Source organism: Salvelinus namaycush, chromosome 2 (assembly GCF_016432855.1).
Source record: "Salvelinus namaycush isolate Seneca chromosome 2, SaNama_1.0, whole genome shotgun sequence".
NCBI lineage: Eukaryota > Metazoa > Chordata > Actinopteri > Salmoniformes > Salmonidae > Salvelinus > Salvelinus namaycush.
Genome location: NC_052308.1, coordinates 1,137,333 through 1,204,330, shown reverse-complemented (window position 1 = coordinate 1,204,330; position 66,998 = coordinate 1,137,333). Strand labels below are relative to the sequence as shown.

Below are 66,998 nucleotides of genomic sequence, written 5' to 3'. Positions count from 1 at the left end.
CCAAACCAAATAGAGACATAAAAAAGTTCTCTAAGGTCAGGGCGTGACAGCCACAGGGTTTAATTCTCGGGCCGACTCTTTTCTCTGTATACATCAATGATGTCGCTCTTGCTGCTGGTTATTCCCTGATCCACCTCTACGCAGACGACACCATTCTGTATACTACTGACCCTTCTTTGGACACTGTGTTAACTAACAACCAGATGAGCTTCAATGCCATACAACTCTCCTTCCGCTGCCTCCAACTGGTCTTAAATGCAAGTTAAACTAAATGCATGCTCTTCAACCGATTGCTGCCCGCCCGCCCAGCATCACTACTCTGGACGGTTCTGACTTAGAATATGTGGACAACTACAAATACCTAGGTGTCTGGTTAGACCAGGGGTGTCAAACTCATTCCACGGAGGGCCGAGTGTCTGCAGGTTTTTGGTTTTTCCTTTCAATAAAGCCCTAGACAACCAGGTGTGGGGAGTTCCTAACTAATTAGTGATGTTAATTCATCAATCAAGTACAAGGGAGGAGCGAAAACCCGCAGACACTCGGCCCTCCGTGGAATGAGTTTGACACCTGTGGGTTAGACTGTAAACTCTCCTTCCAGACTCACATTAAGCATCTCCAATCCAAAATTAAACCTAGAATCGGCTTCCTATTTCGCAACAAAGCATCCTTCATTCATGCTGCCAAACATACCCTCGTAAAACTGACTATCCTACCGATCCTTAACTTCAGCGATGTAATTTACAAAATAGCCTCCAACACTCTACTCAGCAAATTAGATGCAGTCTATCACAGTGCCATCCGCTTTGTCAACAAAGCCCCATATACTACCCACCACTGCGATCTGTATGCTCTCGTTGGCTGGCCCTCGCTTCATATTCATCGCCAAACCAACTGGCTCCAGGTCATCTATAAGTCTTTGCTAGGTAAAGCCCCGCCTTATCTCAGCTCACTGGTCACCATAGCAGAACCCACCCATAGCAAGCGCTCCAGCAGGTACAGTGGGGAGAACAAGTATTTGATACACTGCCGATTTGGCAGGTTTTCCTACTTACAAAGCATGTAAGTCTGTAATTTTTTATCATAGGTACACTTCAACTGTGAGAGACGGAATCTAAAACAAAAATCCAGAAAATCACATTGTATGATTTTTAAGTAATTAATCTTGCTGTACAAGATGATGGCTCCATCAGGCGTCCATAACCCACCCTCAGAGTTCTCTGTACGAGATGATGGCTCCATAACCCACCCTCAGAGTTCTCTGTACGAGATGATGGCTCCATAACCCACCCTCAGAGTTCTCTGTACGAGATGATGGCTCCATAACCCACCCTCAGAGTTCTCTGTACGAGATGATGGCTCCATAACCCACCCTCAGAGTTCTCTGTACGAGATGATGGCTCCATAACCCACCCTCAGAGTTCTCTGTACGAGATGATGGCTCCATAACCCACCCTCAGAGTTCTCTGTACGAGATGATGGCTCCATAACCCACCCTCAGAGTTCTCTGTACGAGATGATGGCTCCATAACCCACCCTCAGAGTTCTCTGTACGAGATGATGGCTCCACCAGGCGTCCATAACCCACCCTCAGAGTTCTCTGTACGAGATGATGGCTCCACCAGGCGTCCATAACCCACCCTCAGAGTTCTCTGTACGAGATGATGGCTCCATAACCCACCCTCAGAGTTCTCTGTACGAGATGATGGCTCCATAACCCACCCTCAGAGTTCTCTGTACGAGATGATGGCTCCATAACCCACCCTCAGAGTTCTCTGTACGAGATGATGGCTCCATAACCCACCCTCAGAGTTCTCTGTACGAGATGATGGCTCCACCAGGCGTCCATAACCCACCCTCAGAGTTCTCTGTACGAGATGATGGCTCCATAACCCACCCTCAGAGTTCTCTGTACGAGATGATGACTCCACCAGGCGTCCATAACCCACCCTCAGAGTTCTCTGTACGAGATGATGACTCCACCAGGCGTCCATAACCCATAACCCACCAGGCGTCCATCGCAACGGAGACATTCTGAAATGTCATCTAAATACAGTATGATAATAATAGCACAATAACTGTGTAATAAAATAGGTCTTATGTCTAATAACACCCACTCCCATTGGGTAAGGCATGTTGAAAACAACCAGTAAAATAATGTATAGATAGAGATTTGGAATGGTCCCTCAGATTCTCAAGAACTTCTACAGATGCACCATTGAGAGTATCTTGACTTGCTGCATCACCGCTTGGTATGGCAACTGCACCGCCCTCGTCCACAAGGCCCTACAGAGCTCCCAGGCATTCTAGACATACACACCAAGCGGTGTCTGAGGAACGCCCGAAAAAATGTCAGAGACTTCAGCCAACCCTGCCATAGACTGTTCTCTCTGCTTCTAGCCGGCAGATGGCGCCAGAGTATGAAGTCTCGGATTTACAGGCTCCGAGACACCTTCTGCCCCCAAGCAATGACACTTTTAAACAGATAGACAATAGCTGCCCACCCCCCTCCACGGACTATATGCACACTCACAGGTCTCTACCCACACAAACAGACACACCTACACTGACACTCTTGCTAACGCACGCACACACACACACACACACACACACACACACACACACACACACACACACACACACACACACACACACACACACACACCCTATGCTGCTGCCATACTGTTGACTATTATTATTATTTATCCTGCTACCAGTCACTTTCTAATCCCAGCCTATACATCTACCTCAAATTACTCCGGTATCTCTGCACATTGTAAATGTGCTAACGGCACTGTCCCATATAGCTCACATTCTCATATTGTTTCCTTTTATTTTTGTTATACTATTTTGATAGTGAATACTGCACAGTTGGGAAGGGCTTGCTAGTTAAGATTGTCACTGTACTTGTGTATGTAACAATAAAACGTGAAACTAGTAAAGATAGATTAGACACTTCTCCAAATAGACCGGCGGGAGAAAACATAAACAGCATCCTGTATGAGGATACACATTTAGCTGTGTGTACACTATATATATATACACAAAAGTATGTGGAGAACCCTTCAAATGAGTGTATTCGGCTATTTCAGCCACACCCGTTGATGACAGGTTTATAAAATCGAGCACACAGCCATGCATTCTCCATAGACAAACATTGGCAGTAGAATGGCCCATACTGAAGAGCTTAGAGACTTTCAACGTGGCACCGTCATAGGATGCCACCTTCCCAACAATTCAGTTCATAACATTTCGGCGCTGTTAGAGCTGACCCGGTTAACTGCAAGTGCTGTAATTGTGAAGTGGAAACGTCTAGGAGCAACAACGGCTCAGCTGTGAAAGTGGTAGGCCACACAAGCTCACAGCATAAAAATCATCTGTCTTCGGTTGCAACACTCACTACTGAGTTCCAAACTGCCCCTGGAAGCAACGTCAGCACAAGAACTGTTCGTCTGGAGCTTCATGAAATGGGTTTCTTGGCCAAGGAGCAGCACACAAGCCTAAGATCACCCTGGACAATGACAAGCACAAGCTGGAGTGGTGTAAAGCTCACCGCCATTGGACTCTGGAGCAGTGGAAACACGTTCTCTGGAGTGATGAATCACGCTTCACCATCTGGCAGTCCGACAGACAAATCTGGGTTTGGCGGATGCCAGGAGAACACTACCTGCCCCAATGCATAGTGCCAACTGTAAAGTTTGGTGGAGAAGGAATATTGGTCTGGGGCTGTTTTTCATGTTTCGGGTTAGGCCCCTTAGTGTCAGTGAAGGGAAATCTTAACGCTACAGAATACAATGACATTCTAGACGATTCTGTCCTTTCAACATTGTGGCAACAGTTTGGGGAAGGCCCTTTCCTGTTTCAGCATGACAATGCCCCCATGCACAAAGCGAGGTCCATACAGAAAAAGTTTATCGAGATCGGTGTGGAAGAATTTGACTGGCCTGCACAGAGCCCTGACCTAAACCTCATTGAACACCTTTGGGATGAATTGGAACGTCGTTTGAATCGCCCAACATCAGTGCCCGACCTCACTAATGCTCTTGTGGCTGAATGGAAGCAAGTCCCCCCAGCAATGTTCCAACATCTAGTGGAAAAACGTTATAACAGCAAATGGGGGACCAACTCCATATTAATGCCCATGATTTTGGAATGAGATGTTCGACGAGCAGGTGTCCACATACTTTTAGTCATGTAGTATATGTTCTCATGGGGGGTATCCCAGTCCTACATGTCTGATAGGGCAGCTAATGTCATGATGGACATTAGAGCAGTCGCTCCCTTGTCCACAGCCATCTACACTGAGCGCTGTACTAAATATAGTTCAACTTCCACCTTTGCCGTGATGGAGACTAGCTATTATTAGTACACTGACTCAATAAATATGCAAACCATGTCAACTAGGGAATCCAATGATAGCCTACTTATTACATAACACTGGCACATTGGCATGTTACCACTTAACCCTTCTGAACTGTCCAACTGTGGATGTTTTCAGCTGTTGTCAGAAAAAAAATCTACTTCTGTTGGTCTATGTACTGAACAAGCTAGTCATTTGCTCACAGACTTCAGCAGATCCTACTTTCGCTTTCACATAATGATTTTGGCACAATGGCATCGTCACAAATTTGAGAATATATGTATAATTTTTTTGCTTTAATTTCTAACCAATAACAGACTATCCTGAATATATTCAAATTGGAATACACTAGGGTATATAATAACGTTCCAGAGGTTTTTCCTGAGTGAACTGCTTCAGCAAATATTGAAGACATTTCGGGCAAGTTTCAAAATCATGTGTGTAATGATTCCCATGCTCCAAAACAAGATATGATCATAATTTAATCTATTGTAATATTGCATAGGCCCAAGTCTTCTCTCCCATCACTTCAGATTACTATGTGAGATCCACTTCTCGGCAGAGAGAACCATTGCAGTAGTCACTCTAGAAAATGGTAAAGGTGAAGAGTTTAGGGTAGCAGGCTAGCAGGCTAGTCAGATTCAGGTCAGGTTTCATTGAGGGGTGTTGAGAGCACAGCATTCACTTGTGGAAAGGTCCTCTGCAATCTACTGACTGAAGGCCTAACACGGCCAAGTTAAAACACTGATGTACTGTACTGTATATAAACTCAGCAAAAAAAGAAACGTCCCTTTTTCAGGACCCTGTCTTTCAAAGATAATTCGTAAAAATCCAAATAACTTCACAGATCTTCATTGTAAAGGGTTTAAACACTGTTTCCCATGCTTGTTCAATGAACCATAAACAATTAATAAACATGCACCTGTGGAACGGTCGTTAAGACACTAACAGCTTACAGACGGTAGGCAATTAAGGTCACAGTTATGAAAACTTAGGACACTAAAGAGGCCTTAGGCGAACGTGCCTTAGGCATGCTGCATGCAAGGAGGCATGAGGACTGCAGATGTGGCCAGGGCAATAAATTGCAATGTCCGTACTGTGAGACGCCTAAGACAGCGCTACAGGGAGACAGGATGGACAGCTGATCGTCCTCGCAGTGGCAGACCACGTGTAACAACACCTGCACAGGATCGGTACATCTGAACATCACACCTGCGGGACAGGTACAGGATGGCAACAACTGCCCGAGTTACACCAGGAACGCACAATCCTTCCAACAGTGCTCAGACTGTCCACAATAGGCTGAGAGAGGCTGGACTGAGGGCTTGTAGGCCTGTTGTAAGGCAGGTCCTCACCAGACATCACCGGCAACAACGTCGCCTATGGGCATAAACCCACCGTTGCTGGACCAGACAGGACTGGCAAAGGTGCTCTTCACTGACAAGTCGTGGTTTTCTCTCACCAGGGATGATGGTTGGATTTGCGTTTATCGTCAAAGGTATGAGCATGTTCTCTGGAGCCGGATCGATTGGAGGTGGAGGGTCCGCCATGGTCTGGAGCAGTGTGTCACAGCATCATCGGACTGAGGTTGTTGTCATTGCAGGCAATCTCAGCGCTGTGCGTTACAGGGAAGACATCCTCCTCCCTCCAGCATGACAATGCCACCAGACATACTGCTCGTTTTGTGCGTGATTTCCTGCAAGACAGGAATGTCAGTGTTCTGCCATGGCCAGCAAAGAGCCCGGATCTCAATCCCATTGAGCACGTCTGGGACCTGTTGGATCGGAGGGTGAGGGCAAGGGCCATTCCCTCCAGAAATGTCCGGGAACTTGCAGGTGCCTTGGTGGAAGAGTGGGGTAACATCTCAAAGCAAGAACTGGAAAATCTGGTGCAGTCCGTGAGGAGGAGATGCACTGCAGTACTTATTGCAGCTGGTGGCCACACCAGATACTGACTGTTACTTTTGATTTGACCCCACCTTTGTTCAGGGACACATTATTCAATTTCTGTTAGTCACATGTCTGTGGAACTTATTCAGTTTATGTCTTAGTTGTTGAATCTTGTTATGTTCATACAAATATTTACACATGCTAAGTTTGCTGAAAATAAACACAGTTGACAGTGAAAAGACATCCGTCCAAAAACATTAGGGGTGAATTATTTGAACAATTTATTCCTAAATTAATGTCATCCTTTCATATAAGCAATAGGCTACTTCAATAAAGAGCACATAATGAAGGCGGTAACCAGGGATAAGCAGTGAACAACGGTTGTTTATTCAAGTCCTTTGTTAAACATAACAAGGTAATAAAATCTGTTTGCAAGACAAATATTTACCAGTGACTGGGTCAAAAGGTATATTAAGGCACTTCTTTCATGTGTTTTTTGTGTGGGATTGCCGACTATGAAAAACGCAACTTACACAAAATAGCTGCTGCCACTCATGTGTAATTAAAAAAAAAAAGACAACTAAAGACACACCCTTCCCCTCCCAGAAAACAATTCACCTGTTTAAGGCCAAGGGACATTCTTCTAAACAAAATGTATTTTGGAAAATCTGACACATTACCTAGTGGCAACATCACCAATAACAACTTAAGAATCAGTCGGAACAAGGGGTATTTTTGATGATATTGTAGTGGCATATTACAGCAGGCCAGAACCAGAGGTAGGTTTGACTGAGAAGTTTTCTTTCTGAGGTTTTTTGTTGTCCGCTCCGCATGTCTTAGTATTTAGACAGTTAGATGAGGTGGAATCATCGTCCAACCCGCTCCTCGTCAGCCTCGCTTCCTCCGGCTGGTTCCAACATTTAAAGCGTCCCAGCATCCTTCAGTCAGTTACATGTGTTCAGGGTGGTTCTGCAAACAGGTGATGAACTCTTTGACGGGGTGTCCGTGGAAACAGATCTGGTTGACAGCATTGAACAAGGGGAACCTGGAAGGTGGAAAGCTGGGACATCAGTTTCAGACTCACACCAAAGTGCCAACCCAAACCGTACTGGCTTACAGTATATATACAGTGGTGTGAAGTACTTAAGTGAAAATACTTTAAAGTAATACTTAAGTCGTTTTTTTTTGGGGTATCTGTACTTTACTATTTAGATTTTTGACAACTTTTACTTCACTACATTCTTAAAGAAAATAATGGTATTTTTACATTTTCCCCTGACACCCAAAACTACTCGTTACATTTTGAATACTTAGCAGGACAGGAAAATGGTCCATTTAACACGCTTTTTAAGAGAACATCCCTGGTCATCCCTACTGCTTCTGATCTGGTGGACTTACTGAACACACATGCATCATTTGTAAATGATGTCTGAGCGTTGGAGTGTGCCCCTGGCTTTCCGTAAATTAAAAGAAAACGGCGCCGTCTGGTTAGCTTAATATAAGGAATTTGAAATGATGATGTACATTTACTTTTGATAGTTAAGTATATTTAAAAACAAATACTTTTAGACTTATACTCAAGTAGTATTTACTAGGTGACTTTCACTTTTACTTGAGTATTTACTATTAATGTATCAGCTCAGTAGTGTGAAAAGGTTATAAGAGTGGTTTATACATGTCATTGGATGTTCAATTAAGAACATAACTTGCTCTCAGAAGATTCTGAAGGCAAACTCATCAAATGTAACTCACTTGTCCACCAGGCCCTTCTTCTTCAGAATGTGGTTGACTTCAGCTGCAGTGGCTGGACCCTGTAGCTTCTGACCATTCAACATCTCCTTCTCCAACTCCTCAATAGTCTACACAGGGAGACACAAATACAAAGACAGAGTGAGAGAGAGATAAAAAAAAGAAAGAAAGAGATATATATCGAGAGAGGGGACACATGAGAGAGAAAAATTTTAACATTTAGAATATCAACGACAACAGGTATGACACACTCTTTCCACACTCCTCACAGCACCTTTCCGGTTTTGGCGAAGGCCTCTGCGATCTTACGGTTGCGTCCGCCGTAGCAAGTTGTGATGAGGTCGGCGACGCCACAGCTCTCCAGGAAAGTGACGGGGGAGACGGGTCCAGCGGTGCAGAATATCCGGGCGAAGGCGATCATCTCCATCAGTCCCAGTCTGATCACCGCTGCCTTGGTGTTATCACCGAAGCCCAGGCCGTCACAGAACCCTGCTCCCACCGCCACTATGTTCTGGGGTGGGAGAAGAAGAGCTCATTTTAAACCATTATGATCTTATCTGAAAATAGAAATCTAAAAAGCAATTTGTCTTAAAAGATTCTCTGAATATGGTCGTGTAACAGTATAACTTTAGACCGTCCCCTCGCCCCGACACGGGCGCGAACCAGGGACCCTCTGCACACATCAACAACAGTCACCCACGAAGCGTCGTTACCCATCGCTCCACAAAAGCCGCGGCCTTTGCAGAGCAAGGGGAAACACTACTTCTAGGTTTCAGAGCAAGTGACGTAACCGATTGAAACGCTATTAGCTAGCCATTTCACATCCTTTACAGTCGCATGACCAAAACACGTCTGTTACATTACACTCCTTTGTTTGAGCACATATTAATACACACACACACAAACACGATCATCAGCATTTTTCCCTTAAATTTCCTGTCTGTTTCCTCCTTCCACTTTTTACATTTTTTTATTTATTTACCTTTATTTAACTAGGCAAGTCAGTTAAGAACAAATTCTTATTTTCAATGACAGCCTAGGAACAGTGAGTTAACTGCCTTGTTCAGGGGCAGAACGACAGATTGTTTTTTACCTTGTCAGCTCTGGGATTCGATCTTGCAACCTTTCGGTTACTGGCCCAGCTCTCTAACCACTAGGCTACCCTGCCACCCCATTCCGTTTAGAACGTTGTAACACTTTCCCCCCCTCTCCTTCCCGCGTAACTAAAGGCCCACCTTGAGAGCGCCACAGATCTCTACCACATCAGCTTCCTCCACCACGGTAACTCTGAAGTTAGTGGTCTGCATCAGTTGTTTCAGGATGGGGCCCCACTCTTTGTTCTTGCACCCTGTGTGACAAATACAAAACATGGAGAATTATTACACGTGAAAAAATATCTTCAATATCATACCTGGGGCGGCAGGTAGCTTAGTGGTTTTAGCGTTGGGTCAGTAGCTGAAAGGTTGCTAGATCGAATCCCTGAGCTGACAAGGTAAAAATCTGTCGTTCTGCCCCTGAACAAGGCAGTTAACCCACTGTTCCTAGGCCGTCATTGTAAATAAGAATTTGTTCTTAACTGACTTGTCTAGTTAAATAAAGGTTAAATTAAATAAAAACAATTATTTAAAAACAATCATGAAATACATTGATATTTAGTTATGTAGCACAAAAGCATTGACGTGCTATTTTAATGGTAAGAGATATACGGTGTTCTATTTTCCTAAACAACCAAACACACACCCCTTACCGATTGTTGTTTCGCAGAATTTCTCCTCCGCCACTTCGTTGGCTATGTTAGCTCCCATCAGTACTGTCATGGTGACGCCCAGCTTCTCTCTGATGACTTCAGAGATCAGCTTCAACCCCTCGGGACCCTCATCCACACCCTGAAACATAGATCACCATGGATACGTCTACTCATATTATCTCCCTCATCCACACCCTGAAACATAGATCACCATGGATACGTCTACTCATATTATCTCCCTCATCCACACCCTGAAATATAGATCACCATGGATACGTCTATTCATATTATCTCCCTCATCCACACCCTGAAACATAGATCACCATGGATACGTCTACTCATATTATCTCCCTCATCCACACCCTGAAACATAGATCACCATGGATACATCTATTCATATTATCTCCCTCATCAACATCCTACAACAACCGATCACCAGGAATGTAGGTCCGCCTCATCCTATTTACAGCAACAAACAACAAATAGAAGCAGCAGTATTAAATTATGTATATTCAAATCAGAAGTTTGCACTTCAAAAAGGTCATTGTTTGCTCTTGCTGCTGCATTGAAGTAGTCATTTGAACATCTGGCCTTTTTTCAAAACAGGCCCTGAAAGCAAAAACCAGTCACCTTGATAAGAGACATGCCCACAGCATCCTTCTTGATGTGTTCTTTGATGGTGTCACAGATTCTGTTGATGAACTGGTGTGGAATAACAAAGATCAAGATGTCTGCTCCCTTCACAGCATCCGTCACCTCTGGAACAGCCACCTACATGGGTGAAGACAGATTCATCGGGTGGATGTGTGGCAGACTTACATCTAAAAGTCGGTAAAAAAATAAATGATTAGGTAATAATTTGTTAATAATCAGGTAATAATCAAATCTGTTTTTTATTGAACCCGAAAAGGTGATACATGCATTGTGTTTTCTATCGTGACAAACTGTAAAAAATGTATGTTAGCTGCACAAGAGATTTGGTTGTGGGTTACTTCTAAAATTATTAATACACACAATTTTTTTCCAGAGTATTTTGAATGCCTGAAATGAATGAGTCTTACGATGTTTGGGGGAAGCTTGTGTCCGGGCAGGTACTTGACATTCTCATGGTCTGTATTGATGATCTCTGTGAGTTTACGTCCGTTCACCGTCTCCTCAAATACCCACATGTTCACTGTCGTGTCGAACACGTCAAGCTTTCCTGCATTGGCGCCTACAATCTTGGCAATGGCAGAGCCCCTGTAGATGTGAAACAAAAAAGTGTCTATTTCAAACAATCCTATTGTTTCATTCCTATTCTCCACATTTTAGGATCTTAAGAAATTACTTAAATTGAAGGAGGCTAATATACTTCACACTTGTATTAGATCAGGGTGCAAGACCCAGTGAGGTAATCCCACTTTGAGAGATAAACAGGCTAGGAGTGAGATTTTAGGATGTTGAATGTCTTGCAATTCTATTTGGTTAGTGAAGCTTGTTTCTCACTGCTGCCAATCAGTTAGGCTTTCTAGCACCACACATTATGTAACAGATGCTGGAGAGAGATCAGGAAAAAACAATTATGCCATAATTCATTCTTAAAAAGTGGACTCAAATTATTATTGAGTCAATAATTAACATTCACTGTTTATAATGAATATAAACCACACCTAATGGCACAGTAGTGATTACTCAAACATTATTTTACGTCAATCAATGAGGCAAGAGTTCTTTTAAAGATCAGACAACGCAATATTGATTCAGCTACTTTCCCCCCATTGTACTAGTAGCCTACATAACAACACAATACAACCTCAGAGAACATAAGAGCATTCCCGAGGAAGTAAATCCAAGGCCCTGGAGTGCAGCAGTTCAAAGCGTTTATGGTCATAGGCGGCGCACAATTGGCCTAGCGTCGTCCGGGTTAGTGGAGGGTTTAGCCGTCATTGTAAAATAAGAATTTGTTCTGAACTGACTTGGCTAGTTAAAAGGTTACATAAAACATAAAAAATAGCAGCACGGCTGCTGGACATACCACCACCACCCTTCAATTTCATCACATAATATGATTAATATGACACGATCAGCCCTTTTGTGTGTGTGTGAGAGAAACCATACGGAGTTGAACTGCATTCAACATGAGCCAAACATCCAGTGCAGTCACTGTGGCTGAAACTTCAATAACCCAGCAATTCTACTAGATTAAATAAACTAGATTGAGATCATAAATTAAATTCTGATATTTGCCCCAGTTATGTTGCATTATCATCATCGCCATAGGTCCAATTGAGACAATACGAGTCGTATTATTATTAGTCTGATAAAGCAACAAGGAAAGCATGGAAAATCTAACACGAACAGGGCAACAGTAGTTTACTGTAGGACTATCTTTCAAACTGTCATCTTTTTTTCTGGTGAGATCACATCGAGCTAAAAAAAAAAACTCGATACACTCACAGCTTAAATTCTACGACCTAAAAACGTGATACACAGCCGATCCAAAGATTCACCGTGTTATTACCGCCTCAAATTACAGTCCCTTAAGTGAGGCATTTGAAAACCGCTGACATGCAAAAACTGCCCTCTCGTGTACATTATTAAGATCATTCTGCATCATCAGCTCAGAAAGAGCTAAATATGTTTAGAATAAATATATATATATAAAAAGGTGCTTACCAGTTGCCAGAGCCAATGATGCATACTTTCTTGAGTGCCATGATGTACAGTGCGACAGTCCACGGTGTCTGTAGCTTCTCCTGAAGTGCTTGGTGCGAGACGCGTCTGAAGCGGAGACGAAATGTATTTATACCTGACACGTGGGCTAGCAGACCGTCTGGGTCACGCCCCCTCGTAGTTATTGGTCAGCGCGGTCAGGGCCAGCTAGAAGAGGACCAGTTCTAATCCCATTAGGAACAATGTGTTGCGTTAGGAAGGAGTCTCACATCGTGTCCTTTAGCACACCTCAATGTTCGCAGAGGTGAGGCTATGACCTAGAATGATTAGGATAATGTCAAAGGCAAAAAAAAAGTTTGGTGAAGTAATATCAATAATGTCTAAACTCCTTATCCTATGAACACGATATGCTGACCTGCAGGTCAATGACCAGATCGTTATACTAAACCCTCTCCTGCATCACCCCACTTCTCACAGCAACGACACAAACACAGGTGTGTGTGTTATTAGAACTAAACGGTGATGCTGAGGTGAGCACTAGGCAGGTAACATCTTTAAAATGGTAAGAATGCCAGTTTGTGCATCAAATGGTTCAACTTTAAATAATTAATTCACAACCCGAGAAGTTATCATTGACGATATCCTTTATTATAGCATAGGGTTCAAACATACAGGAAAAAAATAGGTTTGGTCCGTGAAATAAAAAATACAATTCATGTCTGAAGATTTAAAATCAGTCTTCAGTATCATCCTTTTACAGGTTTGCGGTCAATTCAGCATTAAAATCAGAACGTTGATTGAAATTACACTCAATATTGAAAAACAAATAAAAATACCCATTGAAAATAGATGTATTTAAATGAACACCTGGACTGATACTGAATTGAGCCCAATGAAAAAGCTTCTTACATCCTCTACATGTCATATCTAAACAGAAATACCTAAAGGCCTAAAGCCTTCTACCATACTAGCAAAAAAGCTGAAATTCGTGAATGTCACAGCTAAAAAAGTGAACCCCAGCTCTACGCTTCTCTTCCTCGGGTGTTGATAACTTCTGCACACTAACAAATAAAAAGGAGGAAAAAACCCAGAGGATTTCATCTGAAACGAACAGTAGAAGCCTAAAAACGGTCTCCCCTCTTCCACACAGGACCAACAAGCAACTGCAACTTGCTGCTAGGTTATAGAGAATGTTCTGGATTAAACCATTGGGGTCCCTTGGGGAACGTCTTAGGCAAACGGCGCATTAGACAATGAGTCAAAATGATGGTATGTCCTTTAAAAACAGACATTTTTCTCTTCACATCAGATTATTCTGCTCATTATTTACAAAAACTAGATAGACTTGAGGTAATTACTACTAAAACACTACTTCCTTAATATTTTTTACTTCTAACTAACAAGACTTATTTTTTTATACAAAAAAACAAAACAAAGCTCCACCAAAGTAGGGTTAAAATGAAAAGGCTACTTCAATGATAAATTAACCAATATACTGAAGTTTCACAACATTGTACAGCCTTGCCTGTCATCACCATGCTTTGAAGTGTTCATAGGAGAATTTAGAAGCACACAAGATTCTAAAAGTAGAATTTTTGGAGGTACACAACATTCTAGAAGCATTTAAAATAATCTAGGTAAGAAACGAACAGCCAGCGGGGCAATAGAAGGGCACTGAATACTCACACAACCCTGTCAATACCAAACATACACTGAATATCAATTCCAGACCAAAGGCAGAATGGTAGTGTGCGTAGGCTATCACCTGATCAGTTATGAGTTAGTTTGGACTCAGAGCGGGGTAGATAGATAGATAAAAGTAACCAAATGCTCTTTCACCATGGCCAAATGTTACGACTTTAATTGAAAAGCCCCCTACTTAAAATACCCAATATTAGTTATTGTGAAGTAGCATCAATACTTAGGTTGGGGGTAATTTCAACCTCACTTAGGCCTGAATATAGATTCAAGATCTGTGAGAGTTCAGCACAGAAAATAAATGCTTTGGGAGTTAAACAGAGATAGACCATTGAGAGAAAATAAGTCAAAAATATATTTTAGTGGGACAATGGGACAAATATAAAAAAGTGGCAATCAAACATTTATACATAACCATAACAGCTGCTAGTTGATGTTAAAATATATCCTACAGTTACCATCAGCAATAAAGCAGTCTATATCTAAGATGTTTATCTAAGCTTTTCGCAAAAATCAGCGGTGTATTTATAAATATGAACGTCCAAAACTTCTCTTTTCGTCCTCCCAGAGAGAACAGACACTTCTTTTCCTCTGTTGAACTGCTTTTCTTTGACATAATCTTGTCTAGGTGTTTCTGATTCCCAGGGCTTGTTCCAGCTCCTGGCGCCTCTGTTGGACCTGAAATACATTTTAAAGAAACACAAAAATTAAGAGATTAAAATGTAGAAAAGAACAATATTACATTTCAGAAATGGTAATCCAATTTTCAATTTCATAGAGCACTTTAGAACAGATTAGAGCATGTGTTATAAGTGAAAGGAATACCAGGTAATACTAGTTAAATACCAGGTAATACTAGGTAAATACCAGGTAATACTAGGTAAATACCAGGTAATATTAGGTAAATAGCAGGTAATACTAGGTAAATACTAGGTAAATAGCAGTGGGAACAGTACCGTAAAACAAAGTATAATTAAAAATCATGTTAGATAATGATCGTAAGTATTTAGTAGGGCAGAAAAACTTGGCGGTATGACTCAGCAATGATGACCATTCATGGGGAATGAATGGCAGAAGGGAGGAGGTTACCTTGGGAGTAGAAGTAGCAACATACAGAATGGTGAGAGGTGAGGACGTTACCTTGGAGTAGAAGTAACGACACACGGCCTCCTGGGCCCACGGTTGGAAATAGAACTCGGCTCTCCTCTCTTCTTCTGGGTTCGCAACCACATCAGTCATAGTCTGTAAAAAATAATCACATATACATGAGAAACTTTAAGCTTTTAGTAACAAATCATTAAAAGCCTACAGGTATAATGTGTTGTTGTTTACGCACTATAAGCATCATGCATGTTATCTATATTTATCTTTTCATACAAGTAAAATTCTATTGAGATCAGAAATATCTTTACCAGGGGTGGACCTGTGGCAAGGAGGCAACATCAACCCTATCCCTATATTGTGGTCGAAGAGACAGCTCTGGGACCATCTCTGTGTAAAGCATACTAGGTTTGGTTTGCTCCTAGCAGGACTCCCTTAAAATAACTTTGCTTGAAAAACTAAAAAAAGCAGCAATATTAAATGTTTGTCCCTCGAGACGCCGTAGCAACATAGCCAGTATACACTTCCTCAAAATAGTCTTAATTCATCTAAAATAAATCTGTCTCTCCTTGAATGCCAACAAAAACAATTCATTGCCACTCCTACTAGGAGTTTTACTGTCGGCCAATCACAGACGAATGGGCGTAGACTTCAGCTACCAAAAACTTAAAGACTTGCCTCAAGAATTAACATTGTGTGCTCGAACAGCCAGAAAATATAAACAGCCGAACATCAAAACGAACAAAAACGTCACAATTGTCATCATAGTATATATGACCAAACTGTTTCGACTGGGAAGCATGCAACAGGCAACAGGCTTCATAAAAACACATCTTCATTCACTCATGTTCTTGCATGAGGACAACTAAGGTTACTGGGCGCCAGGCAACCATGCGGAAGGCTGCATTTTCAGGGGGGGGGGGGGGGGGGGGGAGAAGAAATATCCATGAACTTTGGACTGGATTCAGCTAGATTCACCCCTTGGTTTCGTTGTCATTGACAGTCCAGTCAGTGTGGTGTTTGGTCCTCCTCCAAGAATCAGCTGAACAAACACTACATGTGGAACAGCTAGCTAGTGCTAATGGATAACAAACAGCCATGGCAGCTAGCTAGTGCTAATGGATAACAAACAGCCATGGCAGCTAGCTAGTGCTAATGACCAACATACAGCCATGGCAGCTAGCTAGTACTAATGGATAACAAACAGCCATGGCAGCTAGCTAGTGCTAATGACCAACATACAGCCATGGCAGCTAGCTAGTGCTAATGGATAACAAACAGCCATGGCAGCTAGCTAGTGCTAATGGATAACAAACAGCCATGGCAGCTAGCTAGTACTAATGGCTAACATACATCCATGGCAGTTAGCTAGTGCTAATGACCAACATACAGCCATGGCAGCTAGCTAGTACTAATGGATAACAAACAGCCATGGCAGCTAGCTAGTGCTAATGACCAACATACAGCCATGGCAGCTAGCTAGTACTAATGGATAACAAACAGCCATGGCAGCTAGCTAGTGCTAACGGCTAACTAAGTCTATGACTACACAAGGGAAACGGTCATGTTCAGTAAGACACATAGCAAAATGCTTTGCAAAAGAAAACAATCTGTGTTTTTATTGGACAAGTTGGAAGTAGTACCTCTCCATTTTAGTTAATTTCAATGCGTTTTCTTCTCAATGAACATGACCCAGATGATTTGCGAGGTATTAAGTAAAGTGTAATCAGTAACTGGGCAGCACTAGAGAGCTGTTTTGTTTACCTTGCAAGTTAAGAAAAGAGGCCTGTACACATAATATTGCTGCTCCCCACACATGGGGGCCTCATTTCTTCATCTGAAGCACCAGTTCACTAGAGTTCAATTCATAGTTTACCTTGAGGTCCAAGAGAGAGGTGTTTTCCTGTTAGGTTACCTTGAAGCCCCTGCACTGTGACCGCAGCCAGCCATTGATAAAGCCCTGAAGTACCTCCTCGTCTCACTCCCCGTTTTCTCCCTACTCTTTTCCCTTTGTGTGTGTACCTTGAGGTCCCGGCACTGTGACTGCAGCCAGTCGTTGATGAAGCCCTGGGGATCTCTGGCGAAGCTCAACATGAACTCTCTCTGGGTCTTCAGCTGGTTGATCGTCTCTATGGTCTCATGGATCTACAGGGGAAGAAGAGATAGAGGGTCAAGCACATGAACTCTCTCTGGGTCTTCAGCTGGTTGATCGTCTCTATGGTCTCATGGATCTACAGGGGAAGAAGAGATAGAGGGTCAAGCCTAGCTCAACATTCAAATACACTATTGTCTTAAGGCGTCTGCATGCTTCCCAGCCGAAACAAAATCACCTCCATTTTTCTTCTTCTGATGTGATTGGTCAAAAGACCAATTAGTGGGGAAAAGATGAGAATTGGGCTGCCTGTCAAAACGCAGCCATAGTAGCTTATGAGCAAAAATATAAAAAATGTAATAAAATAAAAACTTGGGAAAAACTGAAACCTGGAAAAACAAAAACAGGAAAATAATAATAATCAGGCAACAAAAATAATGAATAGGGCCCTAAACAATACCAATAGATACCTCTTAACATTGTTCCAGATTTAGCCAGCCAGCCAAACTTCACCTGTTGTCCCTGTAGGAGAACATTATGTTATCTAGTGCTCCTCACTCAGTAGAGTAGTACCGTGACCGTTGTCTTGTAAATTTGCTGTGCTTCATTGGCCTTTGCCACAGCAGCTAGCCAGGGTCTCTCTGACCTTAGTCTGCACTAGTTACCTCAGCTCTGCTCGCTCTACAATCACAGCAATGAGACATGCAGCCAGTGCTACTAACAGGGTGTGTGTTTTGTGTGTCAGAGTCCATCCTGTGGGGTCTTGTTCTTTGTCTGTATTATTAACAGTCTGAACTTGAAGTAGGCTGCTGGAAGAGGAGAGGGGGAGGAGGGCTGTCTATTTGTTGTTTGATTTCAGGTTCAGTGAGTTTCTCTGTACAGTCTGTTCCTGTCGGTTCCTAGTTCACCTCTATTTTTCCAACTCTTCCACCGTCTGTACAATAGCAGAGATAAACAGAGTGTGGAAGAATAGCTGTTTATTGCCTCAGTCACACAGCCTCAGAATAGCTTACCGTAAGTTGGCTAGATTCAGTCCCTAGAAAATCAATGAAACACTGGACCCTTCAACTATGAGCTCCATTACATACCTTGTTGTCCAGGCCAGCTATCTCCTGCTGGCTGGCGGTGGATAGGAGGAAAGAGTTCATCTGGGTCTTTAGAGTGTCGTCCACCTCCACATCGATGTCATAGCAGGCCGTCTTCTTCTGGTCGTTGGGATCCACACTGTTGACACACAGAGAGGAGTTAGATCATGCAGTCTTCTATCTGTAGAGACAGAATTTAGTTCATGCAGAGTCCATTTTATTGGGTTCGTTCCAGATGGTCATTTCTTGCAGTCACGCTGCACATCTCAGAAGAGTTCTATATCGTATTGATGTGGTTCCTGAGACATTTGAACAATTCCGGAGACATCTGATCTGAGCTTCGAGTTATAAAAAGGGCCCAGAGTTTTCCCCCTGACCACGCAAACACTCTGGACCCTAGTGACGAGGACAAAGCGAGGCGTCGACCCTAGTGACGAGGACAAAGTGAGGCGTCGACCCTAGTGACGAGGCCTACCCGATGACATGGTTAATAATGGGTTAGAGTCCTACCTGATGACATGGTTAATAATGGTGAGAGGTCTACCTGACGACATGGTTAATAATGGTGAGAGGTCTACCTGACGACATGGTTAATAATGGTTAGAGGCCTACCTGACGACATGGTTAATAATGGTTAGAGTCCTACCAGACGACATGGTTAATAATGGTTAGAGTCCTACCTGACGACATGGTTAATAATGGGTCAGAGGCCTACCTGACGACATGGTTAATAATGGGTCAGAGGCCTACCTGACGACATGGTTAATAATGGGTCAGAGGCCTACCTGACGACATGGTTAATAATGGGTCAGAGGCCTACCTGACGACATGGTTAATAATGGGTCAGAGGCCTACCTGACGACATGGTTAATAATGGGTCAGAGGCCTACCTGACGACATGGTTAATAATGGGTCAGAGGCCTACCTGACGACATGGTTAATAATGGGTCAGAGGCCTACCTGACGACATGGTTAATAATGGGTCAGAGGCCTACCTGACGACATGGTTAATAATGGGTCAGAGGCCTACCTGACGACATGGTTAATAATGGTGAGAGGCCTACCTGACGACATGGTTAATAATGGTGAGAGGCCTACCTGACGACATGGTTAATAATGGTGAGAGGCCTACCTGGCGACATGGTTAATAATGGTGAGAGGCCTACCTGGCGACATGGTTAATAATGGTGAGAGGCCTACCTGACGACATGGTTAATAATGGTGAGAGGCCTACCTGACGACATGGTTAATAATGGTGAGAGGCCTACCTGACGACATGGTTAATAATGGTGAGAGGCCTACCTGGCGACATGGTTAATAATGGTGAGAGGCCTACCTGGCGACATGGTTAGTAATGGTGAGAGGCTTACCTGACGACATGGTTAGTAATGGTGAGAGGCCTACCTGACGACATGGTTAGTAATGGTGAGAGGCCTACCTGACGACATGGTTAGTAATGGTGAGAGGCCTACCTGACGACATGGTTAATAATGGTGAGAGGCCTACCTGACGACATGGTTAATAATGGTGAGAGGCCTACCTGACGACATGGTTAATAATGGTGAGAGGCCTACCTGACGACATGGTTAATAATGGTGAGAGGCCTACCTGACGACATGGTTAATAATGGTGAGAGGCCTACCTGACGACATGGTTAATAATGGTGAGAGGCCTACCTGACGACATGGTTAATAATGGTGAGAGGCCTACCTGACGACATGGTTAATAATGGTGAGAGGCCTACCTGACGACATGGTTAATAATGGTGAGAGGCCTACCTGACGACATGGTTAATAATGGTGAGAGGTCTACCTGACGACATGGTTAATAATGGTGAGAGGTCTACCTGACGACATGGTTAATAATGGTGAAAGGTCTACCTGATGACATGGTTAATAATGGTGAGAGTCCTATCTGATGACATGGTTAATAATGGTGAGAGGTCTACCTGACGACATGGTTAATAATGGTGAGAGGTCTACCTGACGACATGGTTAATAATGGTGAAAGGTCTACCTGACGACATGGTTAATAATGGTGAAAGGTCTACCTGACGACATGGTTAATAATGGTGAGAGTCCTATCTGACGACATGGTTAATAATGGTGAGAGGTCTACCTGACGACATGGTTAATAATGGTGAGAGGTCTACCTGACGACATGGTTAATAATGGTGAGAGGTCTACCTGACGACATGGTTAATAATGGTGAGAGGTCTACCTGACGACATGGTTAATAATGGTGAGAGGTCTACCTGACGACATGGTTAATAATGGTGAGAGGTCTACCTGACGACATGGTTAATAATGGTGAGAGGCCTACCTGACGACATGGTTAATAATGGTGAGAGGCCTACCTGACGACATGGTTAATAATGGTGAGAGGCCTACCTGACGACATGGTTAATAATGGTGAGGCCTACCTGACGACATGGTTAATAATGGTGAGGCCTACCTGACGACATGGTTAATAATGGTGAGAGGCCTACCTGACGACATGGTTAATAATGGTGAGAGGCCTACCTGACGACATGGTTAATAATGGTGAGAGGCCTACCTGACGACATGGTTAATAATGGTGAGAGGCCTACCTGACGACATGGTTAATAATGGTGAGAGGCCTACCCGACGACATGGTTAATAATGGTGAGAGGCCTACCCGACGACATGGTTAATAATGGTGAGAGGCCTACCCGACGACATGGTTAATAATGGTGAGAGGCCTACCTGACGACATGGTTAATAATGGTGAGAGGCCTACCTGACGACATGGTTAATAATGGTGAGAGGTCTACCTGACGACATGGTTAATAATGGTGAGAGGTCTACCTGACGACATGGTTAATAATGGTGAGAGGTCTACCTGACGACATGGTTAATAATGGTGAGAGGTCTACCTGATGACATGGTTAATAATGATGGGTTCTGGAGGCATCAGGAGAGCATGGAGACGCTGGGGGATCTCAGAGAACTTCATACGCTGGGTCTCAAAGATCTGGAACAAAATGGATAAACAGAACCTTATTCATTTACTCAAGAACTGGACATGCAAGGATTCAGTATTGTGCTTTGTGTGTTACAGCTTTGGACAGTTAATAAAGATGGCTATTTGTTGGAGGTCTACAATGTGTTTAGGCTAAGGACAATATTCCTGGCCCATTTACCCTTAACCATAAAGGTTATGAAATGGCAAATTACATTGCATAACATCCACCAGGTTATATAACTATGCCTCAACATTACAGATACAAACGTGGGGAAAAGATACTCTCCCATAGAACGCTGTGTATCTTCCAGCTGTGAACATAGGAGACTGTTTTGTACTGGTCCCGCATGGGAATCGAACCCACAACCCTGCCGTTACAAGCGCCATGCTCTACCAACTGAGCCACAACGGGACCACTTGCTGCTCACTGACCTGCTGCAGGTACTTGTCACAGTTGATGAACTCTCTCTCGTGGGGGTCCTGCAGCTTGTGGGTCTTAACATACTGCCAGAGGGCCTGGATGATGACCGGCCTGGTCTGGGTGTGGATCCCCAACATACGGGCCAGGCGAGGGTCCAACTTGAACTGAGGGGGCTGGGAATGGGGAAGGTATGGAGAGGTGAAATTAGCAGGGTCATTACACCATCAAATTGAAAAGTCTCTTGTCATTTGAGTCTCTTTTCAGAATGTATTTGGGAGAGATATAGAAAGGTCCTGCTGCCAAAACCACCTGGTTCATATTGAATTCAATAAATAAAATAAAAAATAAACAGAACATCAACATGACACCATTTAAAGTGGAACTGACTGTTTTTTTTTTTTTTTTTTTTTTTTAAATCAACATTAAATCGTATAGAAATCTGTTCATATATATACCCCAAAGAAGAATATGATAGCTTTGTTTACATTCTGAAGCAAGCACAGACATGGTCATTTACACGTTTTCAGAAATTCATAGAATGTTTGGGAATGACGTTATAGTCAGGCGTTAGAGAAAATTCTATAGCAATATAGAATGGGAAAGTGACCGTACATTTGGACAAATAATAGACACTGCTGTAAATAAAACCTTATAAAAGCCTGTCTTGTCCGGGACCAGACTCAGAGCGGTGCATCATAGCCAATCAGAGCTACAGTAGGCCTATATGCAAATAAGCCATTTGCCATACGGTCCTGTCATCATTCACTTTGAACTGGACTGTGTGTTTACAGGAAGTAGGGCCTGCCATCACTCACTTTGAACTGGACTGTGTGTTTACAGGCAGTAGGGCCTGTCATCATTCACTATGAACTGGACTGTGTGTTTACAGGCAGTAGGGCCTGTCATCATTCACTATGAACTGGACTGTGTGTTTACAGGCAGTAGGGCCTGTCATCATTCACTATGAACTGGACTGTGTGTTTACAGGCAGTAGGGCCTGTCATCATTCACTTTGAACTGGACTGTGTGTTTACAGGCAGTAGGGCCTGTCATCATTCACTTTGAACTGGACTGTGTGTTTACAGGCAGTAGGGCCTGTCATCATTCACTTTGAACTGGACTGTGTGTTTACAGGCAGTAGGGCCTGTCATCATTCACTATGAACTGGTCTGTGTGTTTACAGGCAGTAGGGCCTGTCATCATTCACTATGAACTGGTCTGTGTGTTTACAGGCAGTAGGGCCTGTCATCATTCACTATGAACTGGACTGTGTGTTTACAGGCAGTAGGGCCTGTCATCATTCACTATGAACTGGTCTGTGTGTTTACAGGCAGTAGGGCCTGTCATCATTCACTATGAACTGGACTGTGTGTTTACAGGCAGTAGGGCCTGTCATCATTCACTATGAACTGGTCTGTGTGTTTACAGGCAGTAGGGCCTGTCATCATTCACTATGAACTGGACTGTGTGTTTACAGGCAGTAGGGCCTGTCATCATTCACTATGAACTGGACTGTGTTTACAGGCAGTAGGGCCTGTCATCATTCACTTTGAACTGGACTGTGTGTTTACAGGCAGTAGGGCCTGTCATCATTCACTATGAACTGGACTGTGTTTACAGGCAGTAGGGCCTGTCATCATTCACTATGAACTGGTCTGTGTGTTTACAGGCAGTAGGGCCTGTCATCATTCACTATGAACTGGACTGTGTGTTTACAGGCAGTAGGGCCTGTCATCATTCACTATGAACTGGACTGTGTGTTTACAGGCAGTAGGGCCTGCCATCATTCACTATGAACTGGACTGTGTGTTTACAGGCAGTAGGGCCTGCCATCATTCACTTTGAACTGGACTGTGTGTTTACAGGCAGTAGGGCCTGTCATCATTCACTATGAACTGGACTGTGTGTTTACAGGCAGTAGGGCCTGTCATCATTCACTATGAACTGGTCTGTGTGTTTACAGGCAGTAGGGCCTGTCATCATTCACTATGAACTGGACTGTGTGTTTACAGGCAGTAGGGCCTGTCATCATTCACTATGAACTGGACTGTGTGTTTACAGGCAGTAGGGCCTGTCATCATTCACTATGAACTGGACTGTGTGTTTACAGGCAGTAGGGCCTGTCATCATTCACTATGAACTGGACTGTGTGTTTACAGGCAGTAGGGCCTGTCATCATTCACTATGAACTGGACTGTGTGTTTACAGGCAGAAGAAACAGCGTGACTTTAGATCATTAAAAAAAGCATTTGGCAAAAACCACCCGAATGGATTTCTGCAAATATGTAAATACCACGGGAGTCTGCTTAGATTTGGGAACTGTACAGTCCTATTGATCAAACAACCATGAAAAAGGCAGGCTCTGTCACTCAGTTGCACATCAACAACAAGATCAACAACTAATGTTAGCCAGATCAAGATGACCTCAAATCTAACGAGGGAACAGTAGATAGCTAGTTGGCCATCATAATTGCACTGATAAACGATGGGGAATATTAGCCTCCTCGTCCTTCTGCAGCTTGCCTGACAAAGCATGCTTGTCCTAACCAACATTTTGACAACTGAATGGGAACTGCCCGCCCGCCCATTTTATTGATGCCAAATACATTTGATTGACAACTAAGAGATATGTTAACTGTGGATAACAGCCGTTCAAGTTCAGCATAGCTAGCAAAGTGATTCACATTTCTTGCTAGCTAACCAAATGAAAGGGAAAGGGGGGATACCTAGTCAGTTGTACAACTGAATGTCTTCAACTGAAATGTGTCTTCCGCATTTAACCCAACCCCTCTGAATCAACTGACAACGGCATCTATAGCCACAGAATGGCGTCTCTAGCCACAGAACGGCGTCTCTAGCCGTAGCCACGGAACGGCGTCTCTAGCCGTAGCCACGGAACGGCGTCTCTAGCCGTAGCCACGGAACGGCGTCTCTAGCCGTAGCCACGGAACGGCGTCTCTAGCCGTAGCCACGGAACGGCGTCTCTAGCCGTAGCCACGGAACGGCGTCTCTAGCCGTAGCCACGGAACGGCGTCTCTAGCCGTAGCCACGGAACGGCGTCTCTAGCCGTAGCCACAGAACGGCGTCTCTAGCCGTAGCCACAGAACGGCGTCTCTAGCCGTAGCCACAGAACTGCATCTCTAGCCGTAGCCACAGAAAAACAATATGGTGGGGAGAACTCTGCCACTTACCCACTCGTCCAAAGACATGACATCCTCCCAGCAGCTATCTAGCTAACGTTAGGCTCAGTGTTCTTAGCTACATTAATAGATATGCTAGTCTATTAGCCACGTTATGACTAACTTGTGATCATTGCCCTTCCTAGTTTGATTGTATTGACATTCCCAGCCTTGGTTACATTTGTTTCTGTCCAGAATATTGCGTCATTGAAGCTGAACCAGTGCATCCTGAATGGAGGCAGCGGACGATGTACCAGGCCAGCTGGGATTTACAACCTGATAGCTATATGTTTTGTACTACCAAGAAATGTATCGGTGAGTTATATGAATCATGCATTGAACTGCATCCATCTATTCTGGCAACAATGCCGTACTCTACGTTATGGGATTTGGAATAAAATATAACCTATTTTTAAAACCTCTTATAAAGTAGTTCTGTAGCATCAAGTGGGAATTTAATATTTTTGACAGATTTTACGATTGTCTGTTTCATATCGGCAAAGTAGTTAACATTCTGTCAGTTTCACTTTAAAAAGGAAAGATTCCCTCATTTTTAATGTTATCGTTTTATATATATGATGCAAAACTCGTCATACCGGCTGTATTTCAGCCTGCTTGAACGGCAGATACACATGAAATGACCCCGGGAATAAATAACATCGCTCGAAGATGCACAAAAACAGTAACATTCAAATTGTCTGAATCTTTCTTTAAGAGCTGAATCCTTTTGTTTTTGCCGGAGTGTCTCTTTAAAACCTTCAGTGACACCTAGAGGATGTATATGAGAGGTCCCAGGTTGCAATTATTATGTTTTTACCTGGTAGTCTAGTTGGAGCAGGACAGTACTAATAGGATGTGTTTTTACCTGGTAGTCTAGTTGGAGCAGGACAGTACTAATAGGATGTGTTTTTACCTGGTAGTCTAGTTGGAGCAGGACAGTACTAATAGGATGTGTTTTTACCTGGTAGTCTAGTATGAGCAGGACAGTACTAATAGGATGTGTTATTACCTGGTAGTCTAGTATGAGCAGGACAGTACTAATAGGATGTGTTTTTACCTGGTAGTCTAGTATGAGCAGGACAGTACTAATAGGATGTGTTTTTACCTGGTAGTCTAGTATGAGCAGGACAGTACTAATAGGATGTGTTTTTACCTGGTAGTCTAGTATGAGCAGGACAGTACTAATAGGATGTGTTTTTACCTGGTAGTCTAGTATGAGCAGGACAGTACTAATAGGATGTGTTTTTACCTGGTAGTCTAGTTGGAGCAGGACAGTACTAATAGGATGTGTTTTTACCTGGTAGTCTAGTATGAGCAGGACAGTACTAATAGGATGTGTTTTTACCTGGTAGTCTAGTATGAGCAGGACAGTACTAATAGGATGTGTTTTTACCTGGTAGTCTAGTATGAGCAGGACAGTACTAATAGGATGTGTTTTTACCTGGTAGTCTAGTATGAGCAGGACAGTACTAATAGGATGTGTTTTTACCTGGTAGTCTAGTATGAGCAGGACAGTACTAATAGGATGTGTTTTTACCTGGTAGTCTAGTATGAGCAGGACAGTACTAATAGGATGTGTTTTTACCTGGTAGTCTAGTATGAGCAGGACAGTACTAATAGGATGTGTTTTTACCTGGTAGTCTAGTATGAACAGGACAGTACTAATAGGATGTGTTTTTACCTGGTAGTCTAGTATGAGCAGGACAGTACTAATAGGATGTGTTTTTACCTGGTAGTCTAGTTGGAGCAGGACAGTACTAATAGGATGTGTTTTTACCTGGTAGTCTAGTTGGAGCAGGACAGTACTAATAGGATGTGTTTTTACCTGGTAGTCTAGTACGAACAGGACAGTACTAATAGGATGTGTTATTACCTGGTAGTCTAGTATGAGCAGGACAGTACTAATAGGATGTGTTATTACCTGGTAGTCTAGTACGAGCAGGACAGTACTAATAGGATGTGTTTTTACCTGGTAGTCTAGTACGAACAGGACAGTACTAATAGGATGTGTTTTTACCTGGTAGTCTAGTACGAACAGGACAGTACTAATAGGATGTGTTATTACCTGGTAGTCTAGTATGAACAGGACAGTACTAATAGGATGTGTTATTACCTGGTAGTCTAGTATGAGCAGGACAGTACTAATAGGATGTGTTTTTACCTGGTAGTCTAGTATGAGCAGGACAGTACTAATAGGATGTGTTTTTACCTGGTAGTCTAGTATGAGCAGGACAGTACTAATAGGATGTGTTATTACCTGGTAGTCTAGTTGGAGCAGGACAGTACTAATAGGATGTGTTTTTACCTGGTAGTCTAGTATGAGCAGGACAGTACTAATAGGATGTGTTTTTACCTGGTAGTCTAGTATGAGCAGGACAGTACTAATAGGATGTGTTTTTACCTGGTAGTCTAGTATGAGCAGGACAGTACTAATAGGATGTGTTTTTACCTGGTAGTCTAGTATGAGCAGGACAGTACTAATAGGATGTGTTTTTACCTGGTAGTCTAGTTGGAGCAGGACAGTACTAATAGGATGTGTTTTTACCTGGTAGTCTAGTACGAGCAGGACAGTACTAATAGGATGTGTTATTACCTGGTAGTCTAGTACGAACAGGACAGTACTAATAGGATGTGTTATTACCTGGTAGTCTAGTTGGAGCAGGACAGTACTAATAGGATGTGTTATTACCTGGTAGTCTAGTACGAACAGGACAGTACTAATAGGATGTGTTTTTACCTGGTAGTCTAGTATGAGCAGGACAGTACTAATAGGATGTGTTTTTACCTGGTAGTCTAGTATGAGCAGGACAGTACTAATAGGATGTGTTTTTACCTGGTAGTCTAGTATGAGCAGGACAGTACTAATAGGATGTGTTTTTACCTGGTAGTCTAGTATGAGCAGGACAGTACTAATAGGATGTGTTTTTACCTGGTAGTCTAGTACGAACAGGACAGTACTAATAGGATGTGTTATTACCTGGTAGTCTAGTATGAACAGGACAGTACTAATAGGATGTGTTATTACCTGGTAGTCTAGTATGAGCAGGACAGTACTAATAGGATGTGTTTTTACCTGGTAGTCTAGTATGAGCAGGACAGTACTAATAGGATGTGTTTTTACCTGGTAGTCTAGTATGAGCAGGACAGTACTAATAGGATGTGTTATTACCTGGTAGTCTAGTTGGAGCAGGACAGTACTAATAGGATGTGTTTTTACCTGGTAGTCTAGTATGAGCAGGACAGTACTAATAGGATGTGTTTTTACCTGGTAGTCTAGTATGAGCAGGACAGTACTAATAGGATGTGTTTTTACCTGGTAGTCTAGTATGAGCAGGACAGTACTAATAGGATGTGTTTTTACCTGGTAGTCTAGTATGAGCAGGACAGTACTAATAGGATGTGTTTTTACCTGGTAGTCTAGTTGGAGCAGGACAGTACTAATAGGATGTGTTTTTACCTGGTAGTCTAGTACGAGCAGGACAGTACTAATAGGATGTGTTATTACCTGGTAGTCTAGTACGAACAGGACAGTACTAATAGGATGTGTTATTACCTGGTAGTCTAGTTGGAGCAGGACAGTACTAATAGGATGTGTTATTACCTGGTAGTCTAGTACGAACAGGACAGTACTAATAGGATGTGTTTTTACCTGGTAGTCTAGTATGAGCAGGACAGTACTAATAGGATGTGTTTTTACCTGGTAGTCTAGTATGAGCAGGACAGTACTAATAGGATGTGTTTTTACCTGGTAGTCTAGTATGAGCAGGACAGTGAGTACGGTTACATGGAATCAATGCGATTATTGTCTACAGTCAGATTAATATAATAGTTTGATAAAACGTTTACGTGCTTTGCATAAAGAACGATTTCCCTAATAATCCTGTTTACATGGACACATCTGATTTCCATGCAACCTGATGACACTGAAGAATGCAGAAAATATCCAATCAAAATAGATGTTCTACCCCAGCGACCATGTTATTTTTGTGAAGAATATTTGATTCGGAGTTCAGACAAAGTTTCTATGTGAAAACTACTTCTAAGATGCATACTTTTATCTGTTCCGAACTCACTTCACCCGGGCTAACGAGGGAGGCTCCCGGTTGGGGGCTAACGAGGGAGGCTCCCGGTTGGGGGCTAACGAGGGAGGCTCCCGGTTGGGGGCTAACGAGGGAGGCTCCCGGTTGGGGGCTAACGAGGGAGGCTCCCGGTTGGGGGCTAACGAGGGAGGCTCCCGGTTGGGGGCTAACGAGGGAGGCTCCCGGTTGGGGGCTAACGAGGGAGGCTCCCGGTTGGGGGCTAACGAGGGAGGCTCCCGGTTGGTACTAGCAGATCAAATACATAGCTGGAACTTCGATTAAAGTATTTACATGTCCTAATAATTTGAAAGAATGCTCAGAAAACCAGGCGTTTAACTTCAATTTTGACCTTACGCTGATTAAGATAAGCCGAGTAAGGTGTGTATAAGACTATTGCATAATCTGCTTACTGCCATAATCAGTTTAATATTGAATTATTACTGTGTATGTAAACATACTCAGTGTAATAATATGTGTTTTTACCTGGTAGTCCAGTATCAGCAGGACAGTAATAATAATAATAATAATAATATGTGTTTTTACCTGGTAGTCTAGCATCAGCAGGACAGTGCAGCGTACCCCTACATCACCTGGTCTCTTCACCTGGAACCCGTCTGTCTCCTGAGTGGTCGCAGTCCTGTGCCACTATGCAATAGAAATAACTTTAGAACAGAATCTCATTACTAAGACTACAATAGAGAAAGTGGTTAAGAAGAGTAGAGGTGGCAATTCGCTTACATTGTTCATGAAAATAAATCTAATCAGATTTTTGCAATCGAACATTAAACCGCATCTTTTTACCTCAACCAAGTGATTGTCAGGCCCATATAGGTCCTTGTCCAACTCGATGACCAGAGACTTGAAGAAGGAAGAGAACTTTCTCTTCTGCTTGGTGGCTTCATACTTGGACACAGCAGTCTGAGAAAGAAAACAATTATCAGACATTTCACCAAGTTACATAAAAACACACAGACACTAACCTTCAACACACAAACAGACAACTAATAAATTAGTCTTACATCTTCAAGCAGGCGTCCTTCGACACGCAGTTCCCATGATGCAACAGTGCCATCCCCGTCTTCTGCGTCGGGCTTGGCAGGGTTGAACGTGTTGGATATGAAGATACGAAGCTTTCGCTTTTGCTGAAACACAAAAAGTCCAGTCATGTTGAATTTCACTATCAAAATGTGTTTAATCTTCAGAGGAAAACATGGGAAGTGATGAGCAGGGAAAACATGGGAAGTGATGAGCAGGGAAAACATGGGAAGTGATGAGCAGGGAAAACATGGGAAGTGATGAGCAGGGAAAACATGGGAAGTGATGAGCAGGGAAAACATGGGAAGTGATGAGCAGGGAAAACATGGGAAGTGATGAGCAGGGAAAACATGGGAAGTGATGAGCAGGGAAAACTCAACCTGGACCCTAATCCTAGAGACACGAAAGAGAAAAAGGCGATGTAAAAAAGGCCGACGTGCGGGCACCCTGACAAAACTACGTCGACGGGTACATAAAATTGCCTCTACCCTCCGTTCTATTGGTGAACGTACAATCACCTGAGATGTTATATGACATATATGATTTTTTGTTAACTAGCAAATAGTAGCCTACAGCAAAATGTGTTTAAATTATTTCTAACTTGTTAACACTTTCTGCTAGTTTTTGCTACCATGTGGGTTTTTAGCCTGCTAACTGAGGAGTGTTAATTCACCTGTTTCCATACATGTTTAATTTTAAAACATGTATCTTACAAAGGAGTTGTTTCATCTAACTGCTTAACTATTTATCTGTACATGGAATTGTATTTGTTTTTAAAAAACATTTTTCCCCCCTAATCTTTACAGGAAAATGCCACGGGCACTATCTGATGTGTGGAGACGTTTTCACTGCAGCTAATGTAGAAGGAAAACTGTGTACATTTACAAATACTGTACCAAATCATATGTGAAGAATGCAACAAAGATACAGAATCATCTGGCCAAATGCATAAAATTCCCTCAGCGCTCACAACAAGCAACCTCTGACAAAAGTCCCTCTACTTCTATTCAAGGTGAAAATGATGAATCAGACACCTTATCGATAGCAACAGCTCATCGTCCTCCTGGAATCAGACGGTTTTTTTACACAATGGAGGAACGTAGTCAGAGAAATGCTGATGAATGTCTTGCTGGAGCTGTGTATGGAAGTGATTCACCTCTGATGCTCACAGGCAATGTGTATTGGAAGAGATTTCTGAATGTTCTTTGCCCAGCATACACCCCTCCAACCAGACATGCTTTATCTACTCATTTGCTGGATGCAGAGTTCAACAGAGTTCAAGTGAAGGTCAAGCAAATCCTAGAGAAAGCAGACTGTATTGCAATCATCTCTGATGGGTGGTCGAATGTTCGTGGGCAAGGAATAATTAACTACATTATCTCCGCCCCTCAACCAGTATTCTACAGGAGCACAGACACAAGGGACAACAGACACACCGGTCCATACATTGCAGATGAGCTGAAGACAGTCATCAATGACCTTGGACCACAGAAGGTATTTGCACTGGTGACAGACAATGCTGTGAACATGAAGGCTGCTTGGTCTAAAGTGGAGGAGTCCTACCCTCACATCACAGCTCATGCATTGAATCTGATCCTCAAGGACATCATGACACTGAAAACAATGGATACACTCTTCAAGAGAGCCAAGGAAATGGTTAGGTATGTGAAGGGTCATCAAGTTATAGTAATCTACCTCACCAAGCAAAGTGAGAAGAATAAGAGCACCACATGGAAGCTGCCAGTTTCCTGGAGGGGAAGGAGTCTCTCCAAGAAATGGCCATATCACAGTCTGCCGATATGGACAGCCCCATCAAGAGGATCCTCCTGGATGATGTATTTTAGGAGAGAGTGGTAAGCAGCCTGAAACCTATAGCAGTAGCCATTGCACGGATTGACAGAGACAATGCCATCCTGTCTGATGTTCAGACTCTGTTTGCATATGTAAAGAGAAGAAATCCATACTGCCCTGCCCACTTCACTGGTGCTCCAAGCAGAGGAAACTGCAGTTCTGAAATACATCAAAAAGCGTGAAGTCTTCTGCCTGAAGCCGATACACGCCGCAGCGTACATGTTGGACCCCAAGTACGCTGGCAAGAGCATCCTGTCTGGTGCAGAGATCAACAAGGCCTATGGTGTCATCACTACCGTGTCTCGCCACCTTGGCCTGGATGAGGGCAAGGTTCTTGGCAGTCTGGCGAAGTACGCTTCCAAGCAAGGGCTTTGGGATGGAGATGCAATATGGCAGTCTTGCCAACATATCTCATCGGCCACCTGGTGGAAGGGACTTTGTGTCTCTGAGGCTCTTTCCCCTGTTGCCTCCATCCTCCTCCAAATCCCACAAACATCAGCCACCTCAGAGCGCAACTGGTCCTTGTTTGGGAACACACACACCAAAGCACGCAACAGGCTGACCAATACAAGGGTTGAAAAATTGGTGTCCATCTGGGCAAATGGGTCTTTTTGAGCCCGACAATGAGCCATCCTCAACAAGGTTGGAAAGTGACAGTGAAGATGAGGCCTGATGTTCAAGAGGAGGACATTTAGTAGGTCCAGGGAGAAGACATGGAAGCCTGAGAGGAAGACAACCAAAGCTTTAGTTTCTAGACTATAATTTTACAGATGAATGTTGAAAACGTTTTTGGGAGATGCGATGGATCATTGGGGATCATTCACCATTCCCTTTCTTTTGTTGTTCAGTGAAATCATCCCATGTGAGGAGTCAACTCATTTAAAGTTAAATTCTTAACTCAATTTATTTCTATTGGAAGGATTTAAATATTTGCAATTATGTCTACTTATGATAAGGTAAAAGGTTTATGTTTCTGTCTCCAAATGATATGGTAAATATATCCAATGCAAAAAACATCTACATTAAAATGGTATTAATATTAATTTGCATATATTCCCATTAGTTTATATATGCGAATTATGACAGATTAAAGGGAAACACAGCCGTGAGCTGCCCAGTGACACAAGCCTACCAGATGAACTAAATGCCTTCTATGCATTGCTTCAAGGCAAGCAACACCAAAACATGCATGAGAGCAGCAGCTGTTCCAGACGGATGTGTGATCACGCTCTCCGTAAGACGTTTAAACAGGTTAACATTCACAAGGCCGCAGGTCAGATGGATTACCAGGGTGCGTACTCAGAGCATGCGGTAACCAGCTGACAAGTGTCTACACTGACATTTTCATCTCCTTGATCCAGTCTGTAATACCTACATGTTTCAAGTAGTCCACCATAGTCCCTGTGCACAAGAACGGCAAGGAAACCTGTGTAAATGACTATCACTCACATATGTAGCCATGAAATGCTTTGAAAACTGGTCATGGCTCACATCAACACCATCACCCTGGACCCTCTCCAATTCCCCTACCACCCCAGCAGATCCACAGATGATGCAATCTCTATTGCACTCCACACTGCCCTTTCCTACCTGTACAAGAGGAACACCTATGCTGTTCATTATCTACAGCTCAGCCTTCAACACCATAGTGCCCATGAAGCTCATCACTAAGCTAAGGACCCTGGGACTAAACACCTCCCTCTGCAACTGGATCCTGGACTTCATGACGGGCCGCCCCCAGGTGGTAAGGGTAGGCAACAACACATCCGCCACGCTGACCCTCAACATGAGGGGCCCCTCAGGGGTGCGTGCTCACTCCTGTACTCCCTGCTCACCCACAACTGTGTGGCCGCGCACGACTCATTAAGTTTGCCAACGACACAACTGTGGTAGGCTTGATCACAGACAACGATGAGACAGCCTATAGGGAGGCGGTCAGAGACCTGGCAGTGTGGTGCCAGGACAACCTGTCCCTCAACGTCAGCAAGACAAAGTAACTGATCGTGGACTTCAGGAAACGGAGGGCCAAGCGCGCCCCCATTCACATCGACAGGGCTGTAGTGGAGCAGGTCGAGAGCATCATGTTCATCGGTGTCCACATCACTAAGGATCTATCATGGTCCACCCACGCAACAACATAGTCGTGAAGGGGGCACGACAACGCCTCTTCTCACTCAGGAGGCTGAAAACATTTGGCATGGGCTCTCAGATCCTCAAAAAGTTGCACCATTGAGAGCATCTTGACTGACTATCGCCGCTTGCTTTGGCAACTTCTTAGCATCCGACCACAAGGCACTACAGATGGAAGCGCTTACACCCCCAGGTCCTCACTGGGGCCAAGCTCCCTGCCACCCAGGACCTCTATACCAGGCGGTGTCAGAGGAAGGCCCTAAGCCGGGCTACAACTCAGGCCCTGAGCCGGGCTACAACTCAGGCCCTGAGCCGGGCTACAAGTCAGGCCCTGAGCCGGGCTACAACTCAGGCCCTGAGCCGGGCTACAACTCAGGCCCTGAGCCGGGCTACAACTCAGGCCCTGAGCCGGGCTACAACTCAGGCCCTGAGCCGGGCTACAACTCAGGCCCTGAGCCGGGCTACAACTCAGGCCCTGAGCCGGGCTACAACTCAGGCCCTGAGCCGGGCTACAACTCAGGCCCTGAGCCGGGCTACAACTCAGGCCCTGAGCCGGGCTACAACTCAGGCCCTGAGCTTTTCCTGGTCAGGTCAACTTGTTAAATCAGGAAAAAGTCCTGGGCTGAGTTGTAGCCTATAAAATCCCTGTTCATATTATGTTATTCCTTAGGATCTAAAAGGAAACAATGATCTTAGATCAGCACGGTTACGTTGAAGTGGTTTATGAATACAGGCCTTGGCTCCTAGTGAGGAAATAACCCCATCTGTTTACCTTGATGGGTCTCTTGAGTGCCTCCTGGATGTCCAGGCGTTTCCTCATGATGGTCTGGTCCAGCTTCCTCTCAAACGCCAGCAGGTCCATGTAGGCCTGAGACTCTGGCACCAGCTCCCGGATCCTCTGAGGTAAAATCTTATCCGCCATCTTCTTCTTCTTGGTACTGCAACAGAAGATAACAATAGTGTGAGTTGATAAGGAATGAAAAGGCCTATACGCACTATGTATACACGTTCATTTTCCCCTACAAAGACATGGTCAACTCTTAATGAGGACGAATAATCACAGTAATCTAATAATAATTTGTAACGTCCCTCCTTATACCCTGGTAACAATGTGAAAGCCTACTGTTTAAGTAAATCCTGTCAAGCCTAAAATAATATTTAGATTTTACTGTTGGTTGCGCTGCTGTTGGACCTGCTGGATCTGCTGGGGTGCAGGCCTTTTACGGGAGGGGTCCATGACACTGGGCATCCCTGGTCGGGACACAGGGCTGGAGCCGTAGCCTGGAGGCCCCATGGGCGGGCCCTGAGGGGTCATACGGCTGGATGGGGGCATCCCACCTGGTCTCTGGAGGGAGAGGTGAAAAGAGACAGGGGAGGGGTTAGAGTCTGGAAGAGAGGCGAAAAGAGACGGGGAGGGGTTAGAGTCTGGAAGAGAGGCGAAAAGAGACGGGGGAGGGGTTAGAGTCTGGAAGAGAGGCGTAAAGAGACGGGGGAGGGGTTAGAGTCTGGAAGAGAGGCGTAAAGAGACGGGGGAGGGGTTAGAGTCTGGAAGAGAGGCGTAAAGAGACGGGGGAGGGGTTAGAGTCTGGAAGAGAGGCGTAAAGAGACGGGGGAGGGGTTAGAGTCTGGAAGAGAGGCGTAAAGAGACGGGGAGGGGTTAGAGTCTGGAAGAGAGGCGTAAAGAGACGGGGAGGGGTTAGAGTCTGGAAGAGAGGCGTAAAGAGACGGGGAGGGGTTAGAGTCTGGAAGAGAGGCGTAAAGAGACAGGGGAGGGGTTAGAGTCTGGAAGAGAGGCGTAAAGAGACAGGGGAGGGGTTAGAGTCTGGAAGAGAGGCGTAAAGAGACAGGGGAGGGGTTAGAGTCTGGAAGAGAGGCGTAAAGAGACAGGGGAGGGGTTAGAGTCTGGAAGAGAGGCGTAAAGAGACAGGGGAGGGGTTAGAGTCTGGAAGAGAGGCGTAAAGAGACAGGGGAGGGGTTAGAGTCTGGAAGAGAGGCGTAAAGAGACAGGGGAGGGGTTAGAGTCTGGAAGAGAGGCGTAAAGAGACAGGGGAGGGGTTAGAGTCTGGAAGAGAGGCGTAAAGAGACAGGGGAGGGGGTTAGAGTCTGGAAGAGAGGCGTAAAGAGACAGGGGAGGGGTTAGAGTCTGGAAGAGAGGCGTAAAGAGACAGGGGAGGGGTTAGAGTCTGGAAGAGAGGCGTAAAGAGACGGGGAGGGGTTAGAGTCTGGAAGAGAGGCGAAAAGAGACAGGGGAGGGGTTAGAGTCTGGAAGAGAGGCGTAAAGAGACAGGGGAGGGGTTAGAGTCTGGAAGAGAGGCGTAAAGAGACAGGGGAGGGGTTAGAGTCTGGAAGAGAGGCGTAAAGAGACGGGGAGGGGTTAGAGTCTGGAAGAGAGGCGAAAAGAGACGGGGAGGGGTTAGAGTCTGGAAGAGAGGCGAAAAGAGACGGGGAGGGGCTAGAGTCTGGAAGAGAGGCGTAAAGAGACGGGGAGGGGTTAGAGTCTGGAAGAGAGGCGTAAAGAGACGGGGAGGGGTTAGAGTCTGGAAGAGAGGCGTAAAGAGACGGGGAGGGGTTAGAGTCTGGAAGAGAGGCGTAAAGAGACGGGGAGGGGTTAGAGTCTGGAAGAGAGGCGTAAAGAGACGGGGAGGGGTTAGAGTCTGGAAGAGAGGCGTAAAGAGACGGGGGGGGGGTTAGAGTCTGGAAGAGAGGCGAAAAGAGACGGGGAGGGGTTAGAGTCTGGAAGAGAGGCGTAAAGAGACGGGGAGGGGTTAGAGTCTGGAAGAGAGGCGTAAAGAGACGGGGAGGGGTTAGTCTGGAAGAGAGGCGTAAAGAGACGGGGAGGGGTTAGAGTCTGGAAGAGAGGCGTAAAGAGACGGGGAGGGGTTAGAGTCTGGAAGAGAGGCGTAAAGAGACGGGGAGGGGTTAGAGTCTGGAAGAGAGGCGTAAAGAGACGGGGAGGGGTTAGAGTCTGGAAGAGAGGCGTAAAGAGACAGGGGAGGGGTTAGAGTCTGGAAGAGAGGCGTAAAGAGACAGGGGAGGGGTTAGAGTCTGGAAGAGAGGCGTAAAGAGACAGGGGAGGGGTTAGAGTCTGGAAGAGAGGCGTAAAGAGACAGGGGAGGGGTTAGAGTCTGGAAGAGAGGCGTAAAGAGACAGGGGAGGGGTTAGAGTCTGGAAGAGAGGCGAAAAGAGACGGGGAGGGGTTAGAGTCTGGAAGAGAGGCGTAAAGAGACAGGGGAGGGGTTAGAGTCTGGAAGAGAGGCGTAAAGAGACAGGGGAGGGGTTAGAGTCTGGAAGAGAGGCGTAAAGAGACAGGGGAGGGGTTAGAGTCTGGAAGAGAGGCGAAAAGAGACGGGGAGGGGTTAGAGTCTGGAAGAGAGGCGTAAAGAGACGGGGAGGGGTTAGAGTCTGGAAGAGAGGCGTAAAGAGACGGGGAGGGGTTAGAGTCTGGAAGAGAGGCGTAAAGAGACGGGGAGGGGTTAGAGTCTGGAAGAGAGGCGTAAAGAGACGGGGAGGGGTTAGAGTCTGGAAGAGAGGCGTAAAGAGACGGGGAGGGGTTAGAGTCTGGAAGAGAGGCGTAAAGAGACAGGGGAGGGGTTAGAGTCTGGAAGAGAGGCGTAAAGAGACGGGGAGGGGTTAGAGTCTGGAAGAGAGGCGTAAAGAGACAGGGAGGGGTTAGAGTCTGGAAGAGAGGAGAGGAAAAGATGGATGGCGTTTGATGGTAGGAGAAAATAGGATTAAAGAGATGAAATGTAGGACAAGAGGCAAAGAATAAGAGACAAGAGGCAAAGAAAAAGGGAGAAGTAAAAGAAAATGTTTTTTATTGTGGGAGAGAAGACAAAGGTGCTATGGATGGTTGAGATGTGAGAAACAAAATGGCTTATTTTCCATCATCTACAGGTATATTATAATTCTCCTTGCAGGTGTTATTGCTGCCTTACACAAAACAGAGCAAGGTTGTATTCTCCTGACGTGGTGTACCGAATGTGTTCTAGAACGGATGTGTTCTGTTCCACAGTCAGGGTCAAGGATGTGGCTAGGTGAGGACGGTAGTGGAAGGAATCGTACTAACAATGCCCCTGGCCCTGACAAACCATCACAACTTACTGTTGCGAGTTAAAACACAATACACCAAGGTGTAATTTCAAAATGTGGTCGTACATCAGCATCTTCTCTCTTATGTCAGTCACTGATAGTTGAGTGACTATCTGAACTTAGCAATCATGGTCGAATTAACAGATTTATCATGGTCTCACTCAGATATATTCAAAATTGTTAAATCTCCTCTCCACCCCATGGCAAAATGTGTAGAACTGTTAAATCTCCTCTCCACCCCATGGCAAAATGTGTAGAACTGTTAAATCTCCTCTCCACCCCATGGCAAAATGTGTAGAATTGTTAAATCTCCTCTCCACCCCATGGCAAAATGTGTAGAACTGTTAAATCTCCTCTCCACCCCATGGCAAAATGTGTAGAATTGTTAAATCTCCTCTCCACCCCATGGCAAAATGTGTAGAATTGTTAAATCTCCTCTCCACCCCATGGCAAAATGTGTAGAACTGTTAAATCTCCTCTCCACCCCATGGCAAAATGTGTAGAACTGTTAAATCTCCTCTCCACCCCATGGCAAAATGTGTAGAACTTAAATCTCCTCTCCACCCCATGGCAAAATGTGTAGAACTGTTAAATCTCCTCTCCACCCCATGGCAAAATGTGTAGAATTGTTAAATCTCCTCTCCACCCCATGGCAAAATGTGTAGAATTGTTAAATCTCCTCTCCACCCCATAGCAAAATGTGTAGAATTGTTAAATCTCCTCTCCACCCCATGGCAAAATGTGTAGAATTGCAGCAAACATGCTTTAAACAACATTTCCTATAAACTGCATAGCAAAATGTGTACAATTGCACGAAACTAACTATAAAAACGGAAGAAAGGGGGGCCACTAAAATGTTTTGCTCGCAGTGGGGGGGGGGGGGGGGGGGGGGTAATGTAGAACCGCGAGCAACTGCAGCCCCTCATGAGTTCAGATTGTTTTGAGGTCTCCACCATAATCCCCCGATCTTTTATTTAACTAGGCAAGTAAGTTAAGAACACATTCTTATTTACAATGACGGTCTAAGAACAGTGGGTTAACTGCCTTGTTCAGGGGCAGAACAGATTTTTACCTTGTCAGCTCGGGGATTCGATCTAGCAACCTTTCGGTTACTGGCTCAACGCTCTAACCACTAGGCTGATTCTCTGGATAGAGGATGTTTCAATGGCGTGAAAATTAGATTAAAATAATCGCCGTTCTTTAAGAATAACCATAAGACATTTATAAATAGAAAACATTGGTAAGCAGCAACAAGTGGATAAAAATCAATGTGTTGAAATACATGCAGGGGGTGCTTTGTTATAGATCGGAAGTCAATTGAACGATCATTGAAGGACAACAAACATCAGCACCAGCCAACACAACAGATTGAATTAAAAACAACCTTGTATTGAATAAAGGCCACCTTATTTTGCATTCACAAAACAATTTCACTCACCACCATCTTAAAAATGTGCAGTTTGCATCAAAGTTTTTAAAAAGAAATGAAATGCATCTAGTACCCCATACAATGCACATATTTCCTAATATATATAGGGGTATAGATGAATTTATAACATTTAAACATTATACCAAATTCACGCTTAAAAATCATACCAAACAATGGTTACGGAAACAGGCACTACTTGCAGGTGTACAATGAAAACCCCCCCTCCACATCACTCACCAATCCATGTGCTAGGAACTCAAACAGGCGACTTCGTGTTTCTGAATGCATGAGTGCTTATAGAAGTTGTAGCGACAGTAGCAGGCTGAAGAATAAACAGATAACGAGCCCCCTCCAATAGAACAGACCAGCGAGGCTAAAGCAAGAGGCACACCCCTCTCTCTCCCTCTCCGACAGCCTTCGGGGGAGGGCTGTGCTGTGTTTGGTTGTCATCAACGCTGATGCACTCTGCCCTCTCCTGTTCTCTCCTGTAATGCAAGCTACAGCCTCACACTGTCTGCAGATCACAACACACCTATGACGTAACAAAACATTTTGAAATGTAAAAAATGAAAATTAGCATTTCTTATTTGACAAGTCCAGGTAGTCAGCTCCCCCGTTTCAGTGTGTTTGGAATCTCATGACCCTGCACCCGGCCTTCAGCCTCTGCTGAAAAACGACCATCTGGCGTCTTCTATTTATTCCTTAGCTTTCATCTACAGCAGAGAACGTATTCTCACATTCGTCACCATAGTGATTTCAATGAGTCACGTAGATTGAACAAGTTCTAAAGCAGAGGTTTGTGAATTAATAAAACATTTAAAAAGAATAGCTGGAAGAGAACTAGCCACTGAAAAGCTTGCTTCAAAATTATTTCTTTATCGCCATTTTGTTTAAAAACCTCTTGCCCGTTGTGTTCAAGGTAGAAGGACATTGGAGTTAACATACGAGGACAAATCAAGGTGGATGTATCTTTTCACTAATAAACTGCCCACACAACATTTGTAAACGTGGCCATTACTGTGTGTGTGTGAGGCGACTGAAGAATGCAACAAAATCCATTAATTTCTATAAATCATTTTTCACTCCATTCACCACATCTCTGTGCAACCTTGGTTTTCTACAGAACAATTGGAGAGTGCTTCTAAGGCTAACAGAATGTGGATGCTGCTGTCGCTGAGGCTGGCGTTTGTGTTCCACGTAGTCAAGGACACGAGAAGAGTAGACCCAGAACATCCTTTCACTGAGAAATGCTTTTCAGTTGAATTGTTGTAATAACAACAACAATAAAAATGGGTGAATGTGTACACTGTGTCAAATTGAATGACCACATACTGACCCCCCCCCCCAAACGTTTACCTAGCAGTACTTCTGTATTTTTTTACCTTACTAAAGACCCAAACACATTTTGCTCTGCCAGAAATACCCCCTCTCATCTGCAACTGTAGCTGACGGCATCAAACGGTTGGCATCATTAGCTGTGATAACCATTGATATCAAACAGCTGTATAGTCGTAGCAGGAGATTCTTTTTTCCCGACTAACCTTTGCTAAGCCGATACTTTCTTAAAATTCTCGATTTGGAAGTCACCGTTTTGCTCCATGAAGTAATCCAACGATGTATATGTTCGCCATTTTGTCTATTTCTCATCTTCTCTCATTGAGACAGGTGAGTGTCTTTCAAAGCGATCAATGATTTCTGAGTCTCACTCAGTGTATCACACCCACACGTCTCAACCAATGAGAGAAAGTAAGAAATAGATAAGATGGTGGCGTATACATTGTTGGATTACTTCACGGGGCAAACATTTAAATTTAACAGAATTTTTTTAATCAAACGTTCCCTCTGCAGCTAGCCTTGAGAGTTTAGAAGACACCGGTGACTTCCAAGTCAAGAATGAAGAAAAAAAGGTTTAGTCGACAAATCTCCTGCTACGGCTATACAGCTGCCTCATTCCAATGGTTTTCACAGCAGCTAATGTTGAAACCCATTTGATGCCATCAGCTACTGCAACTGATCATTAGCCCTATGTTCTTATCACTCTCCCAAAGTACCCAGTGTGTGGTAAGGCCTGTTCCAAAATTGGTACAGATTGTGCACCAGATGTGTGATTATTATGTATCCATTACCGGGCGTTACAGGTTAGCTTATTGAAAAAGCTACCCTGTTTCAACTAACCTGCTCTTGGCGATACTATCTGCGTTCTCGATTTGGGGGAAAATACATCTTATAAAAATGTCCGTCTCTAGTTGTAGGTGGTTCTACAACAACCAGAGGAAACTCAGAACGATATTAAAACGGTTTTGTACCGGTCAAGGACGTTCCTGCTGCCGCACATCTAGCATTCCCCAGCGTCTTAGCAGGAACTAATCGTTTCTATGCGACACGACCACGTGTAGAAGTAGATGACACTGTGTCACAGCACGATAAAAACAAATATCTACACCAGGGGTATCCAACCGGGCATCCACGATTTTTCTAAATGTTTATTTCAATGTTTTATGAATATCGCTAGCAACAACAGAAAACACTTTTTAAATAACAGTAGAAAGAGGATAATATATTTTTAATGATGTCAACTATTTTGCAACTCCTAATATTGAGCAAATTGCACTCATTGGAGCTCATTACAATAAACAGGAGTATCGCACCCGCGGGTACGGGCCACGGCAAGTGCCGCTGGTTATCCTTCTTGACTTGGACATTAATTTTTGCCAACACATGGCTCACTTTTGTTTAACCAGCTAAACTGCTGCTTTGAACAAAAATCTGAGTTTTTCTAGCTAATAGGCTGTTATGGTTTATACTTCCTCTTCCAATTATAATGTCAAAATAATGAAAAATGATCTAGCAAATCTATTCAAAATGTTTATTACTTCTCTTTGCCATTATCGTTCACCTGACGACAAGCTGTGAAAAAAAACCTTTTGGGTTAATATTTGATGGGGTCTCTGCATCGCCAGTTTTCCTCGGCATTTCTCACATGATACAAAACATGGATTTAATAGTTTTGAGTCCTCTGGTTTTTGTAAAACCACCTGCAACTGGACAGACATTTATAAAGATACCTTTTCTCCTGAATCAAGAACAAAGACTGTCACAAACAGCAGACTAGTTGAAACCTCAATGGAGGCATTTTGTATAAACAAACCTGTAACACCCAGTAATGAAAACATAGTTATCACTTATCTGGAGGTCAAAGGCCGGCAGATGGTATCGAGTTGTTTCGTCAAATCTTATGTCACATGTGCCATATACAAATGAAATACAGTGAAATGCTTACTTACAAGCCCTTAACCAACAATGTAGCTGAGAAAATACAGAGAAAGAGGTAAGAATAACAAATCATTAAAGAGCAGAAGTAAATAACAATAGCGGGGCTATATACAGGGTGTTACGGTACAGAGTCAATGTGGAGGCTATATACAGGGTGTTACGGTACAAAGTCAATGTGGAGGCTATATACAGGGTGTTACGGTACAGAGTCAATGTGGAGGCTATATACAGGGTGTTACGGTACAGAGTCAATGTGGAGGCTATATACAGGGTGTTACGGTACAGAGTCAATGTGGAGGCTATATACAGGGGGTAATGATGGGGAGGCAATACAAAAGTATGGGTAGCCATTTGATTAGCTGTTCAGGAGTCTTATGGCTTGGGGGTAGAAGCTGTTTAGAAGCCTCTTGGACCTAGACTTGGCGCTCCGGTACCGCTTGCCGTGCGGTAGCAGAGAGAACAGTCTATGACTAGGGTGGCTACCTGGTATAGAGATCCTGGATGGCAGGAAGCTTGGCCCCGGTGATCTACTCGGCCATGCGCACTACCCTCTGTAGTGCCTCACGGTCGGCGGCCGAGCAGTTGCCGCCAGGATGCCCTCGATGGTGCAGTTGTAAAATCTTTTGAGGATCTCAGGACCCATGGAACATCTTTTCAGTCTCCTGAGGGGGAATAGGTTTTGTCATGCCCTCTTCACGACTGTCTTAGTGTGTTTGGACCATGTTAGTTTGTTGATGATGTGGACGCCAAGGAACTTGAAGCTCTCAACCTGCTCCACTACAGCCCCGTCGATGAGAATGGGGGCGTGCTCGGCCCTCCTTTTCCTGTAGTCCACAATCATCTCCTTTGTCTTGATAACGTTGAGGGAGAGGTTGTTGTCCTTGCACCACACAGTCAGGTCTCGGACCTCCTCCCTATAAGCTGTCTCATCATTGTCGGTGATCAGGCATACCACTTGTGTCAGCAGCAAACTTAATGATGGTGTTGGAGTCGTGCCTGGCCGTGCAGTCATGAGTGAACAGGGAGTACAGGAGGGGACTGAGCACGCACCCGAGGGGCCCCAGTGTTGAGGATCAGTGTGGCGGATCAGTGTGGCGGATGTGTTGTTACCTACCCTTACCACCTGGGGATGGCCCGCCAGGAAATCCAGGATCCAGTTGCAGAGGGAGGTGTTATGTCCCAGGGTCCTTGGCTTAGTGATGAGCTTTGAGAGCCCTATGGTGTTGAACGCTGAGCTGTAGTCAATGAATAGCATTCTCACATTAGGTGTTCCTTTTGTCCAGGTGGGAAAGGGCAGTGTGGAGTGCAATAGAGATGGCATCATCTGTGGATCTGTTGGTGCGATATGCAAATTGGAGTGGGTCTAGGGTTTCTGGGATAATGGTATTGATGTGAGCCATGACCAGCCTTTCAAAGCATTTCATGGCTACAGACGTCTGTGCTACGGGTCGGTAGTCATTTAGGCAGGTTACCTTCGTGTTCTTGGGCACAGGGACTATGGTGGTCTGCTTGAAACATGTTTTTACAGACTCAGACAGGGAGAGGTTGAAAATGTAATTGAAGACAATTGCCAGTTGGTCAGCGCATGCTCGGAGTACACGTCCTGGTAATCCGTCTGGCCCAGCGGCCTTGTGAATGTTGACCTGTTTAAAGGACTTACATCGGCTGCAGAGAGCGTGATCAAACAGTCGTCTGGAACAGCTGATGCTCTCATGCATGTTTCAGTGTTACTTGCCTCGAAGAGAGCATAGAAGTTATTTAGCTCGTGTCACTGGGCAGCTCTCGGCTGTGCTTCCCTTTGTAGTCTGTAATAGTTTGCAAGCCCTGCCACATCCGACGAGTGTCGGAGCCGGTGTAGTACTATTCGATCTTAGTCCTGTATTGATGCTTTGCCTGTTTGATGGTTCGTCGGAGGCATATTGAGATTTCTTATAAGCTCCCGGGTTAGAGTCCCTTACCTTGAAAGTGGCAGCTTTACCCTTTAGCCCATTGCGGATGTTGCCTGTAATCCATGGCTTCTGGTTGGGGTATGTACATACAGTCACTGTGGGGACAACGTCCTCATTGCACTTATCGATGAAGCCAGTGACTGATGTGGTGTACTCCTCAATGCCATCGGAAGAATCCCGGAACATATTCCAGTCTGTGCTTGCAAAACAGTCCTGTAGTTTTGCATCTGCTTCATCTGACCACTTTTTTTTATAGACAGAGTCACTGGTGCTTAATTTTTGCTTGTAAGCAGGAATCAGGAGGATAGAATTATGGTCAGATTTGCAAATGGAAGGCGAGGGAGAGCTTTGTACACGTCTCTGTGTGTGGAGTAAAGGTGGTCTAGAATTTTTTCCCCCTCTGGTTGCACATTTAACATGCTGATAGAAATGAGGTAAAACTGATTTAAAGTTTCTCTGCATTAAAGTCCCCGGCCACTAGGAGCGCCGCCTCTGGATGAGCGTTTTCCTGTTTGCTTATGGCGGAATACAGATCGAGTGCGGTTTTAGTGCCAGCATCGGTCTGTGGTGGTATGTAGACAGCTACGAAAAATACAGATGAAAACTCTCTAGGTAGATAGTGTGGTCTACAGCTTATCATGAGATACTCTACCTCAGGCGAGCAACACCTCGAGACTTCCTTAGATATCGTGCACCAGCTGTTTACATAAATGCATAGGCCCCTGCCCGTGTCTTACCAGAGGCTGCTGTTCTGTCCTGCCGATAGAGTGTCTAACCCGCCAGCTGTATGTTCTTAATGTCGTCGTCCAGCCACGACTCGGTGAAACATAAGATACTACAGTTTTAATGTCCCATTTGTAGGATATACATGCTTTCAGTTCATCCCATTTATTTTCCAGCGATTGAACATTAGCTATCAGAACGGAAGGCAAGGGCAGATTAGCCACTCGTCGTCTGATCCTCGCAAGGCATCCTGATCTCTTTCCGCGAAACCTACGTTTCCTTTTCCAGCGAATCACGGGGATCTGGGCCTGGTCTGGTGTCTGCAGTATATCCCTCGCGTCTGACTCATTGAAGAAGAACTCCTCGTCCAGTTTGATGTTAGTAATCCCAGTTCTGATTTCCAGAAGCTCTTTTCGGTCATAAGAGACGGTAGCAGCAACATTATGTACAAAACAAGTTACGAACATAGCGAAAAGACAAACAAAATAGCACGGTTGGTTAAGAGCCGATAAGACGGCAGCCATCCCGTCCGGCGCCATCAAAAGATCTTACCCTCCAAAGGGAATCTATGCAGCTGGCTATACACTTGTATCCCCCGTGGACCTGTTTGTAGATAAAACTTTCTCCATTCAGGCTGCAAAGGCGTCGATTTCCTCCTTAACCCGATATAATGGCAAGTAGGTGGGGAAATATGCTTGCTTTCTTTATGCAGCACACTGTTCCACCATGTGGCTAATGCTACTTCCTGACATTACATTCAGACCAAGGGTAAACAGACTGCAGCAACCTGATTGGCTGAACGCAACACGCAACATCTGGGACTAGCATTTAGCCCCTCTATTATGGTGGAGAATATCGTTTCATAAAGAAATTACGCATCATTTTCATCTTGTCACCATGAAAATCAAGAAATCGATGCATTTGCAGCCTGAATGGAGACTGTTTTATGTAAGAACCGGTCCACAGGGGATACGAACGTATAGCCAGCAGCATAGATTCCCATTGGACGGGAAAGAACCGGTCCACAGGCGATACGAACGTATAGCCAGCAGCATAGATTCCCATTGGACGGGAAAGAACCGGTCCACAGGTGATACGAACGTATAGCCAGCAGCATAGATTCCCATTGGACGGGAAAGAACCGGTCCACAGGCGATACGAACGTATAGCCAGCAGCATAGATTCCCATTGGACGGGAAAGAACCGGTCCACAGGGGATACGAACGTATAGCCAGCAGCATAGATTCCCATTGGAGGGTAAGAACCGGTCCACAGGGGATACGAACGTATAGCCAGCAGCATAGATTCCCATTGGAGGGTAAGAACCGGTCCACAGGGGATACGAACGTATAGCCAGCAGCATAGATTCCCATTGGAGGGTAAGAACCGGTCCACAGGGGATACGAACGTATAGCCAGCAGCATAGATTCCCATTGGAGTGTAAGAACCGGTCCACAGGGGATACGAACGTATAGCCAGCAGCATAGATTCCCATTGGACGGGAAAGAACCGGTCCACAGGGGATACGAACGTATAGCCAGCAGCATAGATTCCCATTGGAGGGTAAGAACCGGTCCACAGGGGATACGAACGTATAGCCAGCAGCATAGATTCCCATTGGAGGGTAAGAACCGGTCCACAGGGGATACGAACGTATAGCCAGCAGCATAGATTCCCATTGGAGGGTAAGATGAAAGGACTCAATATCGCCAACTTAGCTGGTTCATCGTTTCCCATGTGAGGAAGTTAGGCGAGCAAGCATTTTAGCTAGGTAGCCTATGAAAACTAAAAGCTGACAAGAGCTGTGGACCGTTTTGCCAACATGAAAGAGTTCAGGACAGCATTGTCATTCAACTAGTCTACAAGTAGGGTGACTCGCCAAAAATGTTGTTTTACTTGGGCACACAGACTGAAATCAGTACCATGGACAGCCCCATTATTTCTCTCTCTACTTTGCACATTCTTCCACTGCAAATCTACCACTCCAGTGTTTTATTTGCTATATTGTATTTACTTCGCCACCATGGCCTTTTTTTGTGCCTTTTCCTTCCCTTATCTCACCTCATTTGCTCTCATTGTATATCGACTTATTTTCCTACTGTATTATTGACTGTATGTTTGTTTTACTCCATGTGTAACTCTGTGTTGTTGTATGTGTCCGGTCCACAGGGGATACGCTATGCTTTATCTTGGCCAGGTCGCAATTGTAAATGAGAACTTGTTCTCAACTTGCCTACCTGGTTAAATAAAGGTGAAATAAAAAAATAAAAAATGATATTTAGTAACATTGGACTAAATTGTCTCTGGTATCTTTAAGTTTGTTTTCAGTGTATTAAACTAAGCATATATAGCCTTGTTGATTTGATGTGAATGTTTAAGTTGAAATGGTGCTGGAATAACAGAGTATTGGAATAAAGGAGGCAATACTATCGTTGCCTTTGTGCTGACTTGCGGAAACTCTGTGGCTCTAAATCAGTAGTTGTTTAGTAAAACTGTCAAACATTAACTTGTTGGACCATGTTCCAGGTCATGTAACTGTTACATGCAATATTTGCTTTGTGGACTTCACCGGACAAATGTTGCTCTCCAGGTTTTGTGATGAAACAAACTTATGTGAAGTTGAATTTATTCCGCTGCTGTGTGACTTGTATTTTTGTTGTCACTGCCTTATTGTAATATCACGGTGGCCTATGAACAAACGATGCAATTATCATTGTAATATGGCTTTTTTACTGGCTTGGCTTGTCCAGTGACTTGACCCACGCACCGCTACTGAAAAGAAGAGTGCATGGTTATTAAGACTAGATCGTTCTTCCAAGATGTTTAGACCTTCATTACATTTAAGACGCTTTTATCCAAAGTGATTTACAGGAGCAATTATGATTAAGTGTCTTGCTCAAGGGCACATCGACATTTTTCACCTAGTCAGCTCCGGGGATTCGAACCTGCGATCTTTCGGTTACTTTAAGCTATGAAATATGAATCAGTGGTTATAAAAGGTGCAACAGGTCACCTCAGGGGTAAATGTAAGTTCGCTTTTCATAGCCGACACAGAGCAGAGGTCGAGACAGCAGGTGCGGTAGAGACCCACACACCACCCACTTTTCATTCAAACTAACGTAACTTTGCAAGCTTAATGTTATCTGTGTAGCTAGCAAGCAAACAAGCGCCAAACAACTAGCAAATGGGCTAGCTAGCTACTGTGCCACTTGCGGAGAGAACAGCTCATCATACTAGGTAGTCATCGACAGTGTAGTTAGCTAGCTAATTATGCACAACCATGCCACTGGGAGTAGCCACAAAACAATCAATCAACGACAATCAGTAAATTAGGGGGCCTTTACCAGTAAGGGCCCACATCGCTAACTAGATACTGTTAGCATAGGCTAGCTACCGCTTTGACAAAGGCTTTGTTCTAGCTTGCAGCTAGCTAACGTAGCCGTTAAGTCGTTGCTCACCGGGTATCCAGGCCCAGGCATCGGAGAGCGATAGAGGTGGTTCTGTGCACCCGATGAGGGTCCCATCCTTCCTCCAGGTGTTCCAGGTCCCATGCCTGGTCCTCCACCTTGCACCGGGGGTCCGGGTCCCATTCCACCGCCACCACCTCCCGTTGGAGCTGATTGAAAACTACCTCTGGCCGCCATCTCTTCTGGGTATCTCCGTCGCCGGATAGTGGAATGGAACTATCGCGAGAAGAGAGGAGTAGCGGAGCGATTCTTTTAACAACAACGACCTCAGGTGTTTAATTTCAATACAACCAGCCCTTATTGTGGTATAGATTTTACATTCTACATTTTACATTCTACATAAAAGCAGCCTCTCAAAATGAAAGCAACCAAATGCAAGTAAAACCTTTCTGGGGGCATACTACGATGTCTCTGCCAAGGGGTCTCTGGAGTCTGGACCTTTACAATTGGCACAGGTTATAGTAAGCACCAGGCATGCCAGGTGTTGACCTGAAATGACTGGGATATTTATTAACCTTCAAACAGGTAAAACAGGTTAAAATGTTAATATTATTGTATCTCTACTGTATTGAGAGGGTAAAGAAATCCTATTTTTAAACGGTTAACATACACACGGATACACATATTTGACAAACATCTCATCTCATGAGGTAATTCTGAATGATTGACTTGTTCTTTGAATAGCACTTCAAAGGCACTTGATCAGCCTGCATGACTGCCTGCCATCGGTTTTATTATAACATCAATGATCCAGACATTAAATCAAAATACTCTTCCATAGCAAACCCCTGGCCTAAGACAATGTTGTCATGTTGATTCACTCAAATGAATTGTGATGAAGTCGGAGAGAGAGCGAAAGAGGGGGGGGGGGGGGTAGAAAAAGAGAGGGAGAGTTCTAAGTTCTAGCCTTCTGCCCCATATATATATTAGTTAGAGAGTCCTTCCCCAAAGTCACAATGAAAATGTCTACACATTTTTAAACAATCAAATAAAGGTAAACTTTGTATACCTTTGGGGAAAAGGTCTGTTATATAGTTGGCAGCACAGTATGTCACAGCTTGCCACAAGGGGGAGGAAACATAAAATGTACTATTTTCTCTGTGTACTATAATTATAGTATATACACAATATAAATACCACTAATCATTTAAAAATATATATTATTTATTTTGTTCCATATTTTTTTAAACATTGTTTTAATAAATATGAAATGTTGACCATTATAAACATTTTGTATTAGATATTTATTTAGTTTTATTTGTTTATATACATACACTGAGTACACCAAACATTAGGAACACCTTCCTAATATTGAGTTGCTCCCATCACTTTTCCCCTCTGAACAGCCTCAATTCGTCAGGGCATGGACTCTACAAAGTGTCGAAAGCATTCCACAGCCTGGCTGTTCTTGACACAAACCGGTGTGCCTGGCACCTACTACCATACACCGCTCAAAGGCACTTAAATCTTTTGCCTTGCCCATTCACCCTCTGAATGGCACCCATACACAATCCATGTCTCAATTGTCTCAAGGCTTAAAAATCCTTCTTTAACCTGTCTCCTCTCCTTCATCTACACTGATTGAAGTGGATTTAACACGTGATATCAATAAGGGATCATAGCTTCCACCTGGATTCACCTGGTCAGTCTATGTCATGGAAAGAGCAGATGTTCCTAATGTTTTGTCCACTCAGTGTATATATTTTTAGTTTTCTAGCTACTATTTTTATTGTTGTCACTGCTGCTTTTATAATTGTGTGTATCATTTTGCTTTGGCAACATCGACCTTGTTATTCATGCCATTAAAGCATTTTAAATTAGAATTTGAATAAAAAAAATTGAATTTGAGAGAGAGAGATAGAGGGACAGAGAGAAAGGGCTCTGATGGAGAGAGATAGAAAGAAGGGGAAGGAGAAAGAGAGGGGGAGAGAGGATTAGGGAGGAGATAATTGTTTGTTAACAGTCAGTTCAGCTTGCTTGGTCAGCTTGTTTGGTCACTGGGCTGGACATGACTCAACACTGAACATCTGGCAGATAGTAGCTGAAATATAATCTTGGTTGGGAAAACATTGTGTACTGTATATACTTTTATTTATCCAATAAAATGGCACAGCGAGAGAAAGATAGAGAGGATTGGGGACTGAGTGTTGTTTATTAACAAACAGTTAGGTCATTTCTCTCTCTTGCAGTGGCCTGTCTGGAACAAGACTCAATGCTGAAACAGCTTGCAGTGGCTGAAATAATATCATTGTTGCACGTTGTGTTAATTTTCACAAAAACAACAGGATTTATTGGTTGGCTAACCACGCAGAAAGTATCATAGATTCATGGTACGTATGCAGAGAGAGAGAGAGAGAGAGAGAGAGAGAGAGAGAGAGAGAGAGAGAGAGAGAGAGAGAGAGAGAGAGAGAGAGAGAGAGAGAGAGAGAGAGAGAGAGAGAGAGAGAGAGAGAGAGAGAGAGAGAGAGAGAGAGAGAGAGAGAGAGAGAGAGAGAGAGAGAGAGAGAGAGAGAGAGAGAGAGAGAGAGAGAGAGAGAGAGAGAGAGAGAGAGAGAGAGAGAGAGAGAGAGAGAGAGAGAGAGAGAGAGAGAGAGAGAGAGAGAGAGAGAGAGAGAGAGATGTGCAGTTTTGGCAGCCAAATATGTGTCCTCCTGCCACAACCTGAGGGACAGCCAGTGAAAAATCCCATTTAGCTTAGTTTTGTTTTGTCTTTCATACCAGGTCATATGTCTTCTCAAGTCATGTTGACACGGTTCTACTACCATTGATTTAATGTATTGTTCTGATTAATATTGTTGTTGTAGTTGTTGTTAATGGTGATCCCATGTCCACTACTACTAGTATTATTACTGTTGGTCCCACCATTTATTTATATATAAATCTATATATATTTTGTATATATATACATATATATTTGATTTTTATTTTTCGATATGTATACTTTGACAATGTAAGTAATAATGAACTTGCCATGTCAATAAAGTCAATTGAATTGAATTGAATTGAATTGAGAGAGAGAGAGAGAGAGAGAGAGAGAGAGAGAGAGAGAGAGAGAGAGAGAGAGAGAGAGAGAGAGAGAGAGAGAGAGAGAGAGAGAGAGAGAGAGAGAGAGAGAGAGAGAGAGAGAGAGAGAGAGAGAGAGAGAGAGAGACTTCGGCAGGCAGGTGGACAGACAGAACAATGTTGTCATCCTCCTGCCCAGTGAACCTCTTTGTTCTGCTTGGCTGATGAAGCTGTCTGCTAGCTTCCTTCCTGTAGGCGGAGCAAAGCAGAGCGGAGCAGAGAGTGCACCAGAGTGCACCATACCCAGACATCAGCATGTCTTGAGACGTCAGGTGATGGATGGGCCCAGTGTGTGTGTGTGTGTGCCTGCGTGCTTAAGTGTGTGTATTAATGGCAGGCCAGTGTCCAGACTGGACCTAAGTCAGCATTGAGTCTTGTATAACTCACTATAGTGTAATGGCCGGGCGTTAATCAACACAACATACACCCTTTTACAGACTCACTTTGATGATGTCATTAATGATGTCATGAAACTCCCGGCCCATTAGCAGGCTTGCAGTCTTAAAAAAATCAATACCATTTTCTCTTCTCCTGGACCGTTTCACACTGGGACTAACGTGTGTTGCAAAGTTGTGTGTGTGTGTGTGTTTGTGTGTGTGTGTGTATTAAAGCTTCAACTACTTGCATTTAAAGTAACAGGTCATACTACTTTTTGTTTTGTTTTTAAACGAATGACCCGAAAAGAAGAACCCCAAATCTGAAATAATAAAAAGCCTCTCCCTGTGCACTCTGGGAAGGCAGTTCTCCCTGTGCACTCTGGGAAGGTGGTTGTTTCCCAAATGGCTCCCTCTTCCCTATATAGTGCACAGTAATTATTTGTAACCTTTTATTTAACTAGGCAAGTCAGTTAAGAACAAATTCTTATTTACAATGACGGCCTACCCCGGCCATCCCAAACAACGCTGGGCCAATTGTGCTCCGCCCTATGGGACTCCCAATCACAGCCAGATGTGATACAGCCTGGATTTGAACCAGGGACACCTCTTGCACTGCAATGCAGTGCCTTAGACCGCTGCGCCACTCGGGAGCCTATATTGTGCCCAGTAATGCAGGCTGAATCACATCCGGCTGTGATTGGGAGTCCCATAGGGCGGCGCACAATTGGCCCAGGGTTGTGGTCCCGTGTGGCTCAGTTGGTAGAGCATGGCGCTTGCAACGCCAGGGTTGTGGGTTCATTTCCCACGGGGGGACCAGGATGAATATGTATGAACTTTCCAATTTGTAAGTCGCTCTGGATAAGAGCGTCTGCTAAATGACTTAAATGTAAATGTTGTTTGGGATGGCCGGTATAGGCCGTCATTGTAAATAAGAATTTGTTCTTAACTGACTTGCCTATTTAAATAAAGGTTTAAATAAAAAATTAAATGGCACCCTCTTCCCTATATAGTGCTGAGCCCTGGTCAAAAGTAATGCACTATATCCTGAATAGGGTGCCATTCAGGACGTGTACCATGTCCCAATTGTAATTGCTAATCCTCTTATCTACAGCTCTTAATGAACAGGATGCAAAGTCGAGCATCTGTGACCACTAGAGCACTACTGCCGTCTTATCTAAGACATATGGCTGGGTCCACTAATTGCACTGCGAGATCTGACGGGATAAATTAATACTTAGGCGGAAACGCTGCTGCCTGGAAAACTGACAAATGTTATGAGGTCGGAACCTGGGATACTGTTTCTGTCCTAAAACACATCAATTCCACTTGTGATCAGAAAAGGGATGTTGAATAGTCTGGTACAGTATGTGAATGTACCTCAGCAGTGAAGAGAATTTTACCATTCCTAGATAGGCTTGGAAGAAAAGGAGCACAGGAAAAACACGCTGGTTGACTTGGAACATACAAGACGAACTGGCACAGAGAGACAGGACACACAGGGATTTATACACCAGGGATAACAAGCAACACCTGGAGGGGGTGGAGACAATAACAAGAACATGTGAAACTGATCAGGGTGTGATAGTGAGATTAATATGGTAGGAAACTAGGTGGAGCTATTATGGTAGGAAACTAGGTGGAGCTATTATGGTAGGAAACTGGGTGGAGTAATTATGGTAGGAAACTAGGTGGAGCTATTATGGTAGGAAACTAGGTGGAGCTATTATGGTAGGAAACTGGGTGGAGCTATTATGGTAGGAAACTGGGTGGAGTAATTATGGTAGGAAACTGGGTGGAGCTATTATGGAAGGAAACTGGGTGGAGCTATTATGGTAGGAAACTTGGTGGAGCTATTATGGTAGGAAACTAGGTGGAGCTATTGCTTAGTTCCACTTACCCAGTTGTCTCAGATCCACTAAAGGAAGGGAACGAGGGTAGAAGTAAGGGGGAGAATCTTGGAATGAAACACAGCCGAAGTGATGAAGAAGAGGCAGCACCTCATCAGAATGCAACACAGGGCACCTACTGAGTTTTGGTTGTTGGCAGCCTCTCCTCTTCTGCTTCCAAAATTAGCCTCATGGGTCTCATGGCCAAAAGTAGTGCACGTAATAGGGAATAGGGTGCCATTTGGGAAACACTCCTCCTCTCCTCACACTCCTCCGTCGCCGACCCCCCCTCCAGTCTTCTGAGAAGCAGACTAGCGTTCAGACAAAGACACAGACGCCAGCAGGAAACTCATAACATCATCATTTATCCTTTACTCTATTTATTTGCTTGGCTAATATAATAGGGGAAAAACAAATTCATGTTGTGAGGTTAAAAATAACTGAGAAGGGACATTTCCCTAAGTAATTATATTGGAGCCCTAGCTTGGTTGACGGAAGCCCTGTACGTTTGTGTGTTTGTGTGTGTGTCTGTGTGTGTGTGTGTGTGTGTGTGTGTGTGTGTGTGTGTGTGTGTGTGTGTGTGTGTGTGTGTGTGTGTGTGTGTGTGTGTGTGTGTGTGTGTGTGTGTGTGTTACAGGAACCTAAATGAATGATGGGCTGTGGTATATATATCATATTCAGTATTGTCATACCTTGGTGGTTCCTGGAATCAAGAGAGGGCCCATCCATCCAGAGTAATTGCTAAGATAATAATCAGTCACACTTGAACTACCTCTGTGAGTTATAGTGGTGGGCAGACTATAGCAGTCTATAACAGACTACAACAGACTATAGCAGTCTGTATCAGACCATAGCTGTCTATAGCAGACTAAAGCAGTCTATAGCAGACTATATCAGTCTATAACAGACTACAACAGACCATAGCAGTCTATAGCAGACTATAGCCGTCTATAACAGACTACAACAGACTATAGCAGTCTATATCAGACTATATCAGACCATACCATAACCTTGGGTTGTGCCATGGCGGAGATCTTTGTGGGCTATACTCGGCCTTGTCTCAGGATGGTAAATTGGTGTTTGAAGATATCCCTCAGTGGTGTGGGGGCTGTGCTTTGGCAAAATGGGTGGGGTTATATCCTGCCTGTTTGGCCCTGTCTGGGGGTATCGTCGGATGGGGCCACAGTGTCTCCTGACCCCTCCTGTCTCAGCCTCCAGTATTTATGCTGCAGAAGTTTATGTGTCGGGGGGCTAGGGTGCCATTTGGGACCCAGTACCTTGATACCTCAAAGTGGCTCTATAGGAAAAGGCCTGTATCCAGGAGGCCGGACTGAGCGTCGCCCTTATTGGTTCTAATTTCAAACCAAGTTTAATTGCATCTATTGAGCCTTGAACGTTTCATTATATCTGAGAAAGACCTTGGGTTTGTGTCCTGGAGGCTTCTGTACCTCGAGACCCAGGCAGACTCTGATCAGCAGGAAATGGGACCACCCAAGCAATTGTAATGCTTTGATAGTAAAAACTATAATAACATTGGAATGATAACAAAGTAACTTTGGGAACCAGAACCAAATATTGCCCACTGGCCAGCTTACAGTCTGTCATCACAGACTGATAGCAAATATACCTTCTGAAAAGTTAAAGCTCCAACAACTTCTATCTGATGAAAAGTATGAAACAACCAACCGATGGCAATGCATCACTGAACCGAACTTTCAAACTAAAGCTGACAGTTAGTTGGAACTGGGAACAGACAGATATACAGTAAAAAGCATTCTGATTTCCCGGGCTGGTCCACTGAGAATCTAGATAATACTCCTGTTCAGGATATGTCCTGTTGTCCTCCTTCAGCTGAGACTATAATTACATTTCTACTGCAGTTCAGTTCTCCAGCCCCAAAATATCAATGTTGTGGTGTGTCAAATATACTGAAATAATCTCAAAAAAATAAAAACCCTCCACATTTCTGCAGTTCTGTTCTATTCCCAAACAATAATCCTGAAATAATCAATGTGTCGGTGCGTAACTATACTGAAATACCTTATGTTGTGGTGTGAACTATACTGAAATACCTTATGGTGTGGTGTGAACTATACTGAAATACCTTATGGTGTGAACTATACTGAAATACCTTATGGTGTGGTGTGATCTATACTGAAATACCTTATGGTGTGAACTATACTGAAATACCTTATGGTGTGAACTATACTGAAATACCTTATGGTGTGGTGTGATCTATACTGAAATACCTTATGTTGTGGTGTGAACTATACTGAAATACCTTATGGTGTGGTGTGATCTATACTGAAATACCTTATGTTGTGGTGTGAACTATACTGAAATACCTTATGGTGTGGTGTGAACTATACTGAAATACCTTATGGTGTGGTGTGATCTATACTGAAATACCTTATGGTGTGAACTATACTGAAATACCTTATGGTGTGAACTATACTGAAATACCTTATGGTGTGAACTATACTGAAATACCTTATGGTGTGGTGTGATCTATACTGAAATACCTTATGTTGTGGTGTGAACTATACTGAAATACCTTATGGTGTGGTGTGAACTATACTGAAATACCTTATGGTGTGGTGTGAACTATACTGAAATACCTTATGGTGTGGTGTGAACTATACTGAAATACCTTATGGTGTGGTGTGAACTATACTGAAATACCTTATGGTGTGGTGTGAACTATACTGAAATACCTTATGGTGTGGTGTGATCTATACTGAAATACCTTATGGTGTGGTGTGAACTATACTGAAATACCTTATGGTGTGGTGTGAACTATACTGAAATACCTTATGGTGTGGTGTGATCTATACTGAAATACCTTATGGTGTGGTGTGATCTATACTGAAATACCTTATGTTGTGGTCACATAGGTCACATACACATATATTTAGCAGATGTTATTGCGGGTGTATCCCCAGTGGGTTGGCCTATGCCCTCCTAGGCCCACCCATGACAGCACCCCTGCCCAGTCATGTGAAATCCAGAGATTAGGGCCTAATGAATTTATTTCCTTATATGAATTGTAACTCAGTAAAATAGTTGAAATTGTTGCATATTGTTTTAATATTCTTGTTCAGTATAAATGACTCCCTCTGTGTCTAATAGATTGAATGGAATTGGAGGGCTGAGTAATTGCAGATAGGGGGGAGTATGTGATGAACATAGTTAATGAAGTCAAATGCTTTAGCTACACGAATTGGTGCATATTTAAATCAGTTACGGAGCAACTAAAAGTGGAAATAAATTCAAGAATGGGTCTGATTCAATCAAATGTGCTTTGGCAAGGTATTTTATGCATTCACACTATAACCTTCCTCTGCTTATATTGAAAACATCATTTCCATAACAAGTCAGAAATCACGAGAAATGAGACCTCCATTAAAATAACAAATGTTAAAAAAATGATATTTGAATTTTGATTATAATATGTTTTATTAGATAAATAGAACAGCCTGTAAAATGTTTCTGTAGTCGGGTTTGAAATTCCCAGGTCTTCTGAAGATCCCCGGTCGGCGGGTTCCCAACAGGAAGATCTCTCCTGATACCGGGGAATCTTCCAACGGGGATTTCTGAAAACACCTGGACATTTTGGGGGAAATTTACTGCAAATTTTGTAACCCTATGCTGTAGTAAAGAAAACAAACTTAAAAAGTCTATACAGTAATAATAATGAGATTGGTAATATGAGAATATCCATAAGAATTCCTCTACTTTATATTTTACATCACCACCTCTACATATCGGTGTAATTGTGCTTTGATATAACAGCTAGAACACAGTTACAGAACATTTCAAAACCCTCACGGAATTACAAGACTGAAATTAACAGATTTCTCAAACGACCCACACACCCCTTATGTCAATCAAACTACCCACACACCCCTGTCAGTCAAACTACCCACACACCTCATGTCAGTCAAACTACCCACACACCCCTGTCAGTCAAACTACCCACACACCTCATGTCAGTCAAACTACCCACACACCCCTATGTCAGTCAAACTACCCACACACCCCTGTCAGTCAAACTACCCACACCTTATGTCAGTCAAACTACCCACACACCCCTATGTCAGTCAAACTACCCACACACCCCTATGTCAGTCAAACTACCCACACCCCTGTCAGTCAAACTACCCACACACCCCTGTCAGTCAAACTACCCACACCCCTGTCAGTCAAAATACCCACACACCTTATGTCAGTCAAACTACCCACACACCCCTTATGTCAGTCAAACTACCCACACACCCACTATGTCAGTCAAACTACCCACACACCCCTGTCAGTCAAACTACCCACACCCCTGTCAGTCAAAATACCCACACACCTTATGTCAGTCAAACTACCCACACACCCCTTATGTCAGTCAAACTACCCACACACCCACTATGTCAGTCAAACTACCCACACATCCCTGTCAGTCAAACTACCCACACACCCCTATGTCAGTCAAACTACCCACACATCCCCTATGTCAGTCAAACTACCCACACACCCCTGTCAGTCAAACTACCCACACCCCTGTCAGTCAAACTACCCACACACCTCATGTCAGTCAAACTACCCACACACCCCTATGTCAGTCAAACTACCCACACCCCTGTCAGTCAAACTACCCACACACCTCATGTCAGTCAAACTACCCACACACCCCTGTCAGTCAAACTACCCACACACCTCATGTCAGTCAAACTACCCACACACCCCTGTCAGTCAAACTACCCACACACCCCTATTTCAGTCAAACTACCCACACACCCCTATGTCAGTCAAACTACCCACACACCCCTTATGTCAGTCAAACTACCCACACACCCCTATGTCAGTCAAACTACCCACACACCCATATGTCAGTCAAACTACCCACACACCCCTTATGTCAGTCAAACTACCCACACACCCCTATTTCAGTCAAACTACCCACACACCCCTATGTCAGTCAAACTACCCACACACCCACTATGTCAGTCAAACTACCCACACACCCCTATGTCAGTCAAACTACCCACACACCCCTATGTCAGTCAAACTACCCACACATCCCCTATGTCAGTCAAACTACCCACACACCCCCCTGTCAGTCAAACTACCCACACACCCCGGTCAGTCAAACTACCCACACACCCCCTATGTCAGTCAAACTACCCACACACCCACTATGTCAGTCAAACTACCCACACACCCCTATGTCAGTCAAACTACCCACACATCCCCTATGTCAGTCAAACTACCCACACACCCCTGTCAGTCAAACTACCCACACACCCCTTATGTCAGTCAAACTACCCACACACCCCTTATGTCAGTCAAACTACCCACACACCCCTATGTCAGTCAAACTACCCACACATCCCCTATGTCAGTCAAACTACCCACACACCCCTGTCAGTCAAACTACCCACACACCCCTGTCAGTCAAACTACCCACACACCCCTGTCAGTCAAACTACCCACACACCCCTGTCAGTCAAACTACCCACACACCCCTGTCAGTCAAACTACCCACACACCCCTGTCAGTCAAACTACCCACACCCCCTATGTCAGTCAAACTACCCACACACCCCCTATGTCAGTCAAACTACCCACACACCCCTTATGTCAGTCAAACGACCCACACACCCCTGTCAGTCAAACTACCCACACACCCCTGTCAGTCAAACTACCCACACACCCCTGTCAGTCAAACTACCCACACACCCCTGTCAGTCAAACTACCCACACACCCCTGTCAGTCAAACTAGCCACACACCCCCTATGTCAGTCAAACTACCCACACACCCCCTATGTCAGTCAAACTACCCACACACCCCCCTGTCAGTCAAACTACCCACACACCTCATGTCAGTCAAACTACCCACACACCCCTGTCAGTCAAACTACCCACACACCTCATGTCAGTCAAACTACCCACACACCCCTGTCAGTCAAACTACCCACACACCCCTATTTCAGTCAAACTACCCACACACCCCTATGTCAGTCAAACTACCCACACACCCCTTATGTCAGTCAAACTACCCACACACCCCTATGTCAGTCAAACTACCCACACACCCATATGTCAGTCAAACTACCCACACACCCCTTATGTCAGTCAAACTACCCACACACCCCTATTTCAGTCAAACTACCCACACACCCCTATGTCAGTCAAACTACCCACACACCCACTATGTCAGTCAAACTACCCACACACCCCTATGTCAGTCAAACTACCCACACACCCCTATGTCAGTCAAACTACCCACACATCCCCTATGTCAGTCAAACTACCCACACACCCCCCTGTCAGTCAAACTACCCACACACCCCGGTCAGTCAAACTACCCACACACCCCCTATGTCAGTCAAACTACCCACACACCCACTATGTCAGTCAAACTACCCACACACCCCTATGTCAGTCAAACTACCCACACATCCCCTATGTCAGTCAAACTACCCACACACCCCTGTCAGTCAAACTACCCACACACCCCTTATGTCAGTCAAACTACCCACACACCCCTTATGTCAGTCAAACTACCCACACACCCCTATGTCAGTCAAACTACCCACACATCCCCTATGTCAGTCAAACTACCCACACACCCCTGTCAGTCAAACTACCCACACACCCCTGTCAGTCAAACTACCCACACACCCCTGTCAGTCAAACTACCCACACACCCCTGTCAGTCAAACTACCCACACACCCCTGTCAGTCAAACTACCCACACACCCCTGTCAGTCAAACTACCCACACCCCCTATGTCAGTCAAACTACCCACACACCCCCTATGTCAGTCAAACTACCCACACACCCCTTATGTCAGTCAAACGACCCACACACCCCTGTCAGTCAAACTACCCACACACCCCTGTCAGTCAAACTACCCACACACCCCTGTCAGTCAAACTACCCACACACCCCTGTCAGTCAAACTACCCACACACCCCTGTCAGTCAAACTAGCCACACACCCCCTATGTCAGTCAAACTACCCACACACCCCCTATGTCAGTCAAACTACCCACACACCCCCCTGTCAGTCAAACTACCCACACACCCCTGTCAGTCAAACTACCCACACACCCCTGTCAGTCAAACTACCCACACACCCCTTATGTCAGTCAAACTACCCACACACCCCCCTGTCAGTCAAACTACCCACACCCCCCTGTCAGTCAAACTACCCACACACCCCTGTCAGTCAAACTACCCACACACCCCCTATGTCAGTCAAACTACCCACACACCCCCTATGTCAGTCAAACTACCCACACACCCCCTATGTCAGTCAAACTACCCACACACCCCCTATGTCAGTCAAACTACCCACACACCCCCTATGTCAGTCAAACTACCCACACACCCCTGTCAGTCAAACTACCCACACACCTCATGTCAGTCAAACTACCCACACACCCCCCTGTCAGTCAAACTACCCACACACCCCTGTCAGTCAAACTACCCACACACCCCTGTCAGTCAAACTACCCACACACCCCTGTCAGTCAAACTACCCACACATCCCTTATGTCAGTCAAACTACCCACACACCCCTATGTCAGTCAAACTACCCACACACCCCTGTCAGTCAAACTACCCACACACCCCCTATGTCAGTCACACTACCCACACACCTCATGTCAGTCAAACTACCCACACACCCCCCTGTCAGTCAAACTACCCACACACCCCCTATGTCAGTTAAACTACCCACACACCCACTATGTCAGTCAAACTACCCACACACCCCTGTCAGTCAAACTACCCACACCCCCCTATGTCAGTCAAACTACCCACACACCCCTGTCAGTCAAACTACCCACACCCCCCTATGTCAGTCAAACTACCCACACACCCCTGTCAGTCAAACTACCCACACACGCCTGTCAGTCAAACTACCCACACACCCCCCTGTCAGTCAAACTACCCACACACCCCCTATGTCAGTCAAACTACCCACACACACCCCTGTCAGGAATATGGTACATGAACAGGCTGATCACATCTCATAACTCATTATTTTTAATTCAAAATATGAATATAATTATAATAATAATAATCTGTTGTTGTTATGATGATTGCTATTGTGATGATTATTTATCTAAATCCATATATCTACCTGTAGCCCCTATTACTACTGTTGAACAGAGGATTGGATAGCTGTACCAATGTAGAACCTCTATTAAGCCAGGTGATCAGGTGACCAGGTGATCAGGTGATCAGCTGACCAGTTGACCAGGTGGAATTGTCTCTATACAAGTACGTACAGGCATAGTTGCTAGGCCATGATTTGGAATTATGGGATAGTGCACACATTCAACATGGATGAATAAAAATAAAAAAAGAAGCTTGTTGATGGGATGAGGTACAGCTAGCTGGTGGATACAACCAGGGTGGGCACACAAACCAACACATTTCATTACACAAACACACACACACAAAACAAGTCCACACACACACACACACACACACACACACACACACACACACACACACACACACACACACACACACACACACACACACACACACACACACACACACACACACACAAACACACGCACACAAAATGAAAATGATGGGAGCATCATATTCCTTTACTTGTATCATTGAGGCAAACTTGGCAATAATAATAAAATAAAAAAACTAAACAAAATACAAAATGTAATACATGCAGAGGACGATATACAAGCATGCGTTTAAAAGATAAAACCTGAAAAGTTCACCATACGTTTTTTTTCTTCTTCTAAACGGTAGATCTCTCTACCATTCTCTGCCCTAAATGTTTTCACTACTCATCTTGGTTGTAGTTGATTTAACCCATTGTAGAGAGAGCTACATTCAAAATGAAATACAGCAACAGAGAGACTCCCACTGGATCTGAGGAGCAGCATTTACAGTGCTACATTTACACTGAAGTTCAGTGAAGCATTCCATTTCTCTACTGACCAGGGTTGGGGTCAATGCCATTTCAATTCAGTCAATTCAGGAAGTTAAAAGCCTACATTTAAATGGAATTGATCCCAACCATACTACTATCCTAATAGGATACGCAGTGACAGCTGAGTGTTACTGATACTGTATACAGTAAAGGCATGGGGCTCGGTTGATGTTGTCTGTACAGTGTTTGTGTCTGTACACTAGTTAGTTACATTTCCCATATCTGTCTGTTTTAGAGTGAGAGGGCCATATTTGCAGTGTGTTCTTGAAGAGTAGAGTCTTTGCTTCCTGGTTCTATTCCAAACATAGACATAGAACATTTACTTCTAGGATTCCAAATTCCCCACAATGTTCCAGAACAAACTTCTACAGATATTTATGTTTGGAATAGTCTTCATCTTCTCTACTTCTTGTGATTGTTGATATTTTCCACCTCCTCTAGTAAGATAGTAAGAAAAGTTTCCATATTGACAATCAGTTTTTTTTATTTCAATCCCTTATATAGAGTGTTCACGTCAGATATTCTTGTTGTATAGTTGACTTTGGTTGCATACTGCCAGGTTCGTCCTCCTTCCTCCTGCCCCGATTGGCTCAGGTACTTGGCTCAGCACGTGAAGTCTTCGACGTTGCCCTGCGCCGGATGGTGAGGTAGCATGTTGGCAGGATACGTACCCGGTGTACGCAGGTTCTCACAGGGCGCCTGAGTGAAGAGAAGTGAAGAGAGGAGAGAGAGGAGGGAGAGAGGGAAGAGGGATAGAGGAGGGAGAGAGAGGAGAAGAGAGGAGGGAGAGAGAAGGGGGAGAGAGGAGGAAGAGAGACAGGATGAGAAAGAGGAGGGAGAGAGGGAGGAGGAGAAAGTTGAGGGAGGGAGGGAGAGAGGAGAGAGAGGGGGAGAGAGGAGCAAGAGGGGGGAGAGAGAGGAGGAAGCATAGTGGGAATGAAACCAAAGAGAAAATAGTCTACAAAATCACCCTATTAATTTTATAGAGCACTACTTGGTCAATGTTTTGGGGGCAGGAAGAAGGGAAGAAAGAGGAGAGGAAAGTAATGATGCAATGAAGAAAGATGATAAGATGCAGAGACATACAGGCTGGACTGGATGAAAGAGAAGATTACCAAAGAACTCCAAGCAACACTCTCTCTCTCTCTCTCTCTCTCTCTCTCTCTCTCTCTCTCTCTCTCTCCCTCTCTCTCTCTCTCTCTCTCTCTCTCTCCCCATCTCTCTCTCTCTCTCTCTCTCTCTCCCCATCTCTCTCTCTCTCTCTCTCTCTCTCTCTCCACTGAAAATACTTAGCCTACTGACATGGCGTTTGACGTCGTCCAGACTCAGAACTGCTCCCCGGTTATTGTTGTTGTTGTGTTTGTGTTTCTTATTTGAGCATCGACACAGCTTGTACTTGATCACCTGCATACAAACAAACATAGTTGCTGGTCTTTGAAGCAGTGCCTCAGAGGACCACACTTTTGGAATGCAGCCAACTGACTATTCACTGTTGGCTAATGGTTTTCTTTTTTAAAAATCCTATGCTAGATTCCAAATTGAGACCAATCGAGAGCTTGGGACTTTAAGGTTCTATCTGCAAAAAAGACGATTCTGGGATAATTGTCTTTAAAATTCAGAAACCTCTTTGGTTTGAATGGTGTCAACAATTTTTTTATCTTGTATTCTCTTGAACTTACTAACGTGAATTGGGGGTATTTAGAGTACTATATAGGTAGAGAACAATGAACAGAACAAGGGTAATGTCAATAACATAATTTTGACAAAAATGCTAATGGGAAATTTTTGTCCCAAGTTCTCGTAATGACTATTGTAATGAGAAAGTAATTCAAAGAAGACTGATGGTACACATTTATAAATGATTACCAGTAATGTATAAAATAATAAGATGAGCTACAGATCCCAGCTTATTCCCATCAAGAATAAAAAATAAAAACTGTTTTAAATTGAAACGTTTTATATAATTAATCATGAGGACATGAACAAACTGTAAACAGAAAGAGCAAATCTTGAAACAAATCCTTGTAGAACAGGCAGCTATTCTACCCATGGAGGTGGTTACTCTGATACAAATCAACAGGAAGAGAAGCACCCTAACTGAATCCCAAATAAAATATGGCTAAAATGTTCATGTATTCAACAGTGCATGTGCCCGAGAGATGAGTTGCTTTCAGACACCTGGAAATTAATGATCTGCAAGCTCGTTTTATGTTGGGTGGATAGTTTTAAAGGGATACAGGTAGTTTTATAGGTAGTAACTTATTTTCCACTTTCCTAGGGTTTTGTGTCCGCCAAACTGTTTTTAAAACCAGTTAGCCTGTTATTAAGCAACATCCAGAATAACTTGGTTAGCATTTTTGGAGAATGCAGCGATGCTTGTGGAAATGTATTGTTTCATTGTGGCTGGCTAGTTCTAAAGCCTGTGGCTGTCCAGCACTCACTAGACATATTGCACTGAGGAAATCATGTGAAGGATATTTACATACAGTGACTCTGACAATAATCTGGGGGCGAACTTTCTCCAGGAAGCCTAGATGCATGCAAAAACCCAAGACTTAAGCAAAGAACTAAGTATGTCTTCAGGGAACTTTCCGGATTCGAGAATGAAGAAAGATCTGACAGGAAACATAGACAGAATGAAGGCTTACCTCATATAGGTAGTCAAAGAGCTCCAGGATGGTGAGGATACTGGCTCCTATGAATAGACCCATCTGTCCACCAATATCACCTGAAAACACATGAAGAGACCCATCTGACCACCAATATCACCTGAAAACACATGAAGAGACCCATCTGACCACCAATATCACCTGACAACACATGAAGAGACCCATCTCACCACCAATATCACCTGAAAACACATGAAGAGACCCATCTGACCACCAATATCACCTGAAAACACATGAAGAGACCCATCTCACTACCAATATCACCTGAAAACACATGAAGAGACCCATCTCACCACCAATATCACCTGACAACACATGGAGACCCATCTCACCACCAATATCACCTGAAAACACATGAAGAGACCCATCTCACCACCAATATCACCTGACAACACATGAAGAGACCCATCTCACTACCAATATCACCTGAAAACACATGAAGAGACCCATCTCACTACCAATATCACCTGACAACACATGGAGAGACCCATCTCACCACCAATATCACCTGACAACACATGAAGAGACCCATCTCACCACCAATATCACCTGAAAACACATGGAGACCCATCTGACCACCAATATCACCTGACAACACATGAAGAGACCCATCTCACCACCAATATCACCTGAAAACACATGAAGAGACCCATCTCACCACCAATATCACCTGAAAACACATGAAACATACAGAACACGGTACAGATGATGAAACATACAGAACACGGTACAGACGATGAAACATACAGAGCACAGAACAGACGATGAAACATACAGAACACGATACAGACGATGAATCATACAGAACACGGTACAGACGATGAAACATACAGAACACGGTACAGACGATGAAACATACAGAACACGGAACAGACGATGAAACATACAGAACACGATACAGACGATGAAACATACAGAACACGGTACAGACGATGAAACATACAGAACACGGAACAGACGATGAAACATACAGAACACGGTACAGACGATGAAACATACAGAACACGGTACAGACGATGAAACATACAGAACACGGTACAGACGATGAAACATACAGAACAC

At 44.1% G+C, this 66,998-nt stretch overlaps 2 protein-coding genes and 1 non-coding gene across 3 annotated transcripts; all 3 read right to left on the bottom strand.

Annotated features, from left to right (window-relative positions):
• Positions 1–6,610: 6,610 nt before the first annotated feature.
• On the bottom strand, positions 6,611–12,530 carry LOC120057827 (glycerol-3-phosphate dehydrogenase [NAD(+)], cytoplasmic-like). The gene is made up of 8 exons (XM_039006291.1): positions 12,398–12,530; positions 10,804–10,981; positions 10,373–10,513; positions 9,743–9,881; positions 9,231–9,343; positions 8,270–8,506; positions 7,999–8,105; positions 6,611–7,291 (listed from the first exon to the last, which is right to left on the bottom strand). Exons 1-8 carry the CDS (start codon positions 12,436–12,438, stop codon positions 7,195–7,197), a joined length of 1,053 nt encoding a protein of 350 aa, XP_038862219.1. The 5' UTR covers positions 12,439–12,530; the 3' UTR covers positions 6,611–7,194.
• Positions 12,531–13,012: 482 nt separating this feature from the next.
• On the bottom strand, positions 13,013–49,173 carry LOC120057816 (SWI/SNF-related matrix-associated actin-dependent regulator of chromatin subfamily D member 1). Its single transcript, XM_039006283.1, has 12 exons — positions 48,972–49,173; positions 35,220–35,395; positions 34,823–34,988; positions 30,054–30,176; positions 29,836–29,952; positions 29,578–29,679; positions 21,788–21,949; positions 21,267–21,364; positions 18,374–18,509; positions 17,216–17,338; positions 15,233–15,334; positions 13,013–14,770 (listed from the first exon to the last, which is right to left on the bottom strand). The coding sequence occupies exons 1-12, from the start codon at positions 49,155–49,157 to the stop codon at positions 14,717–14,719; spliced, it is 1,545 nt and encodes a 514-aa protein (XP_038862211.1). The 5' UTR covers positions 49,158–49,173; the 3' UTR covers positions 13,013–14,716.
• trnat-ugu lies at positions 21,694–21,770 on the bottom strand. Its single transcript has one exon. It is a non-coding gene; the product is annotated as a tRNA-Thr (tRNA).
• Positions 49,174–66,998: the final 17,825 nt, after the last annotated feature.

Coding starts and splice junctions, on each gene's coding strand:
- LOC120057827 (XM_039006291.1), bottom strand. CDS start 12,438: ATGGCACTCAAGAAAGTATGCATCATTGGCTCTGGCAACTG. Junction 8,507..9,230: donor AGATCTGTGGCGCTCTCAAG/GTGGGCCTTTAG, acceptor CTCCCACCCCAG/AACATAGTGGCGGTGGGAGC. Junction 7,292..7,998: donor AAGAAGGGCCTGGTGGACAA/GTGAGTTACATT, acceptor TCCACCTTCCAG/GTTCCCCTTGTTCAATGCTG.
- LOC120057816 (XM_039006283.1), bottom strand. CDS start 49,157: ATGGCGGCCAGAGGTAGTTTTCAATCAGCTCCAACGGGAGGTGGTGGC. Junction 35,396..48,971: donor TGCCTGGGCCTGGATACCCG/GTGAGCAACGAC, acceptor CTCTCCCTCCAG/AGACCAGGTGGGATGCCCCC. Junction 29,953..30,053: donor AAGGACGCCTGCTTGAAGAT/GTAAGACTAATT, acceptor TTTCTTTCTCAG/ACTGCTGTGTCCAAGTATGA.